Below are 72089 nucleotides of genomic sequence, written 5' to 3' on the forward strand. Positions count from 1 at the left end.
GATACTGTTCAAGGTGGAGGGTGAACAACAGGGAGGCGTATCTGAAATGTCAAAAACGTTATAACGACAAGAGACCTAAGTGATTGGGTATTTTTTTGTTACTCAGACGAGTAACAAATGTTGGTGGGTGGGTGGGTACCCATGGTGTACCGGTCACGACCCTCTAGGTGTTGGTGGGTGGGTACCCATGGTGTACCGGTCACGACCCTCTAGGTGTTGGTGGGTGGGTACCTATGGTGCTGGTGGGTGGGTACCCATGGTGTACCGGTCACGACCCTCTAGGTGTTGGTGGGTGGGTACCCATGGTGCTGGTGGGTGTCTTGCGAACGAAGCCCCTCACGATCCTCCACCCCGGTTTACGATTTATAAAAACGGCTTAAAGATCCACAGATCGTATATCACAACCGGGCATGACTTCGAGAAATACAGTTTCCGAATTAATACATCTCGCTAGAGAAAAATCCTCTAGAGAACGCGGCCTACATCATGGCTACTTAAGGCTCAGAAAGGCCGATCTGATCGAATTTTTGAGACCAACTACCGTTTCAGCACCGGTTAGACCGGTACCCGTGCCGAGACCCGTACCGGCACCGAGACCCTCGAGATCCGGTAGTGAACAACCGGGCATGACTTCGAGAAATACAGTTTCCGAATTAATACATCTCGCTAGAGAAAAATCCTCTAGAGAACGCGGCCTACATCATGGCTACTTAAGGCTCAGAAAGGCCGATCTGATCGAATTTTTGAGACCAACTACCGTTTCAGCACCGGTTAGACCGGTACCCGTGCCGAGACCCGCCAGACCAGTACCAGCGCCGAGACCCGTACCGGCACCGAGACCCTCGAGATCCGGTAGTGAACAACCGGGAGGCATATCTAAGACCTAAGTGATTGGGCATTTTTGTTACTCGGACGGGTAACAAATGTGATTCACGACCCTCGAGGTGCCAATGGGTGGGTACCCATGGTGTATCGATGTATGTATCACAAAGCGTGTTTTACTACAATTTAGCATGGTGGTTGCCCCACAAACCAGGACACTCACGACCCCCCAACACGGTTTACGATTTATAAAATGGCTTAAAGATCCACAGATCGTATATCACCTTAAAGATCCACAGATCGTATATCACCTTAAAGATCCACATATCGTATATCACCTTAAAGATCCACAGATCGTATATCATACTTCAACATGACTTCGAGAAATACCTTTGCTGAATTAAGAAAACTCGCTAAGGAACGCGGCCTACCTGGCTACGCAAAGCTCAGAAAGGCCGAGATTATCGAATTATAGAGACCAACCGTTGCGTTAAGATCTATACCAGCGTCGAGACCCATACCAGCGTCGAGACCTAGACCGAGACCGATACCGGCACCTAGACCGGTGTCGAGACCGATACCGGCACCTAGATACACCGGACCGCCTAGACTCTACAGCCCTTTACCAACATCTAGACCCACCATACATGTACCACCTACATCAATCAAATCTCTGGGGAGTTTTCTAGGATCCGATGGATCTGTACCCATACCAACACCGAGACCGGGACCTAGACCATTTAGATCTGGCTCTGACATGGATATTTTTGAGCAGGAAGAAATGGCTAAAACCAGACCTATAGTGAAAAGCAAGTTGATTGAATGGAGAGACTGGTTGACGAAACATGTACCTAAGGCTATTAAGGATAAAACAACAAAAGCTTTCAAAGCCATGAAGGATAAGATCATGGGTTTGTATAAAAAGGGCAGTGGAGAGGAAGAGGTGGAAGAGGTGAAAGAGGAAAACCCCTATACCCCCATTGAGGAGGCGTTTGACCGTTCATACAAACGTTTCAAGATAAACTCGGATGGTAAGAAGAGGAATGTCAAGGTCTTTCTCAAACAGCTTAAGCCTATCGTTAAGAGGTTGATGAAGGAAGTGCTCAGGCAGAAGAAGTCGCTGAAGACTCAGGCTACACTGTGGGTGAAATGGGTAAAGGAGGACACCGGCTCGACCGATGCCCAACGTGTATATGTTGACAAAGCGTTCAATAGCTATATGGAGGTATTACATTCCAACGATGACATTTCCGATGTGATCCTCCGTATGACTAATAAAATAATCGAGCAGATTGAGAACCCCGCGCTTTCGGCCAGCGGATTCACAATCGAGAGGATCCTACATATGCATGTGGACTTTCACAAACTAAAATTAACCAGAGGTAGTTCTTACCTACCACTACCGGAGAACTTCAGCGGAAAGCGATCCGTGATTAACCCTCATAACGAGGATGATGAATGTTTCAGATGGGCTGTTATCGCTGCTCTCAATCATGATAAGATCGATAATCACCCTGAACGAATCTCAATCCTTAAGAAGCATGATAAGTATAATTGGGATGGTATAACTTTCCCAATGGCGCTAAACAAGATAAATCTCTTTGAGAGGAGGAACCCCGATGTCGCTGTGCATGTTTTGACGAAAGATGACATAGAGGGTGTCTATATGTGTCGAAAGTCGAAGCATCTTGACCGGGATGAGACGGTTGTTTTGTTTTTACTGTGTGAAGGGGATAAGAGGCACTATATCGCTGTTAAGAACCTGAGTGGTGTCCTGAGCAAGGTTAACTCAAAGCATAAGAATAAAGAACATTATTGCTTGAATTGTCTTTCCGGTTTCCCGAGTGAGATGAAAAGGGATGAGCACTTTGAGTATTGCAAGGATAATGATGCTGCTAAGGTTCAACTCCCCAAAGAGGGTACCACTCTAACCTTCAGCGATGGTAAGTTTCAGCTCAAGGTCCCATTCATCATGTATGCTGATTTCGAGGCTTTTACACAAGAATTGCCGGAGGATGAGAGAAAAGGCGGATCATCAACCGAGAAAGTCGGTAAGCATGTCCCAACCGGATTCTGTTGTTATAGTAAATATGCTCATGGTGACGTTCCCAACCCTCTTAATCTTTATCGCGGTGAGGACTGTGTTACGCGTTTTGTGGATCATGTGGTTTCCGAGGCGGAAAGGTTATATAACATGTTTCCTCAGAAAGAAATGGATCCACTGACGGATGAGGAGCGTGACGGTTTCAATAGAGCCGAGGTGTGCCACATTTGCATGAAGGAATTTGATGACAAGGATGACATCAAGGTTAGGGATCACTGTCATTTCACCGGTAAGTTTCGTGGAGCCGCTCATCAGGGGTGTAATCTGCGGTATAAGGTACCTAATTATATCCCGGTTGTCTTCCACAATCTGAGCGGATATGATGCGCATTTATTCATTAAGGAGCTTGCAAGGAAGTACGGAGAGGATGGTATGGATGTAATCGCAGAGAATAAGGAGAAATATATCTCTTTCTCGACCGATGTTAAGGTTGGTGAATACATCGACAAAAATGGTGAGACTAAGGACAGGAAGATAAAGCTGAGATTCATCGATTCATTTAGATTTATGTCAAGCGGCCTAAGCTCTCTGGCTGACAACCTATCAGATGATCAGTGCAAAAACCTTCGAAAATTCTTCAATGGTGACGAATTCAACATAATGAGAAGGAAGGGTGTATACCCATATGAGTATGTTAACTCATTCGATAGGTTTAATGAAACTGAGCTCCCGTCAAAGGATGATTTCTACAGCAAGCTGAACATGAGTCACATCAGTGATGCCGATTATGCACATGCCCAGAAGGTGTGGAAGGACATGAAGGTTGGGAATATGGGCATTTATCACGACATCTATCTCAAGACAGATGTTCTATTGCTCGCTGATGTGTTTGAGACATTCAGAGAGACGTGTTCCAGATACTACGAACTAGATCCCGCGCATTTCTACACAACTCCCGGATTAACCTGGCAAGCATGTCTGAAAAAGACCAAGGTTAGTCTACATCTATTGTCGGATATGGAGATGGTCATGTTCATTGAGAGTGGTATTAGGGGTGGATTGTGTCAGGCTGTCCACCGCCACGCCAAGGCCAACAATAAGTATATGGGTGACTTGTACAATCCACCTGATGGCTCTGACATGGATATTTTTGAGCGGCAGGAAATGGCTAAAACCAGACCTATAGTGAAAACAAAAATGAGATACTTGAGGTACTGGATAATGAAACATGCACCTAGGACGATCAGGCTGAAAATCAGTAAAGCCTACAGAGCCATGAAGGACAAGGTCATGAGTTTGTATGAAAAGTCATGTTGGGGACCAACCACACCGAAAGAGGGGAAACAATATACCACCAAAGCCACCAAGGTCGGGAGGAAGGTCAGGAGGAAGGAGGTTAATAGCTATCTTCAGTACCTAGATGCAAATAATTTGTACGGCTGGGCCATGATTCAGAAGATGCCGACCGGGGGGTTTGAGTGGGTTGATGACACGGTTTCTGATTTCACATCCGAACTGATTTCGCAATTAGCTGAGGAAGATGGTGAAGAGGGGTACATCCTTGAGGTCGATGTGAGCTATCCGCGGGAGCTTCATGATTCTCATAGCGACCTTCCTTTCATGCCCGAGAGGAAGGAGATTAATGGCGTCGAGAAGCTGACGCCATGTCTTTCTGATAAGACGAAATATATCACTCATATCCGTGCGCTTGCTCAAGCGTTGAAGCATGGTCTTGTTCTTGAGAAGGTTCATAGGGTCTTGAGATTTAATCAGAGTGCGTGGCTGAAGTCATACATCGACTTCAATACACGGCTGCGCACGGAGTCGAAGAATGACTTTGAGAAGGACTTTTTCAAGCTGATGAACAATTCGTTCTTTGGTAAGGCAATGGAGAATCAGCGTAAACACAAAGATATACGCTTGGCTACGAAGAAGGAACAGTATGAGAAGCTGGTGATGAAGCCCAACTTCAAGGGTAGCACATGGTTCTCAGAAACACTGATGGGTGTTGAAATGTCCAAGATAAAGATCAAAATGAATAAGCCGATATACCTGGGACTGGCAATTCTCGACATGTCCAAGATGATTATGTACGAGTTTCACTATGATTACATGAAGCCGAAATATGGTGATGACGTGAAACTGTGTTACATGGATACTGATTCATTCGTATACCACATCAAAACCAACGACTTTTACAAAGATATCGCCGATGATGTGTCTGCTAGATTTGACACATCGGGGTATGATAAGGAAGATGGTAGACCTCTACCATTAGGTTTGAATAAAAAGATCATTGGGCTGATGAAGGACGAGTTGGGTGGTAAGGTGATGACCGAGTTTGTGGCTCTAAGAGCGAAGACGTACGCATACAAACAGCTATGTGGTAGGGAGGATAAGAGGTGCAAGGGGGTCAAGAAGTGTGTGGTAAGGAAGACCATAGGTTTCGATGATTATAAGAGATGCCTGTTGGAGGGTGAAAATGTTTACAGAGAACAGATGACCTTCAGATCGATTAAGCACGATGTCCACACGATAAAAACAAATAAACTCGCGCTCAATGCGGATGATGATAAGCGCATAATTTTGGATGATGGTATTACCACACTAGCAAGAGGACATTATAGACACACATAACACTATAAATTATAAGGCACGACAGATGAGGGTGGGTAGGGACCCATGGGGAGGGGAGGGGGCCCGGGGGACACGGCGGGGGTTGGGGGGTTGGGGCGGATCCGGACATTCGTAGGTGCTAACGGATTTTATAGACTCTTCTATCGTTGATTTGACGTGGATGGCCTATAATTTGACGTGGAATGGTAAAGTGCCAACGGGGTCTGTCCTAACATCCGCCTTTTCCTATCTCTATATAAGTCATTTTTTACTGTGGGTCCAATCCTAGCCGTTATCGCACGCCGAAGAAATAGAGACAGTTTCAAAGACTACATTTCATTGACTTTCTAACGGTATCAGTCCGTGTCAGTTACAACGGTTGCGTCACATATTCGTGCCAACATGAATTTAGCGATATTTTTCTGATATTACTAGGTTGCATCGCTTTTAACAGTGAAACGATTGACTGTGGGATTTAATTGAACTGATTTTGGACTGTGACCTTACAAATGTGATGAATAGACAATTGGACTCCATGAAATAACACTCTTCTTAAATTGGCATGATTGCCGGTACTCAGCGATTACACTGGGCGCTGTAGTAGCGCTTCAATTAACTTTATAAATGTGATAATTGAGACAATTGGACTCCACGAAATAACATTATTCTGAATTTGACATGATTGCTAGAACTCAGCGATTACACTGGGCGCTGTGGTAGCGCGTCATTTTAAAATTTAGAGAAATAAGTCCTTTCTTACTGCGGGACCAATCCTAGCTGTTAGCGCGCGCTGAAAAAATAGTGACAGTTTCAAGAACTACATTTCATTGACTTTCTACCTGTATTAGTCCGTTTGAGTTTCAACGGTTGGGTCACGTAATCGTACAAACATGAATTTTGCAATATTTTTCTGATATTACTAGGTTGCATCGCTTATAACAGTGAAGCGATTTACTGTGGGATTTAAATGAACTGATTTTGAACTGTGACCTTATAAATGTGATAATTGAGACAATTGGGCTCCAAGAAATAACAATGTTCTGAATTTGACATGATTGCTAGAACTCAACGATTACACTGGGCGCTGTGGTAGCGCTTCATTTAAAAATGCAGATAAATAAGTCATTTTTCACTGTAGGACCAGTCCTAGCCGTTATGGCACGCTGAAGAAATAGAGACAGTTTCAAAAACTACATTTCATTGACTTTCTAACGGTATCAGTCCGTTTCCGTTACAGCGGTTGCGTCACATATTCGTGCCAACATGTATTTAGCGATATTTTTCTGATATTACTAGGTTGCATCCCTTTTAACAGTGAAACGATTGACTGTGGGACTTACTTGAACTGATTTTGGACTTTAACTTTTTAAATGTGACAATTGAAACAATTGGACTCCATGCAATAACATTCTTCTTAAATTCGCATGATTGACGGAACTCAGCGATTACACTGGGCGCTGTGGTAGCACTTCATTTAAAAATGTAGATAAATAAGTCATTTTTTACTGTGGTACCAATCCTAGCCGCTATCGCACGCCGAAGAAGTTGAGACATTTTCAAAAACTACATTTCATTGACTTTTTAACGGTGTCAGCCCATTTGAGTTACAACAGTTGGGTCACATTTTTGTACCAACATGTATTTAGCGATATTTTTCTGGTATTACTAGGTTGCATCGCTTTTAAAAGTGAAACGATTGACTGTGGGACTTAATTGAAGTGATTTTGGACTGTGACCTTACAAATGTGATGAATGAGACAATTGGACTCCATGAAATAACACTCTTCTTAAATTGGCATGATTGCCGGTACTCAGCGATTACACTGGGCGCTGTGGTAGCGCTTCATTTAAAAATGCAGATAAATAATTCATTTTTTACTGTAGGACCAATCCTAGCCGTTATCGCACGCTGAAGAAATAGAGACAGTTTCAAAAACTACATTTCATTGACTTTCTAACGGTATCAGTTCGTTTCTGTTAAAACAGTTGCGTCACATATTCGTGCAAACATGTATTTAGCGATATTTTTCTGATATTACTAGGTTGCATCGTTTTTAACAGTGAAACGATTGACTGTGGGACATACTTGAACTGATTTTGGACTTTAACTTTATAAATGTGATAATTGAGACAATTGGACTCCACGAAATAACATTATTCTGAATTTGACATGATTGCTAGATTTCAGCGATGACACTGGGTGCTGTGGTAGCGCGTCATTTAAAAATTTAGATAAATAAGTCCTTTCTTATTGCGGGACCAATCCTAGCTGTTAGCGCGCGCTGAAAAAATAGTGACAGTTTCAAGAACTACATTTCATTGACTTTCTACCTGTATTAGTCCGTTTGAGTTTCAACGGTTGGGTCACGTAATCGTACAAACATGTATTTTGCAATATTTTTCTGATATTACTAGGTTGCATCGCTTATAACAGTGAAGCGAATGACTGTGGGATTTAATTAAACTGATTTTGAACTGTGACCTTGTGAATTTGATAAATGATACAATTGGACCCCAAGAAATAACATTCTTTTTAAATGGACATGGTTGCCGGAACTCAGCATTTACACTGGGAACTGTGGTAGCGTTTCATTTAAAAACTTAGATAAATAAGTCATTTTTTACTGTAGGACCAATCCTAGCCGTTAGCGGGAGGTAAAGAAATAGAGACAGTTTTAAAAACTACATTTCATTGATTTTCAAACGGTACCAGTCTGCTTCAGTTACAACGGTTGCGTCACATATTGGTACCAACATGTATTTAGCGATAGTGTTCTCATACTACTAAGTTGCATCGCTTTTAACAGTGAAACGATTGATTGTGGGACTTAATTGAACTGATTTTGGAATATGAGCATATAAATGTGATAAATGACACAAGTAGACTCCAAGAAATAACATTCTTCTTAATTTGTCATGATTGCCCGAACTCAGCCATTGCACTGGGCGCTGTGGTAGCGTTTCAGTTAAAAATTTAGATAAATAAGTCATTTTTTACTGTGGAAGCAATCGTAGCCGTTAGCGGGCGTTGAAGAAATGGAGACAGTTTCAAAAACTACATATAATTGAATTTCTAACGGCATCAGTCCGTTTCAGTTACAACGGTTGCGTCACATATTCGTACTAACTTGTATTTAGCGATAATTTTCTGATATTACTAGGTTGCATCGCTTTTAACAGTGAAACAATTCACTGTGGGACTTAATTCAACTGATTTTGGAGTTTGACCTTATAATTGTGATAAATGAGACAATTGGATTCCAAGAAATAAAATTCTTCTTAATTTGGCATGATTGCTGAAACTCAGCGATAACACTGGGCGCTCCGTTAGCGATTTAATTACAAATTTAGATAAATGAGTCATTTTTTACTGTCGGACCAATCCTAGCCGCTATCGCTCGCCGAAGAAGTTGAAACATTTTCAAAAACTAAATTTCATTGACTTTCTAACGGTATCAGTCTGTTTCAGTTACAACACTTGGGTCACATTTTCGTACCAACATGGATTTAGCGATATTTTTTTGATATTACTAGGTTGCATCGCTTTTAACAGTGAAACGATTGACTGTTGGACTTAATTGAACTGATTTTGTACTGTGACCTGACAAATGTGATGAATGAGACAATTGGACTCCATGAATAAACATTCTACTTAAATTGGCATGATTGCTGGTTTTCAGCGATTACACTGGGCGCTGTTGTAGAACTTCATTTAAAAATGCAGATAAATAAGTCATTTTTTACTGTAGGACCAATCCTAACCGTTATGGCACGCTGAAGGAATCGAGACAGTTTCAAAAACTACATTTCATTGACTTTCTAACGGTATCAGTCCGTTTCTGTTACAACGGTTGCGTCACATATTTGTACCAACATGTATTTAGCGATATTTTTCTGATATTACTACGTTGCATCCCTTTTAACAGTGAAACGATTGACTGTGGGACTTACTTGAACTGATTTTGGACTTTAACTTTTTAAATGTGACAATTGAAACAATTGGACTCCATGCAATAACATTCTTCTTAAATTCGCATGATTGACGGAACTCACCGATTACACTGGGCGCTGTGGTAGCGCTTCATTTAAAAATGTAGATAAATAAGTCATTTTTTACTGTGGTACCAATCCTAGCCGCTATCGCACGCCGAAGAAGTTGAGACATTTTCAAAAACTACATTTCATTGACTTTTTCACGGTGTCAGCCCATTTGAGTTACAACAGTTGGGTCACATTTTTGTACCAACATGTATTTAGCGATATTTTTCTGGTATTACTAGGGTGCATCGCTTATAACAGTGAAACGATTGACTGTGGGACTTAATTGAAGTGATTTTGGACTGTGACCTTACAAATGTGATGAATGAGACAATTGGACTGCATGCAATAACATTCTTCTTAAATTGGCATGATTGACGGAACTCAGCGATTACACTGGGCGCTGTGGTAGCGCTTCATTTAAAAACGTAGATATATATATAAGTCATTTTTTACTGTGGGATCAATCCTAGGCGCTATCGCTCGCAGAAGAAATTGAGACATTTTCAAAAACTAAATTTCATTGACTTTCTAACGGTATAAGTCCGTCTCAGTTACAACGCTTGGGTCACATTTTCGTGCCAACATGTATTTAGCGATATTTTCCTGATATTACTAGGTTGCATCGCTTTTAACAGTGAAACGATTGACTGTGGGACTTAATTGAACTGATTTTGTACTGTGACCTGACAAATGTGAGGAATGAGACAATTGGACTGCATGAAATAACATTCTTCTTAAATTGGCATGATTGCCGGTACTCAGCGATTACACTGGGCCATGTGGTAGCGCTTCATTTAAAAATGCAGATAAATAAGTCATTTTTTACTGTAGGACCAATCCTAGCCGTTATGGCACGCTGAAGAAATAGAGACAGTTTCAAAAACTACATTTCATTGACTTTCTAACGGTACCAGTCCGTTTCTGTTACAACGGTTGCGTCATATATTTGTACCAACATGTATTTAGCGATATTTTTTTGACATTTCTACGTTGCATCCCTTTTAACAGTGAAACGATTGACTGTGGGACTTACTTGAACTGATTTTGGACTTTAACTTTTTAAATGTGATAATTGAAACAATTGGACTCCATGCAATAACATTCTTCTTAAATTGGCATGATTGACGGAACTCAGCGATTACACTGGGCGCTGTGGTAGCGCTTCATTTAAAAACGTAGATATATATATAAGTCATTTTTTACTGTGGGATCAATCCTAGGCGCTATCGCTCGCAGAAGAAATTGAGACATTTTCAAAAACTAAATTTCATTGACTTTCTAACGGTATAAGTCCGTCTCAGTTACAACGCTTGGGTCACATTTTCGTGCCAACATGTATTTAGCGATATTTTCCTGATATTACTAGGTTGCATCGCTTTTAACAGTGAAACGATTGACTGTGGGACTTAATTGAACTGATTTTGTACTGTGACCTGACAAATGTGAGGAATGAGACAATTGGACTGCATGAAATAACATTCTTCTTAAATTGGCATGATTGCCGGTACTCAGCGATTACACTGGGCCATGTGGTAGCGCTTCATTTAAAAATGCAGATAAATAAGTCATTTTTTACTGTAGGACCAATCCTAGCCGTTATGGCACGCTGAAGAAATAGAGACAGTTTCAAAAACTACATTTCATTGACTTTCTAACGGTACCAGTCCGTTTCTGTTACAACGGTTGCGTCACATATTTGTACCAACATGTATTTAGCGATATTTTTTTGACATTTCTACGTTGCATCCCTTTTAACAGTGAAACGATTGACTGTGGGACTTACTTGAACTGATTTTGGACTTTAACTTTTTAAATGTGATAATTGAAACAATTGGACTCCATGCAATAACATTCTTCTTAAATTGGCATGATTGACGGAACTCAGCGATTACACTGGGCGCTGTGGTAGCACGTCAATTAAAAATGTAGATATATATAAGTCATTTTTTACTGTGGGACCAATCCTAGGCGCTATCGCTCGCAGAAGAAATTGAGACATTTTCAAAAACTAAATTTCATTGACTTTCTAACGGTATAAGTCCGTCTCAGTTACAACGCTTGGGTCACATTTTCGTGCCAACATGTATTTAGCGATATTTTCCTGATATTACTAGGTTGCATCGCTTTTAACAGTGAAACGATTGACTGTGGGACTTAATTGAACTGATTTTGTACTGTGACCTGACAAATGTGAGGAATGAGACAATTGGACTGCATGAAATAACATTCTTCTTAAATTGGTATGATTGCCGGTACTCAGCGATTACACTGGGCGCTGTGGTAGCGCTTCATTTAAAAATGCAGATAAATAAGTCATTTTTTACTGTAGGACCAATCCTAGCCGTTATGGCGCGCTGAAAAAATAGTGACAGTTTCAAGAACTACATTTCATGGACTTTCTACCTGTATTAGTCCGTTTGAGTTTTAACGGTTGGGTCACATATTTGTACCAACATGTATTTAGCGATATTTTTCTGATATTACTACGTTGCATCCTTTTAACAGTGAAACGATTGACTGTGGGACTTACTTGAACTGATTTTGGACTTTAACTTTTTAAATGTGACAATTGAAACAATTGGACTCCATGCAATAACATTCTTCTTAAATTCGCATGATTGACGGAACTCACCGATTACACTGGGCGCTGTGGTAGCGCTTCATTTAAAAATGTAGATAAATAAGTCATTTTTTACTGTGGTACCAATCCTAGCCGCTATCGCACGCCGAAGAAGTTGAGACATTTTCAAAAACTACATTTCATTGACTTTTTCACGGTGTCAGCCCATTTGAGTTACAACAGTTGGGTCACATTTTTGTACCAACATGTATTTAGCGATATTTTTCTGGTATTACTAGGGTGCATCGCTTATAACAGTGAAACGATTGACTGTGGGACTTAATTGAAGTGATTTTGGACTGTGACCTTACAAATGTGATGAATGAGACAATTGGACTCCATGAAATAACACTCTTCTTAAATTGGCATGATTGCCGGTACTCAGCGATTACACTGGGCGCTGTGGTAGCGCTTCATTTAAAAATGCAGATAAATAATTCATTTTTTACTGTAGGACCAATCCTAGCCGTTATCGCACGCAGAAGAAATAGAGACAGTTTCAAAAACTACATTTCATTGACTTTCTAACGGTATCAGTTCGTTTGAGTTACAACGGTTGCGTCACATATTCGTGCCAACATGTATTTAGCGATATTTTTCTGATATTACTAGGTTGCATCGTTTTTAACAGTGAAACGATTGACTGTGGGATATACTTGAACTGATTTTCGACTTTAACTTTATAAATGTGATAATTGAGACAATTGGACTCCACGAAATAACATTATTCTGAATTTGACATGATTGCTAGATTTCAGCGATTACACTGGGCGCTGTGGTAGCGCGTCATTTAAAAATTTAGATAAATAAGTCCTTTCTTACTGCGGGACCAATCCTAGCTGTTAGCGCGCGCTGAAAAAATAGTGACAGTTTCAAGAACTACATTTCATTGACTTTCTACCTGTATTAGTCCGTTTGAGTTTCAACGGTTGGGTCACGTAATCGTACAAACATGTATTTTGCAATATTTTTCTGATATTACTAGGTTGCATCGCTTATAACAGTGAAGCGATTTACTGTGGGATTTAATTAAACTGATTTTGAACTGTGACCTTATAAATGTGATAAATGATACAATTGGACCCCAAGAAATAACATTCTTTTTAAATGGACATGATTGCCGGAACTCACTATTTACACTGGGAACTGTGGTAGCGTTTCATTTAAAAACTTAGATAAATAAGTCATTTTTTACTGTAGGACCAATCCTAGCCGTTAGCGGGAGGTAAAGAAATAGAGACAGTTTTAAAAACTACATTTCATTGATTTTCAAACGGTACCAGTCCGCTTCAGTTACAACGGTTGCGTCACATATTGGTACCAACATGTATTTAGCGATAGTGTTCTCATACTACTAAGTTGCATCGCTTTTAACAGTGAAACAATTGATTTTGGGACTTAATTGAACTGATTTTGGAATATGAGCATATAAATGTGATAAATGACACAAGTAGACTCCAAGAAATAACATTCTTTTTAATTTGTCATGATTGCCCGAACTCAGCCATTGCACTGGGCGCTGTGGTAGCGTTTCAGTTAAAAATTTAGATAAATAAGTCATTTTTTACTGTGGGAGCAATCGTAGCCGTTAGCGGGCGGTGAAGAAATGGAGACAGTTTCAAAAACTACATATCATTGAATTTCTAACGGCATCAGTCCGTTTCAGTTACAACGGTTGCGTCACATATTCGTACCAACTTGTATTTAGCGATAATTTTCTGATATTACTAGGTTGCATCGCTTTTAACAATGAAACAATTCACTGTGGGATTTAATTAAACTGATTTTGAACTGTGACCTTATAAATGTGATAAATGATACAATTGGACCCCAAGAAATAACATTCTTTTTAAATGGACATGGTTGCCGGAACTCAGCATTTACACTGGGAACTGTGGTAGCGTTTCATTTAAAAACTTAGATAAATAAGTCATTTTTTACTGTAGGACCAATCCTAGCCGTTAGCGGGAGGTAAAGAAATAGAGACAGTTTTAAAAACTACATTTCATTGATTTTCAAACGGTACCAGTCCGCTTCAGTTACAACGGTTGCGTCACATATTGGTACCAACATGTATTTAGCGATAGTGTTCTCATACTACTAAGTTTCATCGCTTTTAACAGTGAAACGATTGATTGTGGGACTTAATTGAACTGATTTTGGAATATGAGCATATAAATGTGATAAATGACACAAGTAGACTCCAAGAAATAACATTCTTTTTAATTTGTCATGATTGCCCGAACTCAGCCATTGCACTGGGCGCTGTGGTAGCGTTTCAGTTAAAAATTTAGATAAATAAGTCATTTTTTACTGTGGGGGCAATCGTAGCCGTTAGCAGGCGGTGAAGAAATGGAGACAGTTTCAAAAACTACATATCATTGAATTTCTAACGGCATCAGTCCGTTTCAGTTACAACGGTTGCGTCACATATTCGTACCAACTTGTATTTAGCGATAATTTTCTGATATTACTAGGTTGCATCGCTTTTAACAGTGAAACAATTCACTGTGGGACTTAATTCAACTGATTTTGGAGTTTGACGTTATAATTGTGATAAATGAGACAATTGGATTCCAAGAAATAAAATTCTTCTTAATTTGGCATGATTGCTGAAACTCAGCGATAACACTGGGCGCTCCGTTAGCGATTTAATTACAAATTTAGATAAATGAGTCATTTTTTACTGTGGGACCAATCCTAGCCGCTATCGCTCGCCGAAGAGGTTGAGACATTTTCAAAAACTAAATTTCATTGACTTTCTAACGGTATCAGTCTGTTTCAGTTACAACACTTGGGTCACCTTTTTGTACCAACATGGATTTAGCGATATTTTTTTGATATTACTAGGTTGCATCGCTTTTAACAGTGAAACGATTGACTGTTGGACTTAATTGAACTGATTTTGTACTGTGACCTGACAAATGTGATGAATGAGACAATTGGACTCCAAGAAATAACAATGTTCTCAATTTGACATGATTGCTAGAACTCAGCGATTACACTGGGCGCTGTGGTAGCGCTTCATTTAAAAATGCAGATAAATAAGTCATTTTTTACTGTAGGACCAAACCTAACCGTTATGGCACGCTGAAGAAATAGAGACAGTTTCAAAAACTACATTTCATTGACTTTCTAACAGTATCAGTCCGTTTCTGTTACAACGGTTGCGTCACATATTTGTACCAACATGTATTTAGCGATATTTTTCTGATATTACTACGTTGCATCCCTTTTAACAGTGAACAATTGACTGTGGGACTTACTTGAACTGATTTTGGACTTTAACTTTTTAAATGTGATAATTGAAACAATTGGACTGCATGCAATAACATTCTTCTTAAATTGGCATGATTGACGGAACTCAGCGGTTACACTCGGCGCTGTGGTAGCGCTTCATTTAAAAATGTAGATATATATTAGTCATTTTTTACTGTGGGACCAATCCTAGGCGCTATCGCTCGCAGAAGAATTTGAGACATTTTCAAAAACTACATTTCATGGACTTTCTACCTGTATTAGTCCGTTTGAGTTTTAACGGTTGGGTCACATATTTGTACCAACATGTATTTAGCGATATTTTTCTGATATTACTACGTTGCATCCTTTTAACAGTGAAACGATTGACTGTGGGACTTACTTGAACTGATTTTGGACTTTAACTTTTTAAATGTGACAATTGAAACAATTGGACTCCATGCAATAACATTCTTCTTAAATTCGCATGATTGACGGAACTCACCGATTACACTGGGCGCTGTGGTAGCGCTTCATTTAAAAATGTAGATAAATAAGTCATTTTTTACTGTGGTACCAATCCTAGCCGCTATCGCACGCCGAAGAAGTTGAGACATTTTCAAAAACTACATTTCATTGACTTTTTCACGGTGTCAGCCCATTTGAGTTACAACAGTTGGGTCACATTTTTGTACCAACATGTATTTAGCGATATTTTTCTGGTATTACTAGGGTGCATCGCTTATAACAGTGAAACGATTGACTGTGGGACTTAATTGAAGTGATTTTGGACTGTGACCTTACAAATGTGATGAATGAGACAATTGGACTCCATGAAATAACACTCTTCTTAAATTGGCATGATTGCCGGTACTCAGCGATTACACTGGGCGCTGTGGTAGCGGTTCATTTAAAAATGCAGATAAATAATTCATTTTTTACTGTAGGACCAATCCTAGCCGTTATCGCACGCTGAAGAAATAGAGACAGTTTCAAAAACTACATTTCATTGACTTTCTAACGGTATCAGTTCGTTTGAGTTACAACGGTTGCGTCACATATTCGTGCCAACATGTATTTAGCGATATTTTTCTGATATTACTAGGTTGCATCGTTTTTAACAGTGAAACGATTGACTGTGGGATATACTTGAACTGATTTTCGACTTTAACTTTATAAATGTGATAATTGAGACAATTGGACTCCACGAAATAACATTATTCTGAATTTGACATGATTGCTAGATTTCAGCGATTACACTGGGCGCTGTGGTAGCGCGTCATTTAAAAATTTAGATAAATAAGTCCTTTCTTACTGCGGGACCAATCCTAGCTGTTAGCGCGCGCTGAAAAAATAGTGACAGTTTCAAGAACTACATTTCATTGACTTTCTACCTGTATTAGTCCGTTTGAGTTTCAACGGTTGGGTCACGTAATCGTACAAACATGTATTTTGCAATATTTTTCTGATATTACTAGGTTGCATCGCTTATAACAGTGAAGCGATTTACTGTGGGATTTAATTAAACTGATTTTGAACTGTGACCTTATAAATGTGATAAATGATACAATTGGACCCCAAGAAATAACATTCTTTTTAAATGGACATGATTGCCGGAACTCACTATTTACACTGGGAACTGTGGTAGCGTTTCATTTAAAAACTTAGATAAATAAGTCATTTTTTACTGTAGGACCAATCCTAGCCGTTAGCGGGAGGTAAAGAAATAGAGACAGTTTTAAAAACTACATTTCATTGATTTTCAAACGGTACCAGTCCGCTTCAGTTACAACGGTTGCGTCACATATTGGTACCAACATGTATTTAGCAATAGTGTTCTCATACTACTAAGTTGCATCGCTTTTAACAGTGAAACAATTGATTTTGGGACTTAACTGAACTGATTTTGGAATATGAGCATATAAATGTGATAAATGACACAAGTAGACTCCAAGAAATAACATTCTTTTTAATTTGTCATGATTGCCCGAACTCAGCCATTGCACTGGGCGCTGTGGTAGCGTTTCAGTTAAAAATTTAGATAAATAAGTCATTTTTTACTGTGGGAGCAATCGTAGCCGTTAGCGGGCGGTGAAGAAATGGAGACAGTTTCAAAAACTACATATCATTGAATTTCTAACGGCATCAGTCCGTTTCAGTTACAACGGTTGCGTCACATATTCGTACCAACTTGTATTTAGCGATAATTTTCTGATATTACTAGGTTGCATCGCTTTTAACAGTGAAACAATTCACTGTGGGATTTAATTAAACTGATTTTGAACTGTGACCTTATAAATGTGATAAATGATACAATTGGACCCCAAGAAATAACATTCTTTTTAAATGGACATGGTTGCCGGAACTCAGCATTTACACTGGGAATTGTGGTAGCGTTTCATTTAAAAACTTAGATAAATAAGTCATTTTTTACTGTAGGACCAATCCTAGCCGTTAGCGGGAGGTAAAGAAATAGAGACAGTTTTAAAAACTACATTTCATTGATTTTCAAACGGTACCAGTCCGCTTCAGTTACAACGGTTGCGTCACATATTGGTACCAACATGTATTTAGCGATAGTGTTCTCATACTACTAAGTTTCATCGCTTTTAACAGTGAAACGATTGATTGTGGGACTTAATTGAACTGATTTTGGAATATGAGCATATAAATGTGATAAATGACACAAGTAGACTCCAAGAAATAACATTCTTTTTAATTTGTCATGATTGCCCGAACTCAGCCATTGCACTGGGCGCTGTGGTAGCGTTTCAGTTAAAAATTTAGATAAATAAGTCATTTTTTACTGTGGGGGCAATCGTAGCCGTTAGCAGGCGGTGAAGAAATGGAGACAGTTTCAAAAACTACATATCATTGAATTTCTAACGGCATCAGTCCGTTTCAGTTACAACGGTTGCGTCACATATTCGTACCAACTTGTATTTAGCGATAATTTTCTGATATTACTAGGTTGCATCGCTTTTAACAGTGAAACAATTCACTGTGGGACTTAATTCAACTGATTTTGGAGTTTGACGTTATAATTGTGATAAATGAGACAATTGGATTCCAAGAAATAAAATTCTTCTTAATTTGGCATGATTGCTGAAACTCAGCGATAACACTGGGCGCTCCGTTAGCGATTTAATTACAAATTTAGATAAATGAGTCATTTTTTACTGTGGGACCAATCCTAGCCGCTATCGCTCGCCGAAGAGGTTGAGACATTTTCAAAAACTAAATTTCATTGACTTTCTAACGGTATCAGTCTGTTTCAGTTACAACACTTGGGTCACCTTTTTGTACCAACATGGATTTAGCGATATTTTTTTGATATTACTAGGTTGCATCGCTTTTAACAGTGAAACGATTGATTGTGGGACTTAATTGAACTGATTTTGTACTGTGACCTGACAAATGTGATGAATGAGACAATTGGACTCCAAGAAATAACAATGTTCTCAATTTGACATGATTGCTAGAACTCAGCGATTACACTGGGCGCTGTGGTAGCGCTTCATTTAAAAATGCAGATAAATAAGTCATTTTTTACTGTAGGACCAAACCTAACCGTTATGGCACGCTGAAGAAATAGAGACAGTTTCAAAAACTACATTTCATTGACTTTCTAACAGTATCAGTCCGTTTCTGTTACAACGGTTGCGTCACATATTTGTACCAACATGTATTTAGCGATATTTTTCTGATATTACTACGTTGCATCCCTTTTAACAGTGAACAATTGACTGTGGGACTTACTTGAACTGATTTTGGACTTTAACTTTTTAAATGTGATAATTGAAACAATTGGACTGCATGCAATAACATTCTTCTTAAATTGGCATGATTGACGGAACTCAGCGGTTACACTCGGCGCTGTGGTAGCGCTTCATTTAAAAATGTAGATATATATTAGTCATTTTTTACTGTGGGACCAATCCTAGGCGCTATCGCTCGCAGAAGAATTTGAGACATTTTCAAAAACTAAATTTCATTGACTTTCTAACGGTATAAGTCCGTCTCAGTTACAACGCTTGGGTCACATTTTCGTGCCAACATGTATTTAGCGATATTTTCCTGATATTACTAGGTTGCATCGCTTTCAACAGTAAAACGATTGACTGTGGGACTTAATTGAACTGATTTTGTACTGTGACCTGACAAATGTGAGGAATGAGACAATTGGACTGCATGAAATAACATTCTTCTTAAATTGGCATGATTGTCGGAACTCAGTGATTTCACTGGGCGCTGTGGTACCGCGTTATTTAAAAATGTAGATATATAAGTCATTTTTTACTGTGGGTCCAATCCCAGCCGTTATCGCACGCTGAAGAAATTGAGACAGTTTCAAAAACTACATTTCATTGACTTTCTAACGGTATCAGTCCGTTTCTGTTACAACGGTTGCGTCACATATTTGTACCAACATGTATTTAGCGATATTTTTCTGACATTACTACGTTGCATCCCTTTTAACAGTGAAACGATTGACTGTGGGACTTACTTGAACTGATTTTGGACTTTAACTTTTTAAATGTGATAATTGAAACAATTGGACTCCATGCAATAACATTCTTCTTAAATTGGCATGATTGACGGAACTCAGCGATTACACTGGGCGCTGTGGTAGCGCTTCATTTAACTTTATAAATGTGATAATTGAGACAATTGGACTCCACGAAATAACATTATTCTGAATTTGACATGATTGCTAGAACTCAGCAATTACACTGGGCGCTGTGGTAGCGCGTCATTTTAAAATTTAGATAAATAAGTCCTTTCTTACTGCGGGACCAATCCTAGCTGTTAGCGCGCGCTGAAAAAATTGTGACAGTTTCAAGAACTACATTTCATTGACTTTCTACCTGTATTAGTCCGTTTGAGTTTCAACGGTCGGGTCACGTAATCGTACAAACATGTATTTTGCAATATTTTTCTGATATTACTAGGTTGCATCGCTTATAACAGTGAAGCGATTTACTGTGGGATTTAATTGAACTGATTTTGAACTGTGACCTTATAAATGTGATAAATGATACAATTGGACCCCAAGAAATAACATTCTTCTTAAATTGACATGGTTGCCGGAACTCAGCATTTACACTGGGAACTTTGGTAGCGTTTCATTTAAAAACTTATATAAATAAGTCATTTTTTACTGTAGGACCAATCCTAGCCGTTAGCGGGAGGTTAAGAAATAGAGACAGTTTTAAAAACTACATTTCCTTGATTTTCAAACGGTATCAGTCCGTTTCTGTTACAACGGTTGCGACACATATTCGTACCAACATGTGTTTAGCGATATTTTTTTGATATTACTAGGTTGTATCGCTTTTAACAGTGAAACGATTAACTGTGGGACTTAATTGAACTGATTTTGGACTTTAGCATTATAAGTGTGATAATTGAGACAATTGGACTCCAAGAAATAACAATGTTCTGAATTTGACATGATTGCTAGAACTCAGCGATTACACTGGGCGCTGTGGTAGCGCTTCATTTAAAAATGCAGATAAATAAGTCATTTTTCACTGTAGGACCAATCCTAGCCGTTATGGCACGCTGAAGAAATAGAGACAGTTTCAAAAACTACATTTCATTGACTTTCTAACGGTATCAGTCCGTTTCCGTTACAACGGTTGCGTCACATATTCGTGCCAACATGTATTTAGCGATATTTTTCTGATATTACTAGGTTGCATCGCTTTTAACAGCGAAACGATTGACTGTGGGACATACTTGAACTGATTTTGGACTTTAACTTTATAAATGTGATAATTGAGACAATTGGAATACATGCAATAACATTCTTCTTAAATTGGCATGATTGACGGAACTCAGTGATTTCACTGGGCGCTGTGGTACTGCGTCATTTAAATATGTAGATATATAAGTCATTTTTTACTGTGGGTCCAATCCTAGCCGTTATCGCACGCTGAAGAAATTGAGACAGTTTCAAAAACAACATTTCATTGACTTTCTATCGGTATCAGTCCGTTTCTGTTACAACGGTTGCGTCACATATTTGTACCAACATGTATTTAGCGATATTTTTCTGATATTACTACGTTGCATCCCTTTTAACAGTGAAACGATTGACTGTGGGACTTACTTGAACTGATTTTGGACTTCAACTTTTTAAATGTGACAATTGAAACAATTGGAATACATGCAATAACATTCTTCTTAAATTGGCATGATTGACGGAACTCAGTGATTTCACTGGGCGCTGTGGTACTGCGTCATTTAAATATGTAGATATATAAGTCATTTTTTACTGTGGGTCCAATCCTAGCCGCTATCGCACGCCGAAAAAGTTGAGACATTTTCAAAAACTACATTTCATTGACTTTCTAACGGTGTCAGCCCATTTGAGTTACAACAGTTGGGTCACATTTTTGTACCAACATGTATTTAGCGATATTTTTCTGGTATTACTAGGTTGCATCGCTTTTAACAGTGAAACGATTGACTGTGGGACTTAATTGAACTGATTTTGGAATATGAGCATATAAATGTGATAAATGACACAAGTAGACTCCAAGAAATAACATTCTTTTTAATTTGTCATGATTGCCCGAACTCAGCCATTACACTGGGCGCTGTGGTAGCGTTTCAGTTAAAAATTTAGATAAATAAGTCATTTTTTACTGTGGGAGCAATCGTAGCCGTTAGCGGGCGGTGAAGAAATGGAGACAGTTTCAAAAACTTCATATCATTGAATTTCTAACATCATCAGTCCGTTTCAGTTACAACGGTTGCGTCACATATTCGTACCAACTTGTATTTAGCGATATTTTCCTGATATTACTAGGTTGCATCGCTTTTAACAGTGAAACGATTGACTGTGGGACTTAATTGAACTGATTTTGTACTGTGACCTGACAAATGTGATAAATGAGACAATTGGATTCCAAGAAATAAAATTCTTCTTAATTTGGCATGATTGCTGAAACTCAGCGATAACACTGGGCGCTCCGTTAGCGATTTAATTACAAATTTAGATAAATGAGTCATTTTTTACTGTAGGACCAATCCTAGCCGTTATGGAACGCTGAAGAAATAGAGACAGTTTCAAAAACTACATTTCATTGACTTTCTAACGGTATCAGTCCGTTTCAGTTACAACGGTTGCGTCACATATTCATGCCAACATGTATTTAGCGATATTTTTCTGATATTACTAGGTTGCATCGCTTTTAACAGTGAAACGATTGACTGTGGGACATACTTGAACTGATTTTGGACTTTAACTTTATAAATGTGATAATTGAGACAATTGGACTCCATGAAATAACATTCTTCTTAAATTGGCATGATTGACGGAACTCAGCGATTTCACTGGGCGCTGTGGTGGCGCTTCATTTAAAAATGTAGATATATATAAGTCATTTTTTACTGTGGGACCAATCCTAGGCGCTATCGCTCGCCGAAGAGGTTGAGACATTTTCAAAAACTAAATTTCATTGACTTTCTTACGGTATAAGTCCGTCTCAGTTACAACGCTTGGGTCACATTTTCGTACCAACATGTATTTAGCGATATTTTTCTGATATTACTAGGTTGCATCGCTTTTAACAGTGAAACGATTGACTGTGGGACTTAATTGAACTGATTTTGTACTGTGACCTGACAAATGTGAGGAATGAGACAATTGGACTTCATAAAATAACATTCTTCTTAAATTGGCATGATTGCCGGTACTCAGCGATTACACTGGGCGCTGTGGTAGCGCTTCATTTAAAAATGCAGATAAATAAGTCATTTTTTACTGTAGGACCAATCCTAGCCGTTATCGCACGCTGAAGTAATAGAGACAGTTTCAAAAACTACATTTCATTGACTTTCTAACGGTATCAGTCCGTTTGAGTTACAACGGTTGCGTCACATATTCGTGCCAACATGTATTTAGCGTTATTTTTCTGATATTACTAGGTTGCATCGCTTTTAACAGTGAAACGATTGACTGTGGGACTTACTTGAACTGATTTTGGACTTTAACTTTTTAAATGTGATAATTGAAACAATTGGACCGCATGCAATAATATTCTTTTTAAATTGGCATGATTGACGGAACTCAGCGATTACACTGGGCGCTGTGGTAGCGCTTCATTTAAAATGTAGATGTATATAAGTCATTTTTTACTGTGGGACCAATCCTAGGCGCTATCGCTCGCCGAAGAAGTTGAGACATTTTCAAAAACTAAATTTCATTGACTTTCTAACGGTATAAGTCCGTCTCAGTTACAACGCTTGGGTCACATTTTCATACCAACATGTATTTAGCGATATTTTCCTGATATTACTAGGTTGCATCGCTTTTAACAGTGAAACGATTGACTGTGGGACTTAATTGAACTGATTTTGTACTGTGACCTGACAAATGTGAGGAATGAGACAATTGGACTGCATGAAATAACATTCTTCTTAAATTGGCATGATTGCCGGTACTCAGCAATTACACTGGGCGCTGTGGTAGCGCTTCATTTAAAAATGCAGATAAATAAGTCATTTTTTACTGTAGGACCAATCCTAGCCGTTATGGCACGCTGAAGAAATAGAGACAGTTTCAAAAACTACATTTCATTGACTTTCTAACGGTATCAGTCCGTTTCAGTTACAACGGTTGCGTCACATATTCATGCCAACATGTATTTAGCGATATTTTTCTGATATTACTAGGTTGCATCGCTTTTAACAGTGAAACGATTGACTGTGGGACATACTTGAAATGACTTTGGACTTTAACTTTATAAATGTGATAATTGAGACAATTGGAATACATGCAATAACATTCTTCTTAAATTGGCATGATTGACGGAACTCAGTGATTTCACTGGGCGCTGTGGTACCGCGTCATTTAAAAATGTAGATATATAAGTCATTTTTTACTGTGGGTCCAATCCCAGCCGTTATCGCACGCTGAAGAAATTGAGACAGTTTCAAAAACTACATTTCATTGACTTTCTAACGGTATCAGTCCGTTTCTGTTACAACGGTTGCGTCACATATTTGTACCAACATGTATTTAGCGATATTTTTCTGACATTACTACGTTGCATTCCTTTTAACAGTGAAACGATTGACTGTGGGACTTACTTGAACTGATTTTGGACTTTAACTTTTTAAATGTGATAATTGAAACAATTGGACTCCATGCAATAACATTCTTCTTAAATTGGCATGATTGACGGAACTCAGCGATTACACTGGGCGCTGTGGTAGCGCTTCATTTAAAAATGTAGATATATAAGTCATTTTTTACTGTGGTACCAATCCTAGCCGCTATCGCACGCCTAAGAAGTAGAGACATTTTCAAAAACTACATTTCATTGACTTTCTAACGGTGTCACCCCGTTTGAGTTACAACAGTTGGGTCACATTTTTGTACCAACATGTATTTAGCGATATTTTTCTGATATTACTAGGTTGCATCGCTTTTACCAGTGAAACGATTGACTGTGGGACTTAATTGAAGTGATTTTGGACTGTGACCTTAAAAATGTGATGAATGAGACAATTGGACTCCATGAAATAACATTCTTCTTAAATTGGCATGATTGACGGAACTCAGTGATTTCACTGGGCGCTGTGGTAGCGCTTCATTTAAAAATGTAGATATATATAAGTCATTTTTTACTGTGGGACCAATCCTAGCCGTTATGGCACGCTGAAGAAATAGAGACAGTTTCAAAAACTACATTTCATTGACTTTCTAACGGTATCAGTCCGTTTCAGTTACAACGGTTGCGTCACATATTCATGCCAACATGTATTTAGCGATATTTTTCTGATATTACTAGGTTGCATCGCTTTTAACAGTGAAACGATTGACTGTGGGACATACTTGAACTGATTTTGGACTTTAACTTTATAAATGTGATAATTGAGACAATTGGAATACATGCAATAACATTCTTCTTAAATTGGCATGATTGACGGAACTCAGTGATTTCACTGGGCGCTGTGGTACCGCGTCATTTAAAAATGTAGATATATAAGTCATTTTTTACTGTGGGTCCAATCCTAGCCGTTATCGCACGCTGAAGAAATTGAGACAGTTTCAAAAACTACATTTCATTGACTTTCTAACGGTATCAATCCGTTTCTGTTACAACGGTTGCGTTACATATTTGTACCAACATGTATTTAGCGATATTTTTCTGACATTACTACGTTGCATTCCTTTTAACAGTGAAACGATTGACTGTGGGACTTACTTGAACTGATTTTGGACTATAACTTTTTAAATGTGATAATTGAAACAATTGGACTCCATGCAATAACATTCTTCTTAAATTGGCATGATTGACGGAACTCAGCGATTACATTGGGCGCTGTGGTAGTGCTTCATTTAAAAATGTAGATATATAAGTCATTTTTTACTGTGGTACCAATCCTAGCCACTATCGCACGCCTAAGAAGTAGAGACATTTTCAAAAACTACATTTCATTGACTTTCTAACGGTGTCAGCCCGTTTGAGTTACAATAGTTGGGTCACATTTTCGTACCAACAGGTATTTAGCGATATTTTTCTGATATTACTAGGTTGCATCGCTTTTAACAGTGAAACGATTGACTGTGGGACTTAATTGAACTGATTTTGTACTGTGACCTGACAAATGTGAGGAATGAGACAATTGGACTTCATGAAATAACATTCTTCTTAAATTGGCATGATTGCCGGTACTCAGCGATTACACTGGGCGCTGTGGTAGCGCTTCATTTAAAAATGCAGATAAATAAGTCATTTTTTACTGTAGGACCAATCCTAGCCGTTATCGCACGCTGAAGAAATAGAGACAGTTTCAAAAACTACATTTCATTGACTTTCTAACGGTATCAGTCCGTTTAAGTTACAACGGTTGCGTCACATATTCGTGCCAACATGTATTTAGCGATATTTTTCTGATATTACTAGGTTGCATCGTTTTTAACAGTGAAACGATTGACTGTGGGACATTCTTGAACTGATTTTGGACTTTAACTTTATAAATGTGATAATTGAGACAATTGGAATACATGCAATAACATTCTTCTTAAATTGGCATGATTGACGGAACTCAGTGATTTCACTGGGCGCTGTGGTACCGCGTCATTTAAAAATGTAGATATATAAGTCATTTTCTACTGTGGGTCCAATGCTAGACGTTATCGCACGCTGAAGAAATTGAGACAGTTTCAAAAACTACATTTCATTGACTTTCTAACGGTATCAGTCCGTTTCAGTTACAACGGTTGCGTCACATATTCATGCCAACATGTATTTAGCGATATTTTTTTTGATATTACTAGGTTGCATCGCTTTTAACAGTGAAACGATTGACTGTGGGACATACTTGAACTGATTTTGGACTTTAACTTTATAAATGTGATAATTGAGACAATTGGAATACATGCAATAACATTCTTCTTAAATTGGCATGATTGACAGAACTCAGTGATTTCACTGGGCGCTGTGGTACCGCGTCATTTAAAAATGTAGATATATAAGTCATTTTTTACTGTGGGTCCAATCCTAGCCGTTATCGCACGCTGAAGAAATTGAGACAGTTTCAAAAACTAAATTTCATTGACTTTCTAACGGTATCAGTCCGTTTCTGTTACAACGGTTGCGTCACATATTTGTACCAACATGTATTTAGCGATATTTTTCTGATATTACTACGTTGCATCCCTTTTAACAGTGAAACGATTGACTGTGGGACTTACTTGAACTGATTTTGGACTTTAACTTTTTAAATGTGATAACTGAAACAATTGGACTCCATGCAATAACATTCTTCTTAAATTGGCATGATTGACGGAACTCAGCGATTACACTGGGCGCTGTGGTAGCGCTTCATTTAAAAATGTAGATGTATAAGTCTTTTTTTACTGTGGTACCAATCCTAGCCGCTATCGCACGCCTAAGAAGTTGAGACATTTTCAAAAACTACATTTCATTGACTTTCTAACGGTGTCAGCCCGTTTGAGTTACAACAGTTGGGTCACATTTTCGTACCAACATGTATTTAGCGATATTTTTCTGATATTACTAGGTTGCATCGCTTTTAACAGTGAAACGATTGACTGTGGGAATTAATTGAAGAGATTTTGGACTGTGACCTTACAAATGTGATGAATGAGACAATTGGCCACCATGAAATAACATTCTTCTTAAATTGGCATGATTGTCGGAACTCAGCGGTTAAACTGGGCACTGTGGTAGCGCTTCTTTTAAAAATGCAGATAAATAAGTCATTTTTTACTGTAGGACCAATCCTAGCCGTTATCGCACGCTGAAGAAATAGAGACAGTTTCAAAAACTACATTTCATTGACTTTCTAACGGTATCAGTCCGTTTGAGTTACAACGGTTGCGTCACATTTTCGTGCCAACATGTATTTAGCGATATTTTTCTGATATTACTAGGTTGCATCGCTTTTAACAGTGAAACGATTGACTATAAGACTTAATTGAACTGAATTTGGACTGTGACCTGACAATTGTGATGAATGAGACAATTGGACTCCATGAAATAACATTCTTCTTAAATTGGCATGATTGCCGGTGCTCAGCGATTACACCGGGCGCTGTGGTAGCGCTTCATTTAAAAATGCAGATAAATAAGTCATTTTTTACTGTAGGACCAATCCTAGCCGTTATCGCACGCTGAAGAAATAGAGACAGTTTCAAAAACTACATTTCATTGACTTTCTAACGGTATCAATCCGTTTAAGTTACAACGGTTGCGTCACATATTCGTGCCAACATGTATTTAGCGATATTTTTCTGATATTACTAGGTTGCATCGTTTTTAACAGTGAAACGATTGACTGTGGGACATTCTTGAACTGATTTTGGACTTTAACTTTATAAATGTGATAATTGAGACAATTGGAATACATGCAATAACATTCTTCTTAAATTGGCATGATTGACGGAACTCAGTGATTTCACTGGGCGCTGTGGTACCGCGTCATTTAAAAATGTAGATATATAAGTCATTTTCTACTGTGGGTCCAATCCTAGACGTTATCGCACGCTGAAGAAATTGAGACAGTTTCAAAAACTACATTTCATTGACTTTCTAACGGTATCAGTCCGTTTCAGTTACAACGGTTGCGTCACATATTCATGCCAACATGTATTTAGCGATATTTTTTTTGATATTACTAGGTTGCATCGCTTTTAACAGTGAAACGATTGACTGTGGGACATACTTGAACTGATTTTGGACTTTAACTTTATAAATGTGATAATTGAGACAATTGGAATACATGCAATAACATTCTTCTTAAATTGGCATGATTGACGGAACTCAGTGATTTCACTGGGCGCTGTGGTACCGCGTCATTTAAAAATGTAGATATATAAGTCATTTTTTACTGTGGGTCCAATCCTAGCCGTTATCGCACGCTGAAGAAATTGAGACAGTTTCAAAAACTAAATTTCATTGACTTTCTAACGGTATCAGTCCGTTTCTGTTACAACGGTTGCGTCACATATTTGTACCAACATGTATTTAGCGATATTTTTCTGATATTACTACGTTGCATCCCTTTTAACAGTGAAACGATTGACTGTGGGACTTACTTGAACTGATTTTGGACTTTAACTTTTTAAATGTGATAACTGAAACAATTGGACTCCATGCAATAACATTCTTCTTAAATTGGCATGATTGACGGAACTCAGCGATTACACTGGGCGCTGTGGTAGCGCTTCATTTAAAAATGTAGATGTATAAGTCATTTTTTACTGTGGTACCAATCCTAGCCGCTATCGCACGCCTAAGAAGTTGAGACATTTTCAAAAACTACATTTCATTGACTTTCTAACGGTGTCAGCCCGTTTGAGTTACAACAGTTGGGTCACATTTTCGTACCAACATGTATTTAGCGATATTTTTCTGATATTACTAGGTTGCATCGCTTTTAACAGTGAAACGATTGACTGTGGGACTTAATTGAAGAGATTTTGGACTGTGACCTTACAAATGTGATGAATGAGACAATTGGCCACCATGAAATAACATTCTTCTTAAATTGGCATGATTGTCGGAACTCAGCGGTTAAACTGGGCACTGTGGTAGCGCTTCTTTTAAAAATGCAGATAAATAAGTCATTTTTTACTGTAGGACCAATCCTAGCCGTTATCGCACGCTGAAGAATTAGAGACAGTTTCAAAAACTACATTTCATTGACTTTCTAACGGTATCAGTCCGTTTGAGTTACAACGGTTGCGTCACATTTTCGTGCCAACATGTATTTAGCGATATTTTTCTGATATTACTAGGTTGCATCGCTTTTAACAGTGAAACGATTGACTATAAGACTTAATTGAACTGAATTTGGACTGTGACCTGACAATTGTGATGAATGAGACAATTGGACTCCATGAAATAACATTCTTCTTAAATTGGCATGATTGCCGGTGCTCAGCGATTACACCGGGCGCTGTGGTAGCGCTTCATTTAAAAATGTAGATATATATAAGCCATTTTTTACTGTGGGACCATTCCTAGGCGCTATCGCTCGCCGAAGAGGTTGAGACATTTTCAAAAACTAAATTTCATTGACTTTCTAACGGTATAAGTCCGTCTCAGTTACAACGCTTGGGTCACATTTTCGTGCCAACATGTATTTAGCGATATTTTTCTGATATTACTAGGTTGCATCGCTTTTAATAGTGAAACGATTGACTGTGGGACTTAATTGAACTGATTTTGGACTTTAACTTTATAAATGTGATAATTGAGACAATTGGAATACATGCAATAACATTCTTCTTAAATTGGCATGATTGACGGAACTCAGTGATTTCACTGGGCGCTGTGGTACCGCGTCATTTAAAAATGTAGATATATAAGTCATTTTCTACTGTGGGTCAAATCCTAGACGTTATCGCACGCTGAAGAAATTGAGACAGTTTTAAAAACTACATTTCATTGACTTTCTAGCGGTATCAGTCCGTTTCAGTTACAACGGTTGCGTCACATATTCGTCCCAACATGTATTTAGCGATATTTTTCGAATATTACTAGGTTGCATCGCTTTTAACAGTGAAACGATTGACTGTGGGATTTAATTGAACTGATTTTGGACTTTAACTTTATAAATATGGTAATTGAGACAATTGGACTCCACGAAATAACATTATTCTGAATTTGACATGATTGCTAGAACTCAGCGATTCCACTGCGCGCTTTGGTAGCGCGTCATTTAAAAATTTAGATAAATAAGTCTTTTCTTACTGCGGGACCAATCCTAGCTGTTAGCGCACGCTGAAAAAATAGTGACACTTTCAAGAACTACATTTCATTGACTTTCTAACTGTATTAGTCCGTTTGAGTTTCAACGGTTGGGTCACGTAATCGTACAAACATGTATTTTGCAATATTTTCCTGATATTACTAGGTTGCATCGCTTATAACAGTGAAGCGATTGACTGTGGGATTTAATTGAACTGATTTTGGACTGTGACCATATAAATGTGATAAATGATACAATTAGACCCCAAGAAATAACATTATTCTGTATTTGACATGATTGCTAGAACTCAGCGATTACACTGGGCGCTGTGGTAGCGCTTCATTTGAAAATGTAGATAAATAAGTCATTTTTTACTGTGGGACCAATCCTAGCCGTTATCGCACGCTGAAGAAATAGAGAAAGTTTCAAAAACTACATTTTATTGACTTTCTAACGGTGTCAGCCTGTTTGAGTTACAACAGTTTGGTCACATTTTCGTACCAACATGTATTTATCGATATTTTTCTGATATTACTAGGTTGCATCGCCTTTAACAGTGAAACGAGTGACTGTGGGACTTAATTGAACTGATTTTGGACTGTGAGCTTACAAATGTGATGAATGAGACAATTGGACTCCATGAAATAACATTCTTCTTAAATTGGCATGAATGCCGGAACTCAGCGATTAAACTGGGCGCTGTGGTAGCGCTTCATTTAAAAATGTAGATAAATAACTCATTTTTTACTGCAGGAACAATCCTAGCTGTTATCGCACAATGAAGAAATAGAGACAGTTTCAAAAACAACATTTCATTGACTTTCTAACGGTATCAGTCCGTTTCAGTTACAACGTTTGCGTCACATATTCGTACCAACATGTATTTAGAGATATTTTTCTGATATTACTAGGTTGCATCGCTTTTAACAGTGAAACGATTGACTGTGGGACTTACTTGAACTGATTTTGGACTTTAACTTTATAAATGTGATAATTGACACAATTGAACTCCACGAAATAACATTATTCTGAATTTGACATGATTGCTAGAACTCAGCGATTACACTGGGCGCTGTGGTAGCGCTTCATTTAAAAAATTAGATAAATAAGTATTTTTTTACTGTGGGAACAATCCTAGCCGTTATCGCACGCTGAAGAAATAGAGACAGTTTCAAAAACTACATTTCATTGACTTTCTAGCGGTATCAGTCCGTTTCAGTTACAACAGTTGCGTCACATATTCGTACCAACATGTATTTAGCGATATTTTTCGGATATTACTAGGTTGCATCGCTTTTAACAGTGAAACGACTGACTGTGGGATTTAATTGAACTGATTTTGGACTTTAACTTTATAAATGTGATAATTGAGACAATTGGACTCCACGAAATAACATTATTCTGAATTTGACATGATTGCTAGAACTCAGCGATTACAGTGGGCGCTGTGGTAGCGCGTCATTTAAAAATTTAGATAAATAAGTCATTTTTTACTGTAGGACCAATCCTAGCTGTTAGCGCACGCTGAAAAAATAGTGACAGTTTCAAGAACTACATATCATTGACTTTCCAACTGTATTAGTCCGTTTGAGTTTCAACGGTTGGGTCACGTAATCGTACAAACATGTATTTTGCAATATTTTTCTGATATTACTAGGTTGCATCGCTTATAACAGTGAAGCGATTGACTGTGGGATTTAATTGAACTGATTTTGGACTGTCACCTTATAAATGTGATAAATGATACAATTGGACCCCAAGAAATAACATTCTTCTTAAATTGACATGGTTGCCGGAACTCAGCATTTACACTGGGAACTGTGGTAGCGTTTCATTTAAAAACTTAGATAAATAAGTCATTTTTTACTGTAGGACCAACCCTAGCCGTTAGCGGGCGCTGAAGAAATAGAGACAGTTTTAAAAACTACATTTCATTGATTTTCAAACGGTATCAGTCTGTTTCAGTTACCACGGTTGCGTCACCTATTGGTACCAACATGTATTTAGCGATAGTGTTCTGATACTACTAAGTTGCATCGCTTTTAACAGTGAAACGACTGATTGTGGGACTTAATTGAACTGATTTTGGAATATGAGCATATAAATGTGATAAATTACACAAGTAGACACCAAGAAATAACATTCTTTTTAATTTGTCATGATTGCCCGAACTCAGCCAATACACTGGGCGCTGTGGTAGCGTTTCAGTTAAAAAAAGTGAGATAAATAAGTCATTTTTTACTGTGGGAGCAATCGTAGCCGTTAGCGGGCGGTGAAGAAATGGAGACAGTTTCAAAAACTACATATCATTGAATTTCTAACGGCATCAGTCCGTTTCAGTTAAAACGTTTGCGTCACATATTCGTACCAACATGTGTTTAGCGATATTTTTCTGATATTACTAGCTTGCATCGCTTATAACAGTGAAGCGATTGACTGTGGGATTTAATTGAACTGATTTTGGACTGTCACCTTATAAATGTGATAAATGATACAATTGGACCCCAAGAAATAACATTCTTCTTAAATTGACATGGTTGCCGGAACTCAGCATTTACACTGGGAACTGTGGTAGCGTTTCATTTAAAAACTTCGATAAATAAGTCATTTTTTACTGTAGGACCAACCCTAGCCGTTAGCGGGCGCTGAAGAAATAGAGACAGTTTTAAAAACTACATTTCATTGATTTTCAAATGGTATCAGTCTGTTTCAGTTACCACGGTTGCGTCACCTATTGGTACCAACATGTATTTAGCGATAGTGTTCTGATACTACTAAGTTGCATCGCTTTTAACAGTGAAACGACTGATTGTGGGACTTAATTGAACTGATTTTGGAATATGAGCATATAAATGTGATAAATTACACAAGTAGACACCAAGAAATAACATTCTTTTTAATTTGTCATGATTGCCCGAACTCAGCCAATACACTGGGCGCTGTGGTAGCGTTTCAGTTAAAAAAAGTGAGATAAATAAGTCATTTTTTACTGTGGGAGCAATCGTAGCCGTTAGCGGGCGGTGAAGAAATGGAGACAGTTTCAAAAACTACATATCATTGAATTTCTAACGGCATCAGTCCGTTTCAGTTAAAACGTTTGCGTCACATATTCGTACCAACATGTGTTTAGCGATATTTTTCTGATATTACTAGCTTGCATCGCTTTTAACAGTGAAACGATTGACTGCGGGACTTAATTGAACTGATTTTGGACTTTAACTTTATAAATGTGATAATTGACACAATTGGACTCCACGAAATAACATTATTCTGAATTTGACATGATTGCTAGAACTCAGCGATTACACTGGGCGCTGTGGTAGCGCTTCATTTAAAAATTTAGATAAATAAGTATTTTTTTACTGTGGGAACAATCCTAGCCGTTATCGCACGCTGAAGAAATAGAGACAGTTTCAAAAACTACATTTCATTGACTTTCTAGCGGTATCAGTCCGTTTCAGTTACAACAGTTGCGTCACATATTCGTAACAACATGTATTTAGCGATATTTTTCGGATATTACTAGGTTGCATCGCTTTTAACAGTGAAACAATAGACTGTGGGATTTAATTGAACTGATTTTGGACTTTAACTTTATAAATGTGATAATTGAGACAATTGGACTCCACGAAATAACATTATTCTGAATTTGACATGATTGCTAGAACTCAGCGATTACAGTGGGCGCTGTGGTAGCGCGTCATTTAAAAATTTAGATAAATAAGTCATTTTTTACTGTAGGACCAATCCTAGCTGTTAGCGCACGCTGAAAAAATAGTGACAGTTTCAAGAACTACATATCATTGACTTTCCAACTGTATTAGTCCGTTTGAGTTTCAACGGTTGGGTCACGTAATCGTACAAACATGTATTTTGCAATATTTTCCTGATATTACTAGGTTGCATCGCTTATAACAGTGAAGCGATTGACTGTGGGATTTAATTGAACTGATTTTGGACTGTGACCATATAAATGTGATAAATGATACAATTAGACCCCAAGAAATAACATTATTCTGTATTTGACATGATTGCTAGAACTCAGCGATTACACTGGGCGCTGTGGTAGCGCTTCATTTGAAAATGTAGATAAATAAGTCATTTTTTACTGTGGGACCAATCCTAGCCGTTATCGCACGCTGAAGAAATAGAGAAAGTTTCAAAAACTACATTTTATTGACTTTCTAACGTTGTCAGCTTGTTTGAGTTACAACAGTTTGGTCACATTTTCGTACCAACATGTATTTATCGATATTTTTCTGATATTACTAGGTTGCATCGCCTTTAACAGTGAAACGAGTGACTGTGGGACTTAATTGAACTGATTTTGGACTGTGAGCTTACAAATGTGATGAATGAGACAATTGGACTCCATGAAATAACATTCTTCTTAAATTGGCATGAATGCCGGAACTCAGCGATTAAACTGGGCGCTGTGGTAGCGCTTCATTTAAAAATGTAGATAAATAACTCATTTTTTACTGTAGGAACAATCCTAGCCGTTATCGCACAATGAAGAAATAGAGACAGTTTCAAAAACAACATTTCATTGACTTTCTAACGGTATCAGTCCGTTTCAGTTACAACGTTTGCGTCACATATTCGTACCAACATGTATTTAGAGATATTTTTCTGATATTACTAGGTTGCATCGCTTTTAACAGTGAAACGATTGACTGTGGGACTTACTTGAACTGATTTTGGACTTTAACTTTATAAATGTGATAATTGACACAATTGAACTCCACGAAATAACATTATTCTGAATTTGACATGATTGCTAGAACTCAGCGATTACACTGGGCGCTGTGGTAGGGCTTCATTTAAAAAATTAGATAAATAAGTATTTTTTTACTGTGGGAACAATCCTAGCCGTTATGGCACGCTGAAGAAATAGAGACAGTTTCAAAAACTACATTTCATTGACTTTCTAGCGGTATCAGTCCGTTTCAGTTACAACAGTTGCGTCACATATTCGTACCAACATGTATTTAGCGATATTTTTCGGATATTACTAGGTTGCATCGCTTTTAACAGTGAAACGACTGACTGTGGGATTTAATTGAACTGATTTTGGACTTTAACTTTATAAATGTGATAATTGAGACAATTGGACTCCACGAAATAACATTATTCTGAATTTGACATGATTGCTAGAACTCAGCGATTACAGTGGGCGCTGTGGTAGCGCGTCATTTAAAAATTTAGATAAATAAGTCATTTTTTACTGTAGGACCAATCCTAGCTGTTAGCGCACGCTGAAAAAATAGTGACAGTTTCAAGAACTACATATCATTGACTTTCCAACTGTATTAGTCCGTTTGAGTTTCAACGGTTGGGTCACGTAATCGTACAAACATGTATTTTGCAATATTTTTCTGATATTACTAGGTTGCATCGCTTATAACAGTGAAGCGATTGACTGTGGGATTTAATTGAACTGATTTTGGACTGTCACCTTATAAATGTGATAAATGATACAATTGGACCCCAAGAAATAACATTCTTCTTAAATTGACATGGTTGCCGGAACTCAGCATTTACACTGGGAACTGTGGTAGCGTTTCATTTAAAAACTTAGATAAATAAGTCATTTTTTACTGTAGGACCAACCCTAGCCGTTAGCGGGCGCTGAAGAAATAGAGACAGTTTTAAAAACTACATTTCATTGATTTTCAAACGGTATCAGTCTGTTTCAGTTACCACGGTTGCGTGACCTATTGGTACCAACATGTATTTAGCGATAGTGTTCTGATACTACTAAGTTGCATCGCTTTTAACAGTGAAACGACTGATTGTGGGACTTAATTGAACTGATTTTGGAATATGAGCATATAAATGTGATAAATTACACAAGTAGACACCAAGAAATAACATTCTTTTTAATTTGTCATGATTGCCCGAACTCAGCCAATACACTGGGCGCTGTGGTAGCGTTTCAGTTAAAAAAAGTGAGATAAATAAGTCATTTTTTACTGTGGGAGCAATCGTAGCCGTTAGCGGGCGGTGAAGAAATGGAGACAGTTTCAAAAACTACATATCATTGAATTTCTAACGGCATCAGTCCGTTTCAGTTAAAACGTTTGCGTCACATATTCGTACCAACATGTGTTTAGAGATATTTTTCTGATATTACTAGGTTGCATCGCTTTTAACAGTGAAACAATAGACTGTGGGATTTAATTGAACTGATTTTGGACTTTAACTTTATAAATGTGATAATTGAGACAATTGGACTCCACGAAATAACATTATTCTGAATTTGACATGATTGCTAGAACTCAGCGATTACAGTGGGCGCTGTGGTAGCGCGTCATTTAAAAATTTAGATAAATAAGTCATTTTTTACTGTAGGACCAATCCTAGCTGTTAGCGCACGCTGAAAAAATAGTGACAGTTTCAAGAACTACATATCATTGACTTTCCAACTGTATTAGTCCGTTTGAGTTTCAACGGTTGGGTCACGTAATCGTACAAACATGTATTTTGCAATATTTTTCTGATATTACTAGGTTGCATCGCTTAAAACAGTGAAGCGATTGACTGTGGGATTTAATTGAACTGATTTTGGACTGTCACCTTATAAATGTGATAAATGATACAATTGGACCCCAAGAAATAACATTCTTCTTAAATTGACATGGTTGCCGGAACACAGCATTTACACTGGGAACTGTGGTAGCGTTTCATTTAAAAACTTAGATAAATAAGTCATTTTTTACTGTAGGACCAACCCTAGCCGTTAGCGAGCGGTGAAGAAATAGAGACAGTTTTAAAAACTACATTTCATTGATTTTTAAACGGTATCAGTCCGTTTCAGTTACCACGGTTGCGTCACCTATTGGTACCAACATGTATTTAGCGATAGTGTTCTGATACTACTAAGTTGCATCGCTTTTAACAGTGAAACGACTGATTGTGGGACTTAATTGAACTGATTTTGGAATATGAGCATATAAATGTGATAAATTACACAAGTAGACTCCAAGAAATAACATTCTTTTTAATTTGTCATGATTGCCCGAACTCAGCCATTACACTGGGCGCTGTGGTAGCGTTTCAGTTAAAAAAAGTGAGATAAATAAGTCATTTTTTACTGTGGGAGCAATCGTAGCCGTTAGCGGGCGGTGAAGAAATGGAGACAGTTTCAAAAACTACATGTCATTGAATTTCTAACGGCATCAGTCCGTTTCAGTTAAAACGTTTGCGTCACATATTCGTACCAACATTTGTTTAGAGATATTTTTCTGATATTACTAGGTTGCATCGCTTTTAACAGTGAAACGATTGACTGTGGGACTTGCTTGAACTGATTCTGGACTTTAACTTTATAAATATGATAATTGAGACAATTGGACTCCATGAAGTAGCAATCTTCTTAATTTGACATGATTGCTGGAACTCAGCCATTACACTGCGCGCTGTGGTAGCGCTTCATTTAAAAATGTAGATATATAAGTCATTTTCTACTGTGGGACCAATCCTAGCCGTTATCGCACGCTGAAGAAATTGAGACAGCTTCAAAAACTACATTTCATTGACTTTCTAACGGTATCAGTCCGTTTCTGTTACAACGGTTGCGTCACATATTCGTACCAACATGTACTTAGCGATATTTTTCTGATATTACTAGCTTGCATCGCTTTTAACAGTGAAACGATTGACTGCGGGACTTAATTGAACTGATTTTGGACTTTAACTTTATAAATGTGATAATTGAGACAATTGGACTCCACGAAATAACATTATTCTGAATTTGACATGATTGCTAGAACTCAGCGATTACAGTGGGCGCTGTGGTAGCGCGTCATTTAAAAATTTAGATAAATAAGTCATTTTTTACTGTAGGACCAATCCTAGCTGTTAGCGCACGCTGAAAAAATAGTGACAGTTTCAAGAACTACATATCATTGACTTTCCAACTGTATTAGTCCGTTTGAGTTTCAACGGTTGGGTCACGTAATCGTACAAACATGTATTTTGCAATATTTTTCTGATATTACTAGGTTGCATCGCTTATAACAGTGAAGCGATTGACTGTGGGATTTAATTGAACTGATTTTGGACTGTCACCTTATAAATGTGATAAATGATAAAATTGGACCCCAAGAAATAACATTCTTCTTAAATTGACATGGTTGCCGGAACTCAGCATTTACACTGGGAACTGTGGTAGCGTTTCATTTAAAAACTTAGATAAATAAGTAATTTTTTACTGTAGGACCAACCCTAGCCGTTAGCGGGCGCTGAAGAAATAGAGACAGTTTTAAAAACTACATTTCATTGATTTTCAAACGGTATCAGTCTGTTTCAGTTACCACGGTTGCGTCACCTATTGGTACCAACATGTATTTAGCGATAGTGTTCTGATACTACTAAGTTGCATCGCTTTTAACAGTGAAACGACTGATTGTGGGACTTAATTGAACTGATTTTGGAATATGAGCATATAAATGTGATAAATTACACAAGTAGACTCCAAGAAATAACATTCTTTTTAATTTGTCATGATTGCCCGAACTCAGCCATTACACTGGGCGCTGTGGTAGCGTTTCAGTTAAAAAAAGTGAGATAAATAAGTCATTTTTTACTGTGGGAGCAATCGTAGCCGTTAGCGGGCGGTGAAGAAATGGAGACAGTTTCAAAAACTACATGTCATTGAATTTCTAACGGCATCAGTCCGTTTCAGTTAAAACGTTTGCGTCACATATTCGTACCAACATGTGTTTAGAGATATTTTTCTGATATTACTAGGTTGCATCGCTTTTAACAGTGAAACGATTGACTGTGGGACTTGCTTGAACTGATTCTGGACTTTAACTTTATAAATATGATAACTGAGACAATTGGACTCCATGAAGTAACAATCTTCTTAATTTGACATGATTGCTGGAACTCAGCCATTACACTGGGCGCTGTGGTAGCGCTTCATTTAAAAATGTAGATATATAAGTCATTTTCTACTGTGGGACCAATCCTAGCTGTTATCGCACGCTGAAGAAATTAAGACAGCTTCAAAAACTACATTTCATTGACTTTCTAACGGTATCAGTCCGTTTCTGTTACAACGGTTGCGTCACATATTCGTACCAACATGTACTTAGCGATATTTTTCTGATATTACTAGCTTGCATCGCTTTTAACAGTGAAACGATTGACTGCGGGACTTAATTGAACTGATTTTGGACTTTACCTTTATAAATGTGATAATTGACACAATTGGACTCCACGAAATAACATTATTCTGAATTTGACATGATTGCTAGAACTCAGCGATTACACTGGGCGCTGTGGTAGCGCTTCATTTAAAAATTTAGATAAATAAGTATTTTTTTACTGTGGGAACAATCCTAGCCGTTATCGCACGCTGAAGAAATAGAGACAGTTTCAAAAACTACATTTCATTGACTTTCTAGCGGTATCAGTCCGTTTCAGTTACAACAGTTGCGTCACATATTCGTACCAACATGTATTTAGCGATATTTTTCGGATATTACTAGGTTGCATCGCTTTTAACAGTGAAACAATAGACTGTGGGATTTAATTGAACTGATTTTGGACTTTAACTTTATAAATGTGATAATTGAGACAATTGGACTCCACGAAATAACATTATTCTGAATTTGACATGATTGCTAGAACTCAGCGATTACAGTGGGCGCTGTGGTAGCGCGTCATTTAAAAATTTAGATAAATAAGTCATTTTTTACTGTAGGACCAATCCTAGCTGTTAGCGCACGCTGAAAAAATAGTGACAGTTTCAAGAACTACATATCATTGACTTTCCAACTGTATTAGTCCGTTTGAGTTTCAACGGTTGGGTCACGTAATCGTACAAACATGTATTTTGCAATATTTTTCTGATATTACTAGGTTGCATCGCTTAAAACAGTGAAGCGATTGACTGTGGGATTTAATTGAACTGATTTTGGACTGTCACCTTATAAATGTGATAAATGATACAATTGGACCCCAAGAAATAACATTCTTCTTAAATTGACATGGTTGCCGGAACACAGCATTTACACTGGGAACTGTGGTAGCGTTTCATTTAAAAACTTAGATAAATAAGTCATTTTTTACTGTAGGACCAACCCTAGCCGTTAGCGGGCGGTGAAGAAATAGAGACAGTTTTAAAAACTACATTTCATTGATTTTTAAACGGTATCAGTCCGTTTCAGTTACCACGGTTGCGTCACCTATTGGTACCAACATGTATTTAGCGATAGTGTTCTGATACTACTAAGTTGCATCGCTTTTAACAGTGAAACGACTGATTGTGGGACTTAATTGAACTGATTTTGGAATATGAGCATATAAATGTGATAAATTACACAAGTAGACTCCAAGAAATAACATTCTTTTTAATTTGTCATGATTGCCCGAACTCAGCCATTACACTGGGCGCTGTGGTAGCGTTTCAGTTAAAAAAAGTGAGATAAATAAGTCATTTTTTACTGTGGGAGCAATCGTAGCCGTTAGCGGGCGGTGAAGAAATGGAGACAGTTTCAAAAACTACATGTCATTGAATTTCTAACGGCATCAGTCCGTTTCAGTTAAAACGTTTGCGTCACATATTCGTACCAACATTTGTTTAGAGATATTTTTCTGATATTACTAGGTTGCATCGCTTTTAACAGTGAAACGATTGACTGTGGGACTTGCTTGAACTGATTCTGGACTTTAACTTTATAAATATGATAATTGAGACAATTGGACTCCATGAAGTAGCAATCTTCTTAATTTGACATGATTGCTGGAACTCAGCCATTACACTGGGCGCTGTGGTAGCGCTTCATTTAAAAATGTAGATATATAAGTCATTTTCTACTGTGGGACCAATCCTAGCCGTTATCGCACGCTGAAGAAATTGAGACAGCTTCAAAAACTACATTTCATTGACTTTCTAACGGTATCAGTCCGTTTCTGTTACAACGGTTGCGTCACATATTCGTACCAACATGTACTTAGCGATATTTTTCTGATATTACTAGCTTGCATCGCTTTTAACAGTGAAACGATTGACTGCGGGACTTAATTGAACTGATTTTGGACTTTAACTTTATAAATGTGATAATTGAGACAATTGGACTCCACGAAATAACATTATTCTGAATTTGACATGATTGCTAGAACTCAGCGATTACAGTGGGCGCTGTGGTAGCGCGTCATTTAAAAATTTAGATAAATAAGTCATTTTTTACTGTAGGACCAATCCTAGCTGTTAGCGCACGCTGAAAAAATAGTGACAGTTTCAAGAACTACATATCATTGACTTTCCAACTGTATTAGTCCGTTTGAGTTTCAACGGTTGGGTCACGTAATCGTACAAACATGTATTTTGCAATATTTTCCTGATATTACTAGGTTGCATCGCTTATAACAGTGAAGCGATTGACTGTGGGATTTAATTGAACTGATTTTGGACTGTGACCATATAAATGTGATAAATGATACAATTAGACCCCAAGAAATAACATTATTCTGTATTTGACATGATTGCTAGAACTCAGCGATTACACTGGGCGCTGTGGTAGCGCTTCATTTGAAAATGTAGATAAATAAGTCATTTTTTACTGTGGGACCAATCCTAGCCGTTATCGCACGCTGAAGAAATAGAGAAAGTTTCAAAAACTACATTTTATTGACTTTCTAACGTTGTCAGCTTGTTTGAGTTACAACAGTTTGGTCACATTTTCGTACCAACATGTATTTATCGATATTTTTCTGATATTACTAGGTTGCATCGCCTTTAACAGTGAAACGAGTGACTGTGGGACTTAATTGAACTGATTTTGGACTGTGAGCTTACAAATGTGATGAATGAGACAATTGGACTCCATGAAATAACATTCTTCTTAAATTGGCATGAATGCCGGAACTCAGCGATTAAACTGGGCGCTGTGGTAGCGCTTCATTTAAAAATGTAGATAAATAACTCATTTTTTACTGTAGGAACAATCCTAGCCGTTATCGCACAATGAAGAAATAGAGACAGTTTCAAAAACAACATTTCATTGACTTTCTAACGGTATCAGTCCGTTTCAGTTACAACGTTTGCGTCACATATTCGTACCAACATGTATTTAGAGATATTTTTCTGATATTACTAGGTTGCATCGCTTTTAACAGTGAAACGATTGACTGTGGGACTTACTTGAACTGATTTTGGACTTTAACTTTATAAATGTGATAATTGACACAATTGAACTCCACGAAATAACATTATTCTGAATTTGACATGATTGCTAGAACTCAGCGATTACACTGGGCGCTGTGGTAGCGCTTCATTTAAAAAATTAGATAAATAAGTATTTTTTTACTGTGGGAACAATCCTAGCCGTTATGGCACGCTGAAGAAATAGAGACAGTTTCAAAAACTACATTTCATTGACTTTCTAGCGGTATCAGTCCGTTTCAGTTACAACAGTTGCGTCACATATTCGTACCAACATGTATTTAGCGATATTTTTCGGATATTACTAGGTTGCATCGCTTTTAACAGTGAAACGACTGACTGTGGGATTTAATTGAACTGATTTTGGACTTTAACTTTATAAATGTGATAATTGAGACAATTGGACTCCACGAAATAACATTATTCTGAATTTGACATGATTGCTAGAACTCAGCGATTACAGTGGGCGCTGTGGTAGCGCGTCATTTAAAAATTTAGATAAATAAGTCATTTTTTACTGTAGGACCAATCCTAGCTGTTAGCGCACGCTGAAAAAATAGTGACAGTTTCAAGAACTACATATCATTGACTTTCCAACTGTATTAGTCCGTTTGAGTTTCAACGGTTGGGTCACGTAATCGTACAAACATGTATTTTGCAATATTTTTCTGATATTACTAGGTTGCATCGCTTATAACAGTGAAGCGATTGACTGTGGGATTTAATTGAACTGATTTTGGACTGTCACCTTATAAATGTGATAAATGATAAAATTGGACCCCAAGAAATAACATTCTTCTTAAATTGACATGGTTGCCGGAACTCAGCATTTACACTGGGAACTGTGGTAGCGTTTCATTTAAAAACTTAGATAAATAAGTCATTTTTTACTGTAGGACCAACCCTAGCCGTTAGCGGGCGCTGAAGAAATAGAGACAGTTTTAAAAACTACATTTCATTGATTTTCAAACGGTATCAGTCTGTTTCAGTTACCACGGTTGCGTCACCTATTGGTACCAACATGTATTTAGCGATAGTGTTCTGATACTACTAAGTTGCATCGCTTTTAACAGTGAAACGACTGATTGTGGGACTTAATTGAACTGATTTTGGAATATGAGCATATAAATGTGATAAATTACACAAGTAGACTCCAAGAAATAACATTCTTTTTAATTTGTCATGATTGCCCGAACTCAGCCATTACACTGGGCGCTGTGGTAGCGTTTCAGTTAAAAAAAGTGAGATAAATAAGTCATTTTTTACTGTGGGAGCAATCGTAGCCGTTAGCGGGCGGTGAAGAAATGGAGACAGTTTCAAAAACTACATGTCATTGAATTTCTAACGGCATCAGTCCGTTTCAGTTAAAACGTTTGCGTCACATATTCGTACCAACATGTGTTTAGAGATATTTTTCTGATATTACTAGGTTGCATCGCTTTTAACAGTGAAACGATTGACTGTGGGACTTGCTTGAACTGATTCTGGACTTTAACTTTATAAATATGATAACTGAGACAATTGGACTCCATGAAGTAACAATCTTCTTAATTTGACATGATTGCTGGAACTCAGCCATTACACTGGGCGCTGTGGTAGCGCTTCATTTAAAAATGTAGATATATAAGTCATTTTCTACTGTGGGACCAATCCTAGCCGTTATCGCACGCTGAAGAAATTGAGACAGCTTCAAAAACTACATTTCATTGACTTTCTAACGGTATCAGTCCGTTTCTGTTACAACGGTTGCGTCACATATTCGTACCAACATGTACTTAGCGATATTTTTCTGATATTACTAGCTTGCATCGCTTTTAACAGTGAAACGATTGACTGCGGGACTTAATTGAACTGATTTTGGACTTTACCTTTATAAATGTGATAATTGACACAATTGGACTCCACGAAATAACATTATTCTGAATTTGACATGATTGCTAGAACTCAGCGATTACACTGGGCGCTGTGGTAGCGCTTCATTTAAAAATTTAGATAAATAAGTATTTTTTTACTGTGGGAACAATCCTAGCCGTTATCGCACGCTGAAGAAATAGAGACAGTTTCAAAAACTACATTTCATTGACTTTCTAGCGGTATCAGTCCGTTTCAGTTACAACAGTTGCGTCACATATTCGTACCAACATGTATTTAGCGATATTTTTCGGATATTACTAGGTTGCATCGCTTTTAACAGTGAAACAATAGACTGTGGGATTTAATTGAACTGATTTTGGACTTTAACTTTATAAATGTGATAATTGAGACAATTGGACTCCACGAAATAACATTATTCTGAATTTGACATGATTGCTAGAACTCAGCGATTACAGTGGGCGCTGTGGTAGCGCGTCATTTAAAAATTTAGATAAATAAGTCATTTTTTACTGTAGGACCAATCCTAGCTGTTAGCGCACGCTGAAAAAATAGTGACAGTTTCAAGAACTACATATCATTGACTTTCCAACTGTATTAGTCCGTTTGAGTTTCAACGGTTGGGTCACGTAATCGTACAAACATGTATTTTGCAATATTTTTCTGATATTACTAGGTTGCATCGCTTAAAACAGTGAAGCGATTGACTGTGGGATTTAATTGAACTGATTTTGGACTGTCACCTTATAAATGTGATAAATGATACAATTGGACCCCAAGAAATAACATTCTTCTTAAATTGACATGGTTGCCGGAACACAGCATTTACACTGGGAACTGTGGTAGCGTTTCATTTAAAAACTTAGATAAATAAGTCATTTTTTACTGTAGGACCAACCCTAGCCGTTAGCGGGCGGTGAAGAAATAGAGACAGTTTTAAAAACTACATTTCATTGATTTTTAAACGGTATCAGTCCGTTTCAGTTACCACGGTTGCGTCACCTATTGGTACCAACATGTATTTAGCGATAGTGTTCTGATACTACTAAGTTGCATCGCTTTTAACAGTGAAACGACTGATTGTGGGACTTAATTGAACTGATTTTGGAATATGAGCATATAAATGTGATAAATTACACAAGTAGACTCCAAGAAATAACATTCTTTTTAATTTGTCATGATTGCCCGAACTCAGCCATTACACTGGGCGCTGTGGTAGCGTTTCAGTTAAAAAAAGTGAGATAAATAAGTCATTTTTTACTGTGGGAGCAATCGTAGCCGTTAGCGGGCGGTGAAGAAATGGAGACAGTTTCAAAAACTACATGTCATTGAATTTCTAACGGCATCAGTCCGTTTCAGTTAAAACGTTTGCGTCACATATTCGTACCAACATTTGTTTAGAGATATTTTTCTGATATTACTAGGTTGCATCGCTTTTAACAGTGAAACGATTGACTGTGGGACTTGCTTGAACTGATTCTGGACTTTAACTTTATAAATATGATAATTGAGACAATTGGACTCCATGAAGTAGCAATCTTCTTAATTTGACATGATTGCTGGAACTCAGCCATTACACTGGGCGCTGTGGTAGCGCTTCATTTAAAAATGTAGATATATAAGTCATTTTCTACTGTGGGACCAATCCTAGCCGTTATCGCACGCTGAAGAAATTGAGACAGCTTCAAAAACTACATTTCATTGACTTTCTAACGGTATCAGTCCGTTTCTGTTACAACGGTTGCGTCACATATTCGTACCAACATGTACTTAGCGATATTTTTCTGATATTACTAGCTTGCATCGCTTTTAACAGTGAAACGATTGACTGCGGGACTTAATTGAACTGATTTTGGACTTTAACTTTATAAATGTGATAATTGACACAATTGGACTCCACGAAATAACATTATTCTGAATTTGACATGATTGCTAGAACTCAGCGATTACACTGGGCGCTGTGGTAGCGCTTCATTTAAAAATTTAGATAAATAAGTATTTTTTTACTGTGGGAACAATCCTAGCCGTTATCGCACGCTGAAGAAATAGAGACAGTTTCAAAAACTACATTTCATTGACTTTCTAGCGGTATCAGTCCGTTTCAGTTACAACAGTTGCGTCACATATTCGTACCAACATGTATTTAGCGATATTTTTCGGATATTACTAGGTTGCATCGCTTTTAACAGTGAAACAATAGACTGTGGGATTTAATTGAACTGATTTTGGACTTTAACTTTATAAATGTGATAATTGAGACAATTGGACTCCACGAAATAACATTATTCTGAATTTGACATGATTGCTAGAACTCAGCGATTACAGTGGGCGCTGTGGTAGCGCGTCATTTAAAAATTTAGATAAATAAGTCATTTTTTACTGTAGGACCAATTCTAGCTGTTAGCGCACGCTAAAAAAATTGTGACAGTTTCAAGAACTACATATCATTGACTTTCCAACTGTATTAGTCCGTTTGAGTTTCAACGGTTGGGTCACGTAATCGTACAAACATGTATTTTGCAATATTTTTCTGATATTACTAGGTTGCATCGCTTAAAACAGTGAAGCGATTGACTGTGGGATTTAATTGAACTGATTTTGGACTGTCACCTTATAAATGTGATAAATGATACAATTGGACCCCAAGAAATAACATTCTTCTTAAATTGACATGGTTGCCGGAACACAGCATTTACACTGGGAACTGTGGTAGCGTTTCATTTAAAAACTTAGATAAATAAGTCATTTTTTACTGTAGGACCAACCCTAGCCGTTAGCGGGCGGTGAAGAAATAGAGACAGTTTTAAAAACTACATTTCATTGATTTTTAAACGGTATCAGTCCGTTTCAGTTACCACGGTTGCGTCACCTATTGGTACCAACATGTATTTAGCGATAGTGTTCTGATACTGCTAAGTTGCATCGCTTTTAACAGTGAAACGACTGATTGTGGGACTTAATTGAACTGATTTTGGAATATGAGCATATAAATGTGATAAATTACACAAGTAGACTCCAAGAAATAACATTCTTTTTAATTTGTCATGATTGCCCGAACTCAGCCATTACACTGGGCGCTGTGGTAGCGTTTCAGTTAAAAAAAGTGAGATAAATAAGTCATTTTTTACTGTGGGAGCAATCGTAGCCGTTAGCGGGCGGTGAAGAAATGGAGACAGTTTCAAAAACTACTTGTCATTGAATTTCTAACGGTATCAGTCCGTTTCAGTTACAACGGTTGCGTCACATATTCGTACCAACTTGTATTTAGCGATAATTTTCTGATATTACTAGGTTGCATCGCTTTTAACAGTGAAACAATTCACTGTGGGACTTAATTCAACTGATTTTGGACTTTAACTTTATAAATGTGATAATTGACACAATTGGACTCCACGAAATAACGTTATTCTGAATTTGACATGATTGCTAGAACTCAGCGATTACACTGGGCGCTGTGGTAGCGCTTCATTTAAAAATTTAGATAAATAAGTAATTTTTTACTGTGGGACCAATCCTAGCCGTTATCGCACGCTGAAGAAATAGTGACAGTTTCAAGAACTACATTTCATTGACTTTCTAACTGTATTAGTCCGTTTGAGTTTCAACGGTTGGGTCACGTAATCGTACAAACATGTATTTTGCAATATTTTTCTGATATTACTAGGTTGCATCGCTTTAAACAGTGAAGCGATTGACTGTGGGATTTAATTGAACTGATTTTGGACTGTCACCTTATAAATGTGATAAATGATACAATTGGACCCCAAGAAATAACATTCTTCTTAAATTGACATGGTTGCCGGAACTCAGCATTTACACTGGGAACTGTGGTAGCGTTTCATTTAAAACTTAGATAAATAAGTCATTTTTTACTGTGGGACCAATCCTAGCCGTTAGCGCGCGCTGAAGGAATTAGGACATTTTCAAAAACTACATTTCATTTACTTTCTAGCGGTATCAACCCGTTAGAGTTAGAACGGCCGCGTCACATATTCGTACCAACATGTATTTAGTGATATTTTTCAGATATTACTAAGTTGTATCGCTTTTAACAATGAAACGATTGACTGTGTGACTTAAGTGAACTGATTTTGGACTGTGACCTTATAAATGTGATAAATGAGACAATTGGACTCCATGAAATAACATTCTTCTTAAATTGGCATGAATGCCGGAACTCAGCATTTACACTGGGAACTGTGGTAGCGTTTCATTTAAAAACTTAGATAAATAAGTCATTTTTTACTGTAGGACCAACCCTAGCCGTTAGCGGGCGGTGAAAAAATAGAGACAGTTTTAAAAACTACATTTCATTGATTTTCAAACGGTATCAGTCTGTTTCAGTTACAACGGTTGCGTCACCTATTGGTACCAACATGTATTTAGCGATAGTGTTCTGATACTACTAAGTTGCATCGCTTTTAACAGTGAAACGATTGATTGTGGGACTTAATTGAACTGATTTTGGAATATGAGCATATAAATATGATAAATTGCACAAGTAGACTCCAAGAAATAACATTCTTTTTAATTTGTCATGATTGCCCGAACTCAGCCATTACACTGGGCGCTGTCGTAGCGTTTCAGTTAAAAAAAGTGAGATAAATAAGTCATTTTTTACTGTGGGAGCAATCGTAGCCGTTAGCGGGCGGTGAAGAAATGGAGACCGTTTCAAAAACTACATGTCATTGAATTTCTAACGGCATCAGTCCGTTTCAGTTACAACGGTTGCGTCACATATTCGTACCAACTTGTATTTAGCGATAATTTTCTGATATTACTAGGTTGCATCGCTTATAACAGTGAAGCAATTGACTGTGGGATTTAATTGAACTGATTTTGGACTGTGACCTTATAAATGTGATAAATGATACAATTGGACCCCAAGAAATAACATTATCTGAATTTGACATGATTGCTAGAACTCAGCGATTTCACTGGGATCTGTGGCAGCGCTTCATTTGAAAATGTAGATAAATAAGTCATTTTTTACTGTGGGACCAACCCTAGCCGTTATCGCACGCTGAAGAAATAGAGAAAGTTTCAAAAACTACATTTTATTGACTTTCTAACGGTGTCAGCCTGTTTGCGTTACAACAGCTTGGTCACATTTTCGTACCAACATGTATTTATCGATATTTTTCTGATATTGCTAGGTTGCATCGCCTTTAACAGTGAAACGAGTGACTGTGGGACTTAAATGAACTGATTTTGAACTGTGAGCTTACAAATATGATGAATGAGACAATTGGACTCCATGAAATAACATTCTTCTTAAATTGGCATGAATGCCGGAACTCAGCATTTACACTGGGAACTGTGGTAGCGTTTCATTTAAAAACTTAGATAAATAAGTCATTTTTTACTGTAGGACCAACCCTAGCCGTTAGCGGGCGGTGAAAAAATAGAGACAGTTTTAAAAATTACATTTCATTGATTTTCAAACGGTATCAGTCTGTTTCAGTTACAACGGTTGCGTCACCTATTGGTACCAACATGTATTTAGCGATAGTGTTCTGATACTACTAAGTTGCATCGCTTTTAACAGTGAAACGACTGATTGTGGGACTTAATTGAACTGATTTTGGAATATGAGCATATAAATATGATAAATTGCACAAGTAGACTCCAAGAAATAACATTCTTTTTAATTTGTCATGATTGCCCGAACTCAGCCATTACACTGGGCGCTGTGGTAGCGTTTCAGTTATAAAAAGTGAGATAAATAAGTCATTTTTTACTGTGGGAGCAATCGTAGCCGTTAGCGGGCGGTGAAGAAATGGAGACAGTTTCGAAAACTACATGTCATTGAATTTCTAACGGCATCAGTCCGTTTCAGTTACAACGGCTGCGTCACATATTCGTACCAACTTGTATTTAGCGATAATTTTCTGATATTACTAGGTTGCATCGCTTTTAACAGTGAAACAATTCACTGTGGGACTTAATTCAACTGATTTTGGACTTTAACTTTATAAATGTGATAATTGACACAATTGGACTCCACGAAATAACGTTATTCTGAATTTGACATGATTGCTAGAACTCAGCGATTACACTGGGCGCTGTGGTAGCGCTTCATTTAAAAATGTAGATAAATAACTCATTTTTACTGTAGGAACAATCCTAGCCGTTATCGCACGCTGAAGAAATAGAGACAGTTTCAAAAACTACATTTCATTGACTAACGGTATCAGTCCGTTTCAGTTACAACGTTTGCGTCACATATTCGTACCAACATGTATTTAGAGATATTTTTCTGATATTACTAGGTTGCATCGCTTTTAACAGTGAAACGATTGACTGTGGGACTTACTTGAACTGATGCTGGACTTTAACTTTATAAATGTGATAATTGACACTATTGGACTCCACGAAATGACATTATTCTGAATTTGACATGATTCCTAGAACTCAGCGATTACACTGGGCGCTGTGGTAGCGCGTCATTTAAAAATTTAGATAAATAAGTCATTCTTTACTGTAGGACCAGACCTAGCCGTTAGCGGGCGGTGAAGAAATAGAGACAGTTTTAAAAACTACATTTCATTGATTTTCAAACGGCATCAGTCCGTTTCAGTTACAACGGTTGCGTCACATATTCGTACCAACTTGTATTTAGCGATAATTTTCTGATATTACTAGGTTGCATCGCTTTTAACAGTGAAAAAATTCACTGTGGGACTTAATTCAACTGATTTTGGAGTTTGACCTTATAATTGTGATAAATGAGACAATTGAACTCCAAGAAATAAAATTCTTCTTAATTTGGCATGATTGCTGAAACTCAGCGATTACACTGGGCGCTGTGGTAGCGCTTCATTTGAAAATGTAGATAAATAAGTCATTTTCTACTGTGGGACCAATCCTAGCCGTTATCGCACGCTGAAGAAATTGAGACAGCTTCAAAAACGACATTTCATTGACTTTCTAACGGTATCAGTCCGTTTCTGTTACAACGGTTGCGTCACATATTCGTACCAACATGTACTTAGCGATATTTTTCTGATATTACTAGCTTGCATCGCTTTTAACAGTGAAACGATTGACTGTGGGACTTAATTAAACTGATTTTGGACTTTAACTTTATAAATGTGATAATTGACACTATTGGACTCCACGAAATGACATTATTCTGAATTTGACATGATTCCTAGAACTCAGCGATTACACTGGGCGCTGTGGTAGCGCGTCATTTAAAAATTTAGATAAATAAGTCATTTTTTACTGTAGGACCAATCCTAGCCGTTAGCGGGCGGTGAAGAAATAGAGACAGTTTTAAAAACTACATTTCATTGATTTTCAAACGGCATTAGTCCGTTTCAGTTACAACGGTTGCGTCACATATTCGTACCAACTTGTATTTAGCGATATTTTTCGGATATTACTAGGTTGCATCGCTTTTAACAGTGAAACGATTGACTGTGGGACTTAATTCAACTGATTTTGGAGTTTGACCTTATAATTGTGATAAATGAGACACCTGGACTCCAAGAAATAAAATTCTTCTTAATTTGGCATGATTGCCGAAACTCAGCGATTACACTGGGCGCTGTGGTAGCGCTTCATTTGAAAATGTATATAAATAAGTCATTTTTTACTGTGGGACCAATCCTAGCCGTTATCGGACGCTGAAGAAATAGAGACAGTTTCAAAAACTACATTTTATTGACTTTCTAACGTGTCAGCCTGTTTGAGTTACAACAGTTTGGTCACATTTTCGTACCAACATGTATTTATCGATATTTTTCTGATATTACTAGGTTGCATCGCCTTTAACAGTGAAACGAGTGACTGTGGGACTTAATTGAACTGATTTTGGACTGTGAGCTTACAAATGCGATGAATGAGACAATTGGACTCCATGAAATAACATTCTTCTTAAATTGGCATGATTGCCGGAACTCAGCGATTAAACTGGGCGCTCTGGTAGCGCTTCATTTAAAAATGTAGATAAATAACTCATTTTTTACTGTAGGAACAATCCTAGCCGTTATCGCACGCTGAAGAAATAGAGACAGTTTCAAAAACTACATTTCATTGGCTTTCTAACGGTATCAGTCCGTTTCAGTTACAACGTTTGCGTCACATATTCGTACCAACATGTATTTAGAGATATTTTTCTGATAATACTAGGTTGCATCGCTTTTAACAGTGAAACGATTGACTGTGGGACTTACTTGAACTGATTCTGGACTTTAACTTTATAAATATGATAATTGAGAGAATTGGACTCCATGTAATAACCTTCTTCTTAAATTGGCATAATTGACGGAACTCAGCGATTACACTGGGCGCTGTGGTAGCGCTTCATTTAAAAATTTGGATAAATAAGTCATTTTTTACTGTGGGACCAATCCTAGCCGTTATCACACGCTGAAGAAATAGAGACAGTTTCACACCCTTCATTTCATTGACTTTCTAACGATATCAGTCAGTTTGAGTTATAACGGTTGGGTCACATTTTCGTACCAACATGTATTTAGTGACATTTTTCTGATATTATTAGGTTACATCGCTTTTAACAGTGAAACGATTGACTGTGGGACTTAATTAAACTGATTTTGGACGGTGATCTTATAAATGTGATAAATGAGCCAATTGGACTCCATGAAGTAACAATTTTCTTAATTTGACATGATTGCTGGAACTCAGCCATTACACTGGACGCTGTGGTAGCGCTTCATTTAAGAATTTAGATAAATAAGTCTTTTCTTACTGCGGGACCAATCCTAGCTGTTAGCGCGCGCTGAAAAAATAGTGACAGTTTCAAGAACTACATTTCATTGATTTTTAACCGGTATCAGTCCGTTTCAGTTACAACGGTTGCGTCACCTATTGGTACCAACATGTATTTAGCGATAGTGTTCTGATACTACTAAGTTGCATCGCTTTTAACAGTGAAACGATTGATTGTGGGACTTAATTGAACTGATTTTGGAATATGAGCATATAAATGTGATAAATTACACAAGTAGACTCCAAGAAATGACATTCCTTTTAATTTTTCATGATTGCCCGAACTCAGCCATTACACTGGGCGCTGTGGTAGCGCTTCATTTAAAAATTTAGATAAATAAGTAATTTTTTACTGTGGGACCAATCCTAGCCGTTATCGCACGCTTAAGAAATAGACACAGTTTCAAAAACTACATTTCATTGACTTTCTAGCGGTATCAGTCCGTTTCAGTTACGACGGTTGCGTCACATATTCGTACCAACATGTATTTAGCGATATTTTTCGGATATTACTAGGTTGCATCGCTTTTAACAGTGAAACGATTGACTGTGAGATTTAATTGAACTGATTTTGGACTTTAACTTTATAAATGTGATAATTGAGACTATTGGACTCAACGAAATAACATTATTCTGAATTTGACTTGATTGCTAGAACTCAGCGCTTACACTGGGCGCTGTGGTAGCGCGTCATTTAAAATTTTAGATAAATAAGTCATTTTTTACTGTAGGACCAATCCTAGCCGTTAGCGGGCAGTGAAAAAATAGAGACAGTTTTAAAAACTACATTTCATTGATTTTCTAACGGCATCAGTCCGTTTCAGTTACAACGGTTGCGTCACATATTCGTACCAACTTGTATTTAGCGTTAATTTTCTGATATTACTAGGTTGCATCGCTTTTAACAGTGAAACAATTCACTGTGGGACTTAATTCAACTGATTTTGGAGTTTGCCTTATAATTGTGATAAATGAGACAATTGGACTCCAAGAAATAAAATTCTTCTTAATTTGGCATGATTGCCGAAACTCAGCGATTACACTGGGCGCTCCGTTAGCGATTTAATTTCAAATTTAGATAAATGAGTTATTTTTTACTGTGGGACCAATCCTAGCCGTTAGCGCGCGCTGAAGAAATAGAAACAGTTTCAAAAACTACATTTCATTTCCTTTCTAACGGTGCCAGTCCGTTTGAGTTTCAACGGTTGGGTCACGTAATCGTACAAACATGTATTTTGCTATATTTTTCTGATATTACTAGCTTGCATCGCTTATAACAGTGAAGCGATTGACTGTGGGACTAAATTGAACTGATTTTGGACTATGACCTTATAAATGTGATAAATGACACAATTGGACACCAAGAAATAACATCCTTCTTAACTTGACGCGATTGCCAGAACTCAGCCATTACACTGGGCGCTGCGGTAGCGCTTTTTTAAAAATGTTAGATAATTGAATCATTTTTTACTGTCGGACCAATCGTAGCCGTTAGCGGGCAGTGAAGAAATGGAGAAAGTTTTAAAAACTACATATCATTTCCTTTCTAACGGTGTCAGTCCGTTTGAGTTGCAACGGTTGCGTCACATATTTGTACCAACATGTATTTAGCGATAGTGTTCTGATACTACTAAGTTGCATCGCTTTTAACAGTGAAAAGATCGACTGTGAGACTTAATTGAATTGATTTTGCAATATGAGCTTATAAATGTGATAATTGACACAATTGGACTCCACGAAATAACATTATTCTGAATTTGACATGATTGCCCGAACTCAGCCATTACACTGGGCGCTGTGGTAGCGTTTTAGTTAAAAATTCAGATAGATAAGTCACTTTTTACTGTGGGAGCAATCGTAGCCGTTAGCGGGCGGTGAAGAAATGGAGACAGTTTCAAAAACTACATATTATTGAATTTCTAACGGCATCAGTCCGCTTCAGTTACAACGGTTGCGTCACATATTCGTACCAACTTGTATTTAGCGATATTTTTCTGATATTACTAGGTTGTATCGCTTTTAACAGTGAAACGATTGGCTGTGGGACTTAATTGAACTGATTTTGGACTTTAACTTTATAAGTGTGATAATTGAAACAATTGGACACCAAGAAATAACAATGTTCTGAATTTGACATGATTGCTAGAACTCAGCGATTACACTGGGCGCTGTGGTAGCGCTTCATTTAAAAATGCAGATAAATAAGTCATTTTTTACTGTGGGTCCAATCCTAGCCGTTATCGCTCGCCGAAGAAGTTGAGACATTTTCAAAAACTAAATATCATTGTCTTTCTAACGGTATCAGTCCGTTTCAGTTACAACGCTTAGGTCACATTTTCGTACCAACATGTATTTAGCGATATTTTTCTGATATTACTAGGTTGCATCGCTTTTAACCCTATTCATACCGTGTCACCGGGGTCTAACTGGTACCGTGCCGCGCTCTAACAGCACGGATGCCATAACTCTGGAACGACAAGTCCTTTTGATTTGAAATTTTGGATACACTTTATTTAACATAAAATGAATCCTTCGAGATAATAAAAAGCATATAAACTTACAAAATTATCCATAAAATGACCTGGGAGTAATCGCGGTCGGCCGAAAACAGTAAAATATCTATGTCGTCCCTAAATCAACGGGACGGATGGAAAAAAAATTGAAAAAATAATATAACTTGGTTCTAGGCAAATAATATATACTAAATTAACCTAAAATCAAATTTGATTCAAGAAAACGTGATTTTAGACCTCCTCATGAAAAAGCGAGAAATATGAAAAAATTTATACGGTCAAGTATGAATATTGCACGGTTGAGGTACATCACTATTGCGCCTACAACTGAATAAAAAATATTTTTCTTGATCTGAAATTTTGTATGAAGTATTCACAATACCTAATGAAACCACAAGAATCAGAAAAAGCTAAATTAGTCTGAAAAATTATCAAATAAATCAACATTTTCCAAAATTTTATACGTAAAAAGTAGGAAAATCAGGGTAAACGAAGTAAATTTCCATACTATATATCAGTAAAATATATAAAAAGCAGAGGAAATTTAGTAAAACTAGTTCCTAAAGTAGTAAATAAAAATAAAACAAGACAACTGGATGAAAAAAGTCAATTGCGCATTCAAAAGTTAGTCCATACTACTATAGCAAATACGGACAAGATGTTTCTGACATGTACTATTACCGCACGATTGACATAACGATTTTTGACTTAGTAATTTGTCTTGAGTTACACCATGTTCCATCCCTTCAATACAAATTTTGCATCTTCTTCTCCTTTCACCTACGGCGGGAAATCTAGCATTAACCGGTGTTGGGGTCACGGCATTCGGGATACCCATTGATGCAAGTGTCAATGCAATTTTCTGTTTGATGCCTGGCTTTAGGTTTGCCGGATCACGTTGCTTAATGAAAGGACCAACAAGACCGAAAACAAGGGACATTTCAAAATCAAAAGAATCCTGTTTCAAAGGATCAATTTTATTATTCAGCGCGAATAAAGTAGATGAATTTACACGTGCCATGTCGAGAATGTATGCGAATGCTACCATTGACCATTTTCGCGATTTGAATTTGCTGGTGTAAAACCTCATCCGTTGGTCAACTATATCTGTCCCACCTTTGGTAAAATCATAAAGCTTGTACAGCATAGCTTTGTTCTTCCCATCGTCAATAGTGGTGCCAAGAAAGGGTCTGTAGGTAGAAAGGATCATTACATTCTTTTTTTTTTGTCGAGGTACTAACAACATCCGAACCCAAGATGAGATCGTTCTTGTCATCCCAATAAAATTTAGTCGAAAGGACTTCCCGCTTATCAACATTTTTGATATCCTTCGGTAAACCCCTTCTGTTTGCAATCAGGGTACCAATGCAAGTCACATGTTTTTCAGTGAGAAGCCATGTCGCAAGGGTAAATGTTGTGTAAAGGCGATCAAATGAGATGTTTTTACCTTCGAGCTTTTGATTGCTGTCAAGTCGATTGATCAGATACGTGGTTAAAATTTTCTGTACCTGGACGGTAAAATTCACCATCTCCAGCTTGTGGTTTGCCTGCATATGGTGTAGTTACATATGTATACGGGTAGCGAGCAGAATTCAACGACTTGAAAAGTAGCCCGTACTTTGCAGGTTTATTTGGATTGTACTGTTTAAAGGCGACCTGGCTTCGCATAGGATACAGAGTTTCATCCAAGGACAAAAAGTCTGTTGCCTTCATAGATGTCATGCATTGCTCGTTGAACATTTCAAAAAGTTCTCGTGCAGCCGCAAAGCGATCTTGTTTCCAGCGTTCCGCACGTGTAGATTCGTCATCAAAACAAAAACACCGTAAAAGAAAAAAGAATCGGTTACGTGACATGGTTGCAGCAAATATTGGTGGTCCATATTTATCCGAAAAGAGCTTTAGGAGTGAGAAATTATTGAGGCTGAAAAGTCCCCTATACAACATCAATCCGACAAAAGCTTGAATCTCGTCGATTATCGTGATTTTCATAAACGACTGCAATTTTTCTTCCGAAAGCGATGCACGTAAGTTATTAATTTTTCTGTTAGTATTTTCTAGTATTAGTTCAAACATTTCTTTGGTAAAAAACATGTGAAATGCATCAATAGGTTCACAAGTATTTCTAGCGCCCTGGGCACTGGACCTGGTTTGTCTTTTATAACGTCAGCCCTTCTTTGTCGACCGATATTGTCTGGTTTCTGGTTTGAAAAGTTATATATAAGTGTTTTCTTTTTATCCTGTTTATTTTCAATGATCCCTTTCATTTTTTTACCTTTTCAGGAATATTCATTGGCTGGTAGCTGGACTCATCTAGAGCAGATTCTATGGAATGGACTTTTCTTTGATAAGTTAGCATTCTTTTTGGGTAACGTGGGTTGGGGTTGAGTTCTTCATCAATATCGCTGGCGTTGTTCTGTACTACCATATTTTGCTCCTCATCAGACTCACCATGATCTTCCTCAGGAATTTGTAAGTCTAAAAGTATAATTGGAAATGCTGACAGTGAAACAAATATATATATATATATATATATATATATATATATATATATATATATATATATATATATATATATATATATATATATATATATATATATATATATATATATATATATATATATATATATATATATATATATATATATATATATATATATATATATATATATATATATATATATATATATATATATATATATATATATATATATATATATATATATATATATATATATATATATATATATATATATATATATATATATATATATATATATATATATATATATATATATATATATATATATATATATATATGTACAAAGTTATACCGTGAGAAATATAGAAAGTGTGGCCTGCGAATATTGACCATGCACGGTTACTTATTTCTATTCATAAATTTGCAATAAATAAGCGTAAATATGGTCAGATTGATTAATTAATGATATACCTTCATTCTCATTTCCATTTAGATCATTTAGATCATTTTCATCATCAGTGTCGTCTGCGTCTTCATCGTTGTAGACAAATTGCAGGATGTCGTTTACTGCATCTTGAGCAGATATTTTTTGCCGTTTCATTATTATAATTTATTACTGAAATTGTAATGAATATATATAAAAACAGTTAGAAATATATTAGAAAGAGTCACGGAAACATTGGAAGAGCATATGCTTAATATTTTTGTGAAGATTTTGTATGTAGGAGTCGCCCGAAAACAACAAAAATCTTCAAAAAATTTAATTTCTGACCGGTCATGACAAACCGTTAAAATTAGCAGCATTTTTTATTTTAATTCTTTTTTTTTACCAGAAACCGGTTCTAAATATAAAAAAAATAGAAGTCAGGCGGTTTCACATTGAACGGTGCCCTCAAAAAATAATGGCGGCTTTTTAAAAACAATATGTGCTGCAACAGCGCGGCACTGTATGAATAGGGTTAACAGTGAAACGATTGACTGTGGGACTTAATTGAACTGATTTTGGACTTTAACTTCATAAATGTGATAATTGAGACAATTGGACTCCATGAAATAACATTCTTCTTAAATTGGCATGATTGACGGAACTCAGCGATTACACTGGGCGCTGTGGTACCAATCCTAGCCGCTATCGCTCGCCGAAGAAGTTGAGACATTTTCAAAAACTAAATTTCATTGACTTTCTAACGGTATCAGTCCGTTTCAGTTACAACGCTTGGGTCACATTTTCGTGCCAACATGTATTTAGCGATATTTTTCTCATATTACTAGGTTGCATCGCTTTTAACACTGAAACGATTGACTGTGGGACATACTTGAACTGATTTTGGACTTTAACTTTATAAATGTGATAATTGAGACAATTGGGCTCCACGAAATAACATTATTCTGAATTTGACATGATTGCTAGAACTCAGCGATTACACTGGGCGCTGTGGTAGCGCGTCATTTAAAAATTTAGATAAATAAGTCCTTTTTTACTGCGGAACCAATCCTAGCTGTTAGCGCGCGGTGAAGAAATAGAGACAGTTTTAAAAACTACATTTCATTGATTTTCAAACGGTATCAGTCCGTTTCAGTTACAACGGTTGCGTCACATATTGGTACCAACATGTATTTAGCGATAGTGTTCTGATACTACTAAGTTACATCGCTTTTAACAGTGAAACGATTGACTGTGGGACTTAATTGAACTGATTTGGGACTGTGACCTTACAAATGTGATGAATGAGACAAATGGACTCCATGAAATAACATTCTTCTTAAATTGGCATGATTGCCAGTGCTCAGCGATTACACTGGGCGCTGTGGTAGCGCTTCATTTAAAAATGCAAATAAATAAGTCATTTTTTACTGTGGGTCCAATCCTAGGCGTTATCGCACGCTGAAGAAATTGAGACAGTTTCAAAAACTACATTTCATTGACTTTCTAACGGTATCAGTCCGTTTCTGCTACAACGGTTGGGTCACATCTTTGTACCAACATGTATTTAGCGATATTTTTCTGATATTACTACGTTGCATCCCTTTTAACAGTGAAACGATTGACTGTGGGACTTACTTGAACTGATTTTGGACTTTAACTTTTTAAATGTGATAATTGAAACAATTGGACTCCATGCAATAACATTCTTCTTAAAATGGCATGATTGACGGAACTTAGCGATTACACTGGGCGCTGTGGTAGCGCTTCATTTAAAAATGTAGATAAATAAGTCATTTTTTACTGTGGTACCAATCCTAGCCGCTATCGCACGCCGGAGAAGTTGAGAAATTTCAAAAACTACATTTCATTGACTTTCTAACGTTGTCAGCCCATTTGAGTTACAACAGTTGGGTCACATTTTCGTACCAACATGTATTTAGCGATATTTTTCTGATATTACTAGGTTGCATCGCTTTTAACAGTGAAACGATTGACTGTGGGATTTAATTGAACTGATTTTGGACTGTGACCTTACAAATGTGATGAATAGACAATTGGACTCAATGGAATAACACTCTTCTTAAATTGGCATGATTGCCGGTACTCAGCGATTACACTGGGAGCTGTGGTAGCGCTGCATTTAACTTTATAAATGTGATAATTGAGAAAATTGGACTCCACGAAATAACATTATTCTGAATTTGACGTGATTGCTAGAACTCAGCGATTACACTGGGCGCTGTGGTAGCGCGTCATTTTAAAATTTAGATAAATAAGTCCTTTCTTACTGCGGGACCAATCCTAGCTGTTAGCGCGCGCTGAAAAAATAGTGACAGTTTCAAAAACTACATTTCATTGACTTTCTACCTGTATTAGTCCGTTTGAGTTTCAACGGTTGGGTCACGTAATCGTACAAACATGTATTTTGCAATATTTTTCTGATATTACTAGGTTGCATCGCTTATAACAGTGAAGCGATTTACTGTGGGATTTATTTGAACTGATTTTGAACTGTGACCTTATAAATGTGATAAATGATACAATTGGACCCCAAGAAATAACATTCTTCTTAAATTGACATGGTTGCCGGAACTCAGCATTTACACTTGGAACTGTGGTAGCGTTTCATTTAAAAACTTAGATAAATAAGTCATTTTTTACTGTAGGACCAATCCTAGCCGTTAGCGGGAGGTGAAGAAATAGAGACAGTTTTAAAAACTACATTTCATTGATTTTCAAACGGTATCAGTCCGTTTCTCTTACAACGGTTGCGACACATATTCGTACCAACATGTGTTTAGCGATATTTTTCTGATATTACTAAGCTGTATCGCTTTTAACAGTGAAACGATTGGCTGTGGGACTTAATTGAACTGATTTTGGACTTTAACTTTTTAAATGTGATAATTGAAACAATTGGACTCCATGCAATAACATTCTTCTTAAATTGACATGATTGGCGGAACTTAGCGATTACACTGGGCGCTGTGGTAGCGCTTCATTTAAAAATGTAGATAAATAAGTCATTTTTTACTGTAGGACCAATCCTAGCCGTTATGGCACGCTGAAGAAGTAGAGACAGTTTCAAAAACTACATTTCATTGACTTTCTAACGGTATCAGTCCGTTTCTGTTACAACGGTTGCGTCACATATTCGTGCCAACATGCATTTAGCGATATTTTTCTGATATTACTAGGTTGCATCGCTTTTAACAGTGAAACGATTGACTGTGGGATTTAATTGAACTGATTTTGGACTGTGACCTTACAAATGTGATGAATAGACAATTGGACTCCATGAAATAACACTCTTCTTAAATTGGCATGATTGCCGGTACTCAGCGATTACACTGGGCGCTGTAGTAGCGCTTCATTTAACTTTATAAATGTGATAATTGAGACAATTGGACTCCACGAAATAACATTATTCTGAATTTGACATGGTTGCTAGAACTCAGCGATTACACTGGGCGCTGTGGTAGCGCGTCATTTTAAAATTTAGAGAAATAAGTCCTTTCTTACTGCGGGACCAATCCTAGCTGTTAGCGCGCGCTGAAAAAATAGTGACAGTTTCAAGAACTACATTTCATTGACTTTCTACCTGTATTAGTCCGTTTGAGTTTCAACGGTTGGGTCACGTAATCGTACAAACATGTATTTTGCAATATTTTTCTGATATTACTAGGTTGCATCGCTTATAACAGTGAAGCGATTTACTGTGGGATTTAATTGAACTGATTTTGAACGGTGACCTTATAAATGTGATGAATGAGACAATTGGACTCCAAGAAATAACAATGTTCTGAATTTGACATGATTGCTAGAACTCAGCGATTACACTGGGCGCTTTGGTAGCGCTTCATTTAAAAATGCAAATAAATAAGTCATTTTTCACTGTAGGACCAATCCTAGCCGTTATGGCACGCTGAAGAAATAGAGACAGTTTCAAAAACTACATTTCATTGACTTTCTAACGGTATCAGTCCGTTTCCGTTACAGCGGTTGCGTCACATATTCGTGCTAACATGTATTTAGCGATATTTTTCTGATATTACTAGGTTGCATCGCTTTTAACAGCGAAATGATTGACTGTGGGACATACTTGAACTGATTTTGGACTTTATCTTTATAAATGTGATAATTGAGACAATTGGAATACATGCAATAACATTTTTCTTAAATTGGCATGATTGACGGAACTCAGTGATTTCACTGGGCGCTGTGGTACTGCGTCATTTAAATATGTAGATATATAAGTCATTTTTTACTGTGGGTCCAATCCTAGCCGTTATCGCACGCTGAAGAAATTGAGACAGTTTCAAAAACAACATTTCATTGACTTTCTATCGGTATCAGTCCGTTTCTGTTACAACGGTTGCGTCACATATTTGTACCAACATGTATTTAGCGATATTTTTCTGATATTACTAGGTTGCATCGCTTTTAACAGTGAAACGATTGACTGTGGGATTTAATTGAACTGATTTTGGACTGTGACCTTACAAATGTGATGAATAGACAATTGGACTCCATGAAATAACACTCTTCTTAAATTGGCATGATTGCCGGTACTCAGCGATTACACTGGGCGCTGTAGTAGCGCTTCATTTAACTTTATAAATGTGATAATTGAGACAATTGGACTCCACGAAATAACATTATTCTGAATTTGACATGATTGCTAGAACTCAGCGATTACACTGGGCGCTGTGGTAGCGCGTCATTTTAAAATTTAGAGAAATAAGTCCTTTCTTACTGCGGGACCAATCCTAGCTGTTTGCGCGCGCTGAAAAAATAGTGACAGTTTCAAGAACTACATTTCATTGACTTTCTACCTGTATTAGTCCGTTTGAGTTTCAACGGTTTGGTCACGTAATCGTACAAACATGTATTTTGCAATATTTTTCTGATATTACTAGGTTGCATCGCTTATAACAGTGTAGCGATTTACTGTGGGATTTAATTGAACTGATTTTGAACTGTGACCTTATAAATGTGATAATTGAGACAATTGGACTCCAAGAAATAACAATGTTCTGAATTTGACATGATTGCTAGAACTCAGCGATTACACTGGGCGCTGTGGTAGCGCTTCATTTAAAAATGCAAATAAATAAGTCATTTTTCACTGTAGGACCAATCCTAGCCGTTATGGCACGCTGAAGAAATAGAGACAGTTTCAAAAACTACATTTCATTGACTTTCTAACGGCATCAGTCCGTTTCCGTTACAGCGGTTGCGTCACATATTCGTGCCAACATGTATTTAGCGATATTTTTCTGATATTACTAGGTTGCATCGCTTTTAACAGCGAAACGATTGACTGTGGGACATACTTGAACTGATTTTGGACTTTAACTTTATAAATGTGATAATTGAGACAATTGGACTCCATGAAATAACATTCTTCTAAAATTGGCATGATTGCCGGAACTCAGCGATTAAACTGGGCGCTGTGGTAGCGCTTCATTTAAAAATGTAGATAAATAACTCATTTCTTACTGTAGGAACAATCCTAGCCGTTATCGCACGCTGAAGAAATAGAGACAGTTTCAAAAACTACCTTTCATTGACTTTCTAACGGTATCAGTCCGTTTCAGTTACAACGTTTGCGTCACATATTCGTACCAACATGTATTTAGAGATATTTTTCTGATAATACTAGGTTGCATCGCTTTTAACAGTGAAACGATTGACTGTGGGACTTACTTGAACTGATTCTGGACTTTAACTTTATAAATATGATAATTGAGACAATTGGACTCCATGTAATAACCTTGTTCTTAAATTGGCATAATTGACGGAACTCAGCGATTACACTGGGCGCTGTGGTAGCGCTTCATTTAAAAATTTGGATAAATAAGTCATTTTTTACTGTGGGACCAATCCTAGCCGTTATCACACGCTGAAGAAATAGAGACAGTTTCACACCCTTCATTTCATTGACTTTCTCACGATATCAGTCAGTTTGAGTTATAACGGTTGGGTCACATTTTCGTACCAACATGTATTTAGTGACATTTTTCTGATATTATTAGGTTACATCGCTTTTAACAGTGAAACGATTGACTGTGGGACTTAATTAAACTGATTTTGGACGGTGATCTTATAAATGTGATAAATGAGCCAATTGGACTCCATGAAGTAACAATTTTCTTAATTTGACATGATTGCTGGAACTCAGCCATTACACTGGGCGCTGTGGTAGCGCTTCATTTAAAAATTTAGATAAATAAGTAATTTTTTACTGTGGGACCAATCCTAGCCGTTATCGCACGCTTAAGAAATAGACACAGTTTCAAAAACTACATTTCATTGACTTTCTAGCGGTATCAGTCCGTTTCAGTTACGACGGTTGCGTCACATATTCGTACCAACATGTATTTAGCGATATTTTTCGGATATTACTAGGTTGCATCGCTTTTAACAGTGAAACGATTGACTGTGAGATTTAATTGAACTGATTTTGGACTTTAACTTTATAAATGTGATAATTGAGACTATTGGACTCCACAAAATAACATTATTCTGAATTTGACTTGATTGCTAGAACTCAGCGATTACACTGGGCGCTGTGGTAGCGCGTCATTTAAAATTTTAGATAAATAAGTCATTTTTTACTGTAGGACCAATCCTAGCCGTTAGCGGGCAGTGAAAAAATAGAGACAGTTTTAAAAACTACATTTCATTGATTTTCTAACGGCATCAGTCCGTTTCAGTTACAACGCTTGCGTCACATATTCGTACCAACTTGTATTTAGCGTTAATTTTCTGATATTACTAGGTTGCATCGCTTTTAACAGTGAAACAATTCACTGTGGGACTTAATTCAACTGATTTTGGAGTTTGCCTTATAATTGTGATAAATGAGACAATTGGACTCCAAGAAATAAAATTCTTCTTAATTTGGCATGATTGCCGAAACTCAGCGATTACACTGGGCGCTCCGTTAGCGATTTAATTACAAATTTAGATAAATGAGTCATTTTTTACTGTGGGACCAATCCTAGCCGTTAGCGCGCGCTGAAGAAATAGAAACAGTTTCAAAAACTACATTTCATTTCCTTTCTAACGGTGCCAGTCCGTTTGAGTTTCAACGGTTGGGTCACGTAATCGTACAAACATGTATTTTGCTATATTTTTCTGATATTACTAGCTTGCATCGCTTATAACAGTGAAGCGATTGACTGTGGGACTAAATTGAACTGATTTTGGACTATGACCTTATAAATGTGATAAATGACACAATTGGACACCAAGAAATAACATTCTTCTTAACTTGACGCGATTGCCAGAACTCAGCCATTATACTGGGCGCTGCGGTAGCGCTTTTTTAAAAAATTTAGATAATTGAATCATTTTTTACTGTCGGACCAATCGTAGCCGTTAGCGGGCAGTGAAGAAATGGAGAAAGTTTTAAAAACTACATATCATTTCCTTTCTAACGGTGTCAGTCCGTTTGAGTTGCAACGGTTGCGTCACATATTTGTACCAACATGTATTTAGCGATAGTGTTCTGATACTACTAAGTTGCATCGCTTTTAACAGTGAAAAGATCGACTGTGAGACTTAATTGAATTGATTTTGCAATATGAGCTTATAAATGTGATAATTGACACAATTGGACTCCACGAAATAACATTATTCTGAATTTGACATGATTGCCCGAACTCAGCCATTACACTGGGCGCTGTGGTAGCGTTTTAGTTAAAAATTCAGATAGATAAGTCACTTTTTACTGTGGGAGCAATCGTAGCCGTTAGCGGGCGGTGAAGAAATGGAGACAGTTTCAAAAACTACATATTATTGAATTTCTAACGGCATCAGTCCGCTTCAGTTACAACGGTTGCGTCACATATTCGTACCAACTTGTATTTAGCGATATTTTTCTGATATTACTAGGTTGTATCGCTTTTAACAGTGAAACGATTGGCTGTGGGACTTAATTGAACTGATTTTGGACTTTAACTTTATAAGTGTGATAATTGAAACAATTGGACACCAAGAAATAACAATGTTCTGAATTTGACATGATTGCTAGAACTCAGCGATTACACTGGGCGCTGTGGTAGCGCTTCATTTAAAAATGCAGATAAATAAGTCATTTTTTACTGTGGGTCCAGTCCTAGCCGTTATCGCACGCTAAAGAAATGGAGACATTTTCAAAAACTACATTTCATTGACTTTCTAACGGTGTCAGCCCGTTTGAGTTACAACAGTTGGGTCACATTTTCGTACCAACATGTATTTAGCGATATTTTTCTGATATTACTAGGTTGCATCGCTTTTAACAGTGAAACAATTGACTGTGGGACTTAATTGAAGTGATTTTGGACTGTGACCTTACAAATGTGATGAATGAGACAATTGGACTCCATGAAATAACATTCTTCTTAAATTGGCATGATTATCGGAACTCAGCGGTTAAACTGGGCGCTGTGGTAGCGCTTCATTTAAAAATGTAGATATATAAGTCATTTTTTACTGTGGGACCAATCCTAGCCGCTATCGCTCGCCGAAGAAGTTGAGACATTTTCAAAAACTAAATATCATTGTCTTTCTAACGGTATCAGTCCGTTTCAGTTACAACGCTTAGGTCACATTTTCGTACCAACATGTATTTAGCGATATTTTTCTGATATTACTAGGTTGCATCGCTTTTAACCCTATTCATACCGTGTCACCGGGGTCTAACTGGTACCGTGCCGCGCTCTAACAGCACGGATGCCATAACTCTGGAACGACAAGTCCTTTTGATTTGAAATTTTGGATACACTTTATTTAACATAAAATGAATCCTTCGAGATAATAAAAAGCATATAAACTTACAAAATTATCCATAAAATGACCTGGGAGTAATCGCGGTCGGCCGAAAACAGTAAAATATCTATGTCGTCCCTAAATCAACGGGACGGATGGAAAAAAAATTGAAAAAATAATATAACTTGGTTCTAGGCAAATAATATATACTAAATTAACCTAAAATCAAATTTGATTCAAGAAAACGTGATTTTAGACCTCCTCATGAAAAAGCGAGAAATATGAAAAAATTTATACGGTCAAGTATGAATATTGCACGGTTGAGGTACATCACTATTGCGCCTACAACTGAATAAAAAATATTTTTCTTGATCTGAAATTTTGTATGAAGTATTCACAATACCTAATGAAACCACAAGAATCAGAAAAAGCTAAATTAGTCTGAAAAATTATCAAATAAATCAACATTTTCCAAAATTTTATACGTAAAAAGTAGGAAAATCAGGGTAAACGAAGTAAATTTCCATACTATATATCAGTAAAATATATAAAAAGCAGAGGAAATTTAGTAAAACTAGTTCCTAAAGTAGTAAATAAAAATAAAACAAGACAACTGGATGAAAAAAGTCAATTGCGCATTCAAAAGTTAGTCCATACTACTATAGCAAATACGGACAAGATGTTTCTGACATGTACTATTACCGCACGATTGACATAACGATTTTTGACTTAGTAATTTGTCTTGAGTTACACCATGTTCCATCCCTTCAATACAAATTTTGCATCTTCTTCTCCTTTCACCTACGGCGGGAAATCTAGCATTAACCGGTGTTGGGGTCACGGCATTCGGGATACCCATTGATGCAAGTGTCAATGCAATTTTCTGTTTGATGCCTGGCTTTAGGTTTGCCGGATCACGTTGCTTAATGAAAGGACCAACAAGACCGAAAACAAGGGACATTTCAAAATCAAAAGAATCCTGTTTCAAAGGATCAATTTTATTATTCAGCGCGAATAAAGTAGATGAATTTACACGTGCCATGTCGAGAATGTATGCGAATGCTACCATTGACCATTTTCGCGATTTGAATTTGCTGGTGTAAAACCTCATCCGTTGGTCAACTATATCTGTCCCACCTTTGGTAAAATCATAAAGCTTGTACAGCATAGCTTTGTTCTTCCCATCGTCAATAGTGGTGCCAAGAAAGGGTCTGTAGGTAGAAAGGATCATTACATTCTTTTTTTTTTGTCGAGGTACTAACAACATCCGAACCCAAGATGAGATCGTTCTTGTCATCCCAATAAAATTTAGTCGAAAGGACTTCCCGCTTATCAACATTTTTGATATCCTTCGGTAAACCCCTTCTGTTTGCAATCAGGGTACCAATGCAAGTCACATGTTTTTCAGTGAGAAGCCATGTCGCAAGGGTAAATGTTGTGTAAAGGCGATCAAATGAGATGTTTTTACCTTCGAGCTTTTGATTGCTGTCAAGTCGATTGATCAGATACGTGGTTAAAATTTTCTGTACCTGGACGGTAAAATTCACCATCTGCAGCTTGTGGTTTGCCTGCATATGGTGTAGTTACATATGTATACGGGTAGCGAGCAGAATTCAACGACTTGAAAAGTAGCCCGTACTTTGCAGGTTTATTTGGATTGTACTGTTTAAAGGCGACCTGGCTTCGCATAGGATACAGAGTTTCATCCAAGGACAAAAAGTCTGTTGCCTTCATAGATGTCATGCATTGCTCGTTGAACATTTCAAAAAGTTCTCGTGCAGCCGCAAAGCGATCTTGTTTCCAGCGTTCCGCACGTGTAGATTCGTCATCAAAACAAAAACACCGTAAAAGAAAAAAGAATCGGTTACGTGACATGGTTGCAGCAAATATTGGTGGTCCATATTTATCCGAAAAGAGCTTTAGGAGTGAGAAATTATTGAGGCTGAAAAGTCCCCTATACAACATCAATCCGACAAAAGCTTGAATCTCGTCGATTATCGTGATTTTCATAAACGACTGCAATTTTTCTTCCGAAAGCGATGCACGTAAGTTATTAATTTTTCTGTTAGTATTTTCTAGTATTAGTTCAAACATTTCTTTGGTAAAAAACATGTGAAATGCATCAATAGGTTCACAAGTATTTCTAGCCCTGGGCACTGGACCTGGTTTGTCTTTTATAACGTCAGCCCTTCTTTGTCGACCGATATTGTCTGGTTTCTGGTTTGAAAAGTTATATATAAGTGTTTTCTTTTTATCCTGTTTATTTTCAATGATCCCTTTCATTTTTTTACCTTTTCAGGAATATTCATTGGCTGGTAGCTGGACTCATCTAGAGCAGATTCTATGGAATGGACTTTTCTTTGATAAGTTAGCATTCTTTTTGGGTAACATGGGTTGGGGTTGAGTTCTTCATCAATATCGCTGGCGTTGTTCTGTACTACCATATTTTGCTCCTCATCAGACTCACCATGATCTTCCTCAGGAATTTGTAAGTCTAAAAGTATAATTGGAAATGCTGACAGTGAAACAAATATATATATATATATATATATATATATATATATATATATATATATATATATATATATATATATATATATATATATATATATATATATATATATATATATATATATATATATATATATATATATATATATATATATATATATATACATATATATATATATATATATATATATATATATATATATATATATATATATATATATATATATATATATATATATATATATATATATATATATATATATATATATATATATATATATATATATACAAAGTTATACCGTGAGAAATATAGAAAATGTGGCCTGCGAATATTGACCATGCACGGTTACTTATTTCTATTCATAGATTTGCAATAAATAAGCGTAAATATGGTCAGATTGATTAATTAATGATATACCTTCATTCTCATTTCCATTTAGATCATTTAGATCATTTTCATCATCAATGTCGTCTGCGTCTTCATCGTTGTAGACAAATTGCAGGATGTCGTTTACTGCATCTTGAGCAGATATTTTTTGCCGTTTCATTATTATAATTTATTACTGAAATTGTAATGAATATATATAAAAACAGTTAGAAATATATTAGAAAGAGTCACGGAAACATTGGAAGAGCATATGCTTAATATTTTTGTGAAGATTTTGTATGTAGGAGTCGCCCGAAAACAACAAAAATCTTCAAAAAATTTAATTTCTGGCCGGTCATGACAAACCGTTAAAATTAGCAGCATTTTTTATTTTAATTCTTTTTTTTTACCAGAAACCGGTTCTAAATATAAAAAAAATAAAAGTCAGGCGGTTTAACATTGAACGGTGCCCTCAAAAAATAATGGCGGCTTTTTAAAAACAATATGTGCTGCAACAGCGCGGCACTGTATGAATAGGGTTAACAGTGAAACGATTGACTGTGGGACTTAATTGAACTGATTTTGGACTTTAACTTCATAAATGTGATAATTGAGACAATTAGACTCCATGAAATAACATTCTTCTTAAATTGGCATGATTGACGGAACTCAGCGATTACACTGGGCGCTGTGGTACCAATCCTAGCCGCTATCGCTCGCCGAAGAAGTTGAGACATTTTCAAAAACTAAATTTCATTGACTTTCTAACGGTATCAGTCCGTTTCAGGTACAACGCTTGGGTCACATTTTCGTGCCAACATGTATTTAGCGATATTTTTCTCATATTACTAGGTTGCATCGCTTTTAACACTGAAACGATTGACTGTGGGACATACTTGAACTGATTTTGGACTTTAACTTTATAAATGTGATAATTGAGACAATTGGGCTCCACGAAATAACATTATTCTGAATTTGACATGATTGCTAGAACTCAGCGATTACACTGGGCGCTGTGGTAGCGCGTCATTTAAAAATTTAGATAAATAAGTCCTTTTTTACTGCGGAACCAATCCTAGCTGTTAGCGCGCGGTGAAGAAATAGAGACAGTTTTAAAAACTACATTTCATTGATTTTCAAACGGTATCAGTCCGTTTCAGTTACAACGGTTGCGTCACATATTGGTACCAACATGTATTTAGCGATAGTGTTCTGATACTACTAAGTTACATCGCTTTTAACAGTGAAACGATTGACTGTGGGACTTAATTGAACTGATTTGGGACTGTGACCTTACAAATGTGATGAATGAGACAAATGGACTCCATGAAATAACATTCTTCTTAAATTGGCATGATTGCCAGTGCTCAGCGATTACACTGGGCGCTGTGGTAGCGCTTCATTTAAAAATGCAAATAAATAAGTCATTTTTTACTGTGGGTCCAATCCTAGGCGTTATCGCACGCTGAAGAAATTGAGACAGTTTCAAAAACTACATTTCATTGACTTTCTAACGGTATCAGTCCGTTTCTGCTACAACGGTTGGGTCACATCTTTGTACCAACATGTATTTAGCGATATTTTTCTGATATTACTACGTTGCATCCCTTTTAACAGTGAA

At 37.1% G+C, this 72089-nt stretch overlaps 2 protein-coding genes across 2 annotated transcripts; one reads left to right on the forward strand and one right to left on the reverse strand.

Moving 5' to 3' along the window:
* Nucleotides 1–3628: 3628 nt before the first annotated feature.
* LOC130622378 (uncharacterized) lies at nucleotides 3629–56104 on the forward strand. Its single transcript, XM_057437834.1, has 5 exons — nucleotides 3629–3859; nucleotides 3956–4246; nucleotides 4346–4582; nucleotides 4640–5126; nucleotides 56097–56104. Exons 1-5 carry the CDS (start codon nucleotides 3629–3631, stop codon nucleotides 56102–56104), a joined length of 1254 nt encoding a protein of 417 aa, XP_057293817.1.
* A 12974-nt stretch (nucleotides 56105–69078) lies between these two features.
* LOC130622379 (uncharacterized) lies at nucleotides 69079–69873 on the reverse strand. Its single transcript, XM_057437835.1, has one exon. The coding sequence runs from the start codon at nucleotides 69871–69873 to the stop codon at nucleotides 69079–69081; it is 795 nt and encodes a 264-aa protein (XP_057293818.1).
* Between the last annotated feature and the right edge of the window lie 2216 nt (nucleotides 69874–72089).

Source organism: Hydractinia symbiolongicarpus, chromosome 12 (assembly GCF_029227915.1).
Source record: "Hydractinia symbiolongicarpus strain clone_291-10 chromosome 12, HSymV2.1, whole genome shotgun sequence".
Lineage (NCBI taxonomy): Eukaryota > Metazoa > Cnidaria > Hydrozoa > Anthoathecata > Hydractiniidae > Hydractinia > Hydractinia symbiolongicarpus.

Bases quoted from the DNA above. Each gene is read 5' to 3' on its own strand.
- LOC130622378 (XM_057437834.1), top strand. From the start codon at position 3,629: ATGAGTCACATCAGTGATGCCGATTATGCACATGCCCAGAAGGTGTGG. The intron at 3,860-3,955 runs GTTAGTCTACAT...CGCCACGCCAAG, and splicing joins CATGTCTGAAAAAGACCAAG to GCCAACAATAAGTATATGGG. The intron at 4,247-4,345 runs GTCAGGAGGAAG...GGGGGGTTTGAG, and splicing joins CCACCAAGGTCGGGAGGAAG to TGGGTTGATGACACGGTTTC.
- LOC130622379 (XM_057437835.1), bottom strand. From the start codon at position 69,873: ATGAAAGGGATCATTGAAAATAAACAGGATAAAAAGAAAACACTTATA.